This window comes from Mya arenaria, chromosome 1 (assembly GCF_026914265.1).
Source record: "Mya arenaria isolate MELC-2E11 chromosome 1, ASM2691426v1".
Classification (NCBI taxonomy): domain Eukaryota; kingdom Metazoa; phylum Mollusca; class Bivalvia; order Myida; family Myidae; genus Mya; species Mya arenaria.
This window is the reverse complement of record NC_069122.1, coordinates 13,829,942-13,902,030: the sequence shown is the minus strand read 5'-3', so window position 1 is coordinate 13,902,030 and position 72,089 is coordinate 13,829,942. Positions and strand designations below refer to the sequence as shown.

General features: G+C 33.8%; 3 protein-coding genes and 1 long non-coding RNA gene across 5 annotated transcripts; 3 read left to right on the top strand and 1 right to left on the bottom strand.

Moving 5' to 3' along the window:
- Positions 1 to 34,948: 34,948 nt before the first annotated feature.
- LOC128227278 (vitelline membrane outer layer protein 1-like) lies at positions 34,949 to 37,631 on the bottom strand. Its single transcript, XM_052937701.1, has 4 exons — positions 37,375 to 37,631; positions 36,243 to 36,443; positions 35,505 to 35,629; positions 34,949 to 35,097 (listed from the first exon to the last, which is right to left on the bottom strand). The coding sequence occupies exons 1-4, from the start codon at positions 37,570 to 37,572 to the stop codon at positions 34,986 to 34,988; spliced, it is 636 nt and encodes a 211-aa protein (XP_052793661.1). The 5' UTR covers positions 37,573 to 37,631; the 3' UTR covers positions 34,949 to 34,985.
- A 44-nt stretch (positions 37,632 to 37,675) lies between these two features.
- On the top strand, positions 37,676 to 50,414 carry LOC128236813 (dipeptidase 1-like). Its single transcript, XM_052951926.1, has 12 exons — positions 37,676 to 37,720; positions 39,393 to 39,484; positions 40,091 to 40,199; positions 40,733 to 40,880; positions 41,660 to 41,792; positions 43,648 to 43,798; positions 45,211 to 45,283; positions 47,183 to 47,359; positions 48,490 to 48,586; positions 49,218 to 49,293; positions 49,768 to 49,903; positions 50,215 to 50,414. The coding sequence occupies exons 2-12, from the start codon at positions 39,394 to 39,396 to the stop codon at positions 50,302 to 50,304; spliced, it is 1,281 nt and encodes a 426-aa protein (XP_052807886.1). The 5' UTR covers positions 37,676 to 37,720; position 39,393; the 3' UTR covers positions 50,305 to 50,414.
- Positions 50,415 to 57,628: 7,214 nt separating this feature from the next.
- LOC128213748 (uncharacterized) lies at positions 57,629 to 58,792 on the top strand. The gene is made up of 3 exons (XR_008257798.1): positions 57,629 to 57,894; positions 58,325 to 58,528; positions 58,679 to 58,792. It is a non-coding gene; the product is annotated as an uncharacterized LOC128213748 (long non-coding RNA).
- Positions 58,793 to 59,300: 508 nt separating this feature from the next.
- LOC128228811 (uncharacterized) lies at positions 59,301 to 61,447 on the top strand. Of its 2 annotated transcripts, none has more exons than XM_052940431.1 (3): positions 59,301 to 59,435; positions 59,598 to 59,779; positions 60,476 to 61,447. In XM_052940431.1, the coding sequence occupies exons 1-3, from the start codon at positions 59,325 to 59,327 to the stop codon at positions 60,636 to 60,638; spliced, it is 456 nt and encodes a 151-aa protein (XP_052796391.1). In that variant the 5' UTR covers positions 59,301 to 59,324; the 3' UTR covers positions 60,639 to 61,447. The 2 variants fall into 2 exon arrangements, with proteins under 2 accessions (XP_052796391.1, XP_052796309.1); XM_052940349.1 differs by having other exon boundaries at positions 59,301 to 59,441.
- Positions 61,448 to 72,089: the final 10,642 nt, after the last annotated feature.

Sequence of the window (72,089 nt, the reverse complement as noted above, 5' to 3'; positions counted from 1 at the left end):
ACCACCACTTGAATACTGAATACAGTGTTTGAAAAAAATGACATTTTAAATCTTGCTTATTAGGAAAGGTCTTTGTAAGGTGTTACTAATAGGATGTGTTATGTTTATTATGTAATTTAAATACTACTTTTGCTGATATGACTTGAAACAGTAACGTACAAAAGAATAAGTTCTCAATGATTTTGTCAATAACTACCCACAGGTAACAACCCACTGTTCTGACAAAATCAGCATCTACCACTGTGTAAGAATGTTAGTATGTTATTATATGTTATATATCCCTCCAAAAAAAATATTACCCCAGCCGCACAGACACCCTTCGCATACTATACTGTATATTCTTACGAGCATTTTAATGTATTCCGTTTTTTCTGTTTTCCGGTAATTTCACCAATCCCTTTCACCAAAAGTATTTATTGAGATCCAAATCAAACCGGAAGTATCTTAATTGAATTGTCTGCATTTTGATTGGCTGACGGGTTACGTACAGTTCCTACATGATATCATTGAAAGTGATCAATGTAATGAATGGTCATTCACCTTTTAAGATTACCCATTTAAAAAATCATATTATTTCAAATAATGAAAGATGAAATCTTCCGAAACGTTGCTTTGATAAATCGGATACAGAGAGTCGTAAACCATGATAAAAAAACATAACCTACGATTTTGAGGCAAAGTTATTAAATGCCTAATAAATATTCCAAAAGGTATCTTGATATATCCTTCTTTTTAATTGGTTAATACAACTCTTTGTTTATAAAGTGTTTTTTCTTATCAAACATATTTTATAATGTTTTTTTACAATAATAATGTTTGCTGGTCCATTTTGATCACGTAATTCTTCATGGTACAACATTATGATATATAGCGTGGTATAAGCCAGAAGGCAAATTGCAAGTGCTTTTTGACGTCTTCTTATTTAACGTGGTCCGCTCATTAACCTTTGTTCGCCCTTAATTTGCGTGTTCATTTAAATCGGAGCTTATTCAGGTTTATATTATAAAAATCAACTTAGATTCTTTCTCATTGCATTGGTATTTTACATTTTTTGGCACTAAGTTATGTTTATCGTTAATTTTGGTCATTGGCATAGCGTCTAACCGGGGAAAGCGGTATGATTTCGTCCAGATATAGTAGCAATATATACCAAAAAAAAAGCAATTGCCATTTCATTGAATTCAGAGCTAAATACAAATAATTATAGCATTTAACCTTGTATTGCCATTGGTATTTTACTTTTTGTCACTAAATTAGAATCTTGATATTAATTTTTTCATCAGACCAGCGGCATAGCGAACAGGGACATTTAGTACTGATAGTACTTAACACGTTATACTTATCATACCATGCTACAACTACTAATCATAATGTTAATAAAATGTTGATAAACATACAAATAGCTAATAAATTGATATATCCCTTTTTAAATTGATTGCTACAAACTCGCGGTCACTATTCTCATGATAGTTTATTTTGTTTTCGCAAATTTGAACCCTTATAAAAAAAAGGCATTTGCAATATCTTTGATTACAGAGCTAAGTACAAATAACCATGTCATTTCAACTTTTGTTTGCATTGGTATATTACCTTTCTATCGCTAGATTAAAACCTTGTAAAAGCAATTCAATATCGTTCTAGTGGCATAACATCTAATCGGGGCGTGTAATACTTATACTTCTTAAAATGTAAACTAAAATATACTACTAAACTATTATAAATCATGAGGATAAAATGTTGCTAAAAATACAAATCGTTAATAATTGTTCCGATCCTTTTTACATTGATTGTTACAAGCTCGCGGTCTCATTTTGATTGACTGTTTGCTTCGTTTCCTGTTATATCAGTATTATAACTACATCAAGGATAAGGCGTTCGTTTGATGGAAACGCAAACACATGACCCCACATCGGAATTAGGGCTTTGCGATACGCTTCATTATGACCGGACGCTATGGGCAGTAATTTAAAATTGCTTTTTACTACCATTTTTTAAATCCTTTGAAGCAGGATTTTAGGTAAGAAAATTGTCTTTGAAACAGTTCAAAGATGTTGACCAACCTTTCTGTTATATTTTACCTTATATTTAACATATCACTTATAATATGTATCTAAGATATCATGCATAAACGAACATGTGCACATGTATATAACATTTGATTAAATAAAGTAGAAGTTTGAATGGAAACTATTTTCTTTTTTTTTCTTTTTGGAATTGTCAATCTATACAATCCGTTTATTTTATCATAAAACATACAAAGGGTACAAATAACAATGTGGTAAATGGTATAGTATTTGAGGTGAATATTCAATATATAGCAATATATTTGATAAATGCATTTAGAAAGCGCAGGGAAATGCCTTTATTGGTAAAGTGAGTTTGAAGCGTTATTAAATCATTATTAAATGGTGCATAATATTAATCGGTTTCGTTCTTCTTTCACACATATAGTAAGTCTTGTAAATACAATAAGAAACTTGACTTAGTACAATGTTAACAATATTATATTCTTTTTGGGTAATTTTATACCCCAGCACAATGTGCTTAATATTCTTAATATGTTTCTGTATTCCACATTTATTAAAGACTGTCTGAATATCGCTCCAAAAGGTTGACAATGCCTTACATGTAACAAAAAAGTGTTCATAATCTTCTACTTCATTGCAGAACATGCATAAAGGACAATCTTTCACTTTCCAGGTATATAAATTTAAATTTGTCGCTATAATATTATGTAATAACTTTATTTTAAGCTGTTTGACTTTATTGTCTTCAATGGATTTATGAACTATGTAATACCAAGAGTTCCAGCAAATATGTTATTGTAATCGTCTTTCCCAATAAACATGAATGTATGGCTTTTCATAGAATTGTTTGATATATATCTGATATATCTGTTTATTCGTCATGTTTTCTAGAGGTTTGTCTTGACAACTAATTAAAAGTTTTGTTCTTACCACAGTCCTTGTAGATACATTTGTTCTTAAGGTTTCTTTTTAAGTGTTAGGTATTGCTTGTTTTAGCATATTCACTTCTGCTATCCAATTGTGTTTATACTTTAGCTTATCAAGAATAGTATTTGTGTCGATGTTGCCCGAATTTGATATAATGTCGTTGATGTAAAGTATGTTTGAATCGATCCAGGTTTTAAACAAAAGACTTTTATTTTTAAATTTTATGAATTTATTACCCCATATTATTTCTTTTCTAATACTGTAGTAAGTGTCGGGCTTTTTAGTTTGATTAATTGGCAGTTGTTTAAACTGTATCCATAATATAAGCAACTGTTTATAAAACAAAGTTATTTTGTTTATATTCGGCAGAGATTTAATAGTGTCTACATTCGTATGGAATATAAGAATTTTTTTCCCAAATTGATCGAATATTAATGATGGTAAGACTTTCCAGTTTGCATTTATTGTGTTAGTTAGATAGTTTATCCATTTTAATCTCATTGTTTTAGAATAGTATCCAAAATCGGGCATATTTAAACCTCCTTCAAGTTTGTTTCCAATAATTGTTGTGCGTTTAATTTTGTCCCTTTTACCACTCCAAAGAAATTCAAAGATCAAGGAATTAACAATCTTTATAATTGAATCAGGTATTACAATGTTTTGAGCTAGATACACAAGTTTTGGCAAAAGTAAAGATTTTATGACCGTTATTTTGCCAAAGAAGGTGAGTTTTCGTTTATTCCAATTATTTATCAATTGTTTACATTTTTCTATTTTTTTCATTCCAGCTTAAGTTCGTACATTCATTTTTATAATTTCCAAAATATACACCAAGTGATTTAACATTACACGATGTGAACTTTATATTATAACTACTATTTTCTTCGTTTCGTTTGCTTTTGCCAATCCAAAGACCTTGTGTTTTGGCCTTATTTATTTATTTTCTAATATTTAATCTAGTAACCGTATTGTTACTTTAAGGTGACTCATATGTATAACTTTTATAAGACAGCATGCATAGAGGTGTTTGTGTTAAGTTTTAACACAATTGGATAAACACTGTTAAGTTAATGACGTTGATTTAATCTAGTGACCTAGTATTTGCCCTAAGGTGACCCACATTCATAACTGTTCAACATCACATATAGCCGTGTATTCTGACCAAGCTTCATAGCAATTTGTTGAAGACTTATGATAACGTATTATGAAAATTTATGACATGAAATGAAAACGTTAACGCGTATTTTTAACCACAAACTTGTTTGTGATTATGATGACATTGTGTAATTTTTGTGTTTGATTCTTTTGTTTTTCACGATGATGATAATGATGATGATGATTTCACCAAAACATCTACATAAGCCACCGGAAAGCATATATAAAGCATTGATTTAAACCTTTTCTCTTTTGTTCCAAGTAAAATAAATGCTAATTGAACTTATTTGCAATCGGCAAAGCACGAAAAAAAAAGTCATTTTATTTGGCAAATGCAATAAAATCACTCTTGAGTCCTTGAAAATACTATCTTTTGAATTTTGTCGAGCGAATTGTTTTCTAATAATAAGAGATATCCCTCTGATTCCTGGTACACGTTATTTTAATTTTGTTACGTAGTGCCATTGTTTGTATTTTTTGTTAAATAAACACTACCGTTCTACGATTTATCATTTTACCTTGTGACTGATAAAAAGACTTCCAAGAAATATTTGGAATACTATTATAAATTTCATTTCAATATTTGCCCTTGCATTAAAACATTGGAGTTGCGGGGACAAAATCAATAGCGTATAAGGGCATGCCTGTCATCACTCATGTGATTCTTTCGCCATTTCATGACAATATAATTACAAAGAGCATTTGAATAATTTACACAATAATCCTTTTTTGAAGTTTGAATAGAATAGTGCTGTTTTCATTTGCAGCTCTCAAACGATGGTGTTTTTCGAAGTGGTCCTTATACAAAGGCTGCATGGGTCCATGTCATTCTGGTCGTTTTGGAAAGTATTGCGAGAACACTTGTTCAAAAGAATGTATAAATGGGACATGTGATAGCTCAAATGGAATTTGTAAGGACTGTACACGAATGTATTTAGAAAACTGTTCGCTACAATGTGGCAAAGCGTGTCGAGAAAAAGAGGGTCTCCCACAGTGTGACAGACAAAATGGCAAATGTTTGAATGGCTGTGTTTTAAATCACTATGGAAACTATTGCAACGTTTTATGCCGAAACTGCAAAAGAAATTCCTCAGTTGTGCTATGCGATAGTAACGGTGTATATTTGTATGGATGTGAGAGCGGTTATTGGGACAATAAGTGCAACTCTAATTGCAGTACCAACTGTCAAGGTGACGCATATGGAAACCGGTGTAATTCATCCACAGGGGAATGTATAAACGGTTGTACTCGTGGGTGGAGTGGAAAATTATGTAGCGGTAAGAGTTATCTTGAAAATGTCAACACCTTAACAATTAAATATGAGCGATGCATTTAAATGAATCTTCTGTGCAGGAAAAAGTAAAAGTTCTAATAAGTATTTGTTTTCTGAAACCACTGTATTAGTAATATTAGGTTATCGAAGTGCATCAAACTTAATATTATGATTGTTACAATTCCTAATTTTCAAAGAGTATTCAACTATGTTAAATAAAGACTAGAAGTCCCATTTCTTCGATAGATATTAAGAGCAACAATATTAAATATATGTTGTTTATTTAAATTAGTTATACTTGAAACAAATGACCTAGTATATACAAAAGATTTTTAAATTGCACTTTAGTTTGACATAATGGTCCTTACATCCCCTTTTTGCAATCTTTATTGGCCGAATTTTCTTTTCTATTTTCGGTATTTACTGTTTTACATTTTCTTTTTCTGCGCACATAATCCATTCGTATACTAGCAAACTAATATGTGATCAACAGTCATCTTAAACTTCACATATCTGTAGGTCAAATATCTTAAAATTGTTCAAGAAATAGTGACCTATTCAAATTAAGGATTTGTTTAACTCGCTTACTGATGCATTTGATTATAAAGCACATTGTTTTTTGCATTATTTTTTTGCAGAATTAACCGATAAAGAGAACGTAAACTCCGTTAAGACAAGTTTGATAGTCATATCAGCTTTATTCACTGTAGTTGTCATTGTTGTCGGGACTATCTGCTACGCATGGGCTCGAAAAAGGTAAGAATTGAGAGAAACGAAGTAGCTGTTTTTAAAGACAATTATATTAAAAACGCTTAACTGTGGAGTTTAAGAAACTGGGATAACTTAAATAACACCGGAACATCATATTGCAAGTTATTTGGTTCTATATCTAGTTTGGTTAGTTTGCGTTGCAAGGAAAACTATTTAGTGAGTTTAGTAAAGGTGCAAACATGCTTCCCTTTGTTTGTATATGCAGGTTTATCCGTCAGCAGAATGAAGGCATGGAAACAGGATGAGTATTTCAAGTTGGCGTTCCACCAAGGCAAGAACCCACCGGATCTCGGAGACCGCAAAGTTCTTCTATGTATGTCGACGTCAACCCAGGTACATATATTGTTAACAATTTGTTTAAATTCACTTTATACATAATTATAAAAAAGATATAATATACAATGCTAAAAAGTATGATAATCGCTAACAAATATTTGAATCTTATTACGCTTGCGTTGTAACAAATCGGAAACTACATAAAGATGCTGACTACATATATTTGCATGGTATTTCTGACTTACGAATTGTTGAAAATACTTTGAATTTATTTTTCAATTTATATAGATACCATGGAACAATATCATTACATCTGTGAGCAAAACTCACCTGATCACTTAGATGAAATAAACGGCACAGAATATGACCATGATATCAGAGTTATGCCTTCAAAAGAATTGACGGATGATAGTTATTCCCTACGGAGCGTAACAGGATCTAAAGGCAGATATGAACTTGCCAGTAGTGACGAATCAATATCCAGGCTGAGCGTCACTCATTCTTATAGTGATCTTGATCATGCCTGTAGGACAGACAATATGATCGGAGTTAATGTCGTAGAGTCTTATAGCAGTATTGAACTGCCAGCTGCCGGTGTTAGCGAAACGGGGGAAGAAATATTTGGTGATTTAGGACCATTTCAAGTCGATAATATTCATGCTAGCGCAGTTAATCCCCGACGTAGTGTCGTAGAATCTAATAGAATATTTGAACTTCCAGCTGTTAGAGATAGCGAAAAGGGGGAAGAAATATTTGGTGATTTAGGACAATTTCAAGTGGATTATATTCATGCTATTGCAAGGGAAGAATGTGATAACGAAATAGATAAAAAAAAACTATAGAATCTTCCCTATAAATGAGTAATCGAAGAGTCGATAAAAATTTGCGTGAACATTATTACAAACTTGCGTATTACCCAACTGCTTCCTTAATCTCAAAACAAAGTAAAACTGGGTGATCAAACAGACACAAAAGGGCCATAGTAAACGACAGTGTTATGAACTGAAAACGGACACTATCGTATAAACCTGACAAATGGGACTATTTGATTTTTAGTACTTATAATAGTTATGTCCCGGAAAGAGATATAATTGTTTATAGCACTGACTGTAGGTCCATCCATCCGTTCTTTATAACCCATATCTCGGCCAAATGTTATCATTATTCAGATTTTTTTCAGGGCTCTATAGCATTATAGAAGGCTGTGTCATGCATTACATTCAGGTTGATATCTAGAAAACGAAGTTCACGCTTTTAGGTCAATGTGGCATAATAATCTTGTCATAACAAAACCTTTTGTATTTAAAGAATAATATTTAAAATTCACAAAATTTAATAGTATATTGGAAAGGAGTGTCGGGCATTATTTGCTTTCTTTCAGTATAAATGTAAAGATCAAAACATTTTTTTTATCTAACTTCTAATTATTCTTAAATATAAATTAAACCATTGTGCAGTTGTTGCTGTATAGAAAAATTAATTCCCTCCGTAGAATCGTGTCCCAGGGAACTCTAGTTACACTGACCGTTCCAAGGCGGTATTTTGCATTTATCCGTAAGGCTATTTTGATGCATATATGGTCGGTTTGTGATGTTTGTTTGTACGTCTGTATGTGAAGTATGTACGTTTGTGTCTCAAGTTCAGTATGTTTAAACACTTGCAATTTCTATGCGTTTAATTTGCAAAACATTGTATTGATTTAACTGTAAAATATGTTATATATCTTTATTTTTTTCTACAATAAAACCTTGCAATATTTCAGAAGATTAAGTTGTTGTTTCCAATATTTACATAATACAAAGTAATGAATAAAAATTTGATAAATTGACAAGAATAATAGGTTCCTGTCATTGTTGTAATATCTGATATTAAACATACAAACACATGTGGAACATACATGTGTACAATTGGATAAACAGCTTAGTGAAAGACATGAATCATCATGAATGTGCCTTATCCATGGTACATGTGAACATTGATGTTGAGGTCGGTGAAGTGGTTATGGTGTCCACCTTTCACTAAAGTGTCATGGGTTCGATTCCAACCGGGAGACATTCTAATGGTCTCTCAAAATGGGCATCAGTACTGGTTTCTACACAGGAAACAGACTCGAGCGCGATGCTATAGGCTTTCGGTTTTCGGCACTACCGAGCTGAAAGAACAAATAATAACAAATTTTGACTCAAAACATTTCTTATTAAACGTCATTTGATAATTTTCCTCTAATACATTAAAGACTCAAACTGTCTCCATTTATGGTTTAATATGGACTGTTGTATATATCTACCTTATTTTGCTTAAGATGATAATTTGTAACGAAACTCAAGTTATTGCTTAATTCAAGTTATAAAACTGATTAAGCCCCCATTCGTTCATTTTCAAAAACATGAGTTGTAATTCAAGTCTGAGCTCAAGTAAAAGGTAAGATTCGGGCGTGAAACTGGCCCTACGTTTTTCATTCTTCAAGTAAAGGGTGTTAATTTATTGCATTCTCTTCATGTCCTGCACTTAAACACGGAAGAAATATATAGATGCGAAAATGCGAAAATGCCTTTGAAGTAATAATTGTATTGTCTTCTTAAGTTTACTGTGGAAACCATCTTTTTTTCAGTGAACTGATTGCGCTTGATCTGCGTGTTAAAATTGCAATATTATAATCAGAAGTTTTAGGGCTTACAAGACCAGTGAACGTGCAATTTACACAATGGCTTGGATACAATTTTGCCTTGTTGTAAGTTTAAGATAGATCCTTCTATTTAACTTATTCATTAACGTTGACACATTGACAATCTTGCAATACCGTATAACTTTGTTTTTTTCCCATTTTGTACTGAAAGTACTATAGAATATCCATTGATATCTATATCGTCCATTGAGTTCAATACTGTTCTTCATGTGTTTTGCAGTCAAGACGAGTTATATATGTATCACCGAAATCGGCTTTGTCTTGTATTGTGACAGACAGACAGACAGACAGACAGACAGACAGACAGACAGACAGACAGACAGACAGACAGACAGACAGACAGACAGACAGACAGACAATTTATTTTGACTTGTACAATGGACATCGTCAACAACACATAATGATATAACATATATTGTGACCCTAAATGAGTTAATGAGATAACAAAGGATAATTAATTATTCGTACATGTTATTACTAAATATTTCACGCTCTCATATCTTCCAGACTGTTATATGTCCTAAACTGGCAAATGAAAACATCGTAAATCCGACAACTGATTCCATGTGCAATATCATTGACAAAATATTTTCTTAATACATAAGAACATTATGAAATTGTTTTTTTACAAGTGGCTTTACTTTTCTTATGTTTTTTTTTAAACGAGTTTATCATTCATACTTGATCCTATTTTTTATTTAAATACGTTACAAAATATTATGGCAACAAGTGTTGTGGTGCTTTGCACAAACAATACTGTTCTACAAACCTACATTTTTAAACTCGATTTATTTTAAAATAGTAAAACATGTTGTTGGATCCTTCTGGAATTAAAGCAACACCGTGGATATCATTTTGAACTAGGAAACGTAAATACATTTCCTAATATGCAGCGCTATGAAGGTGTAGTTAAGTAACTTTGGTTTAGAGCAAATCATGCAAATTGATAGGCATAGATGCCATTGATGCAACACTTTGGCCATGATATGTATTTCTCTGTTTACCGACACCTCGTGTACCTATCCAATATTCGAGAAAGTAAAAGCTGCATATAGATTTACAATAAAAAGATACAATGATTCGTTTACAAAGCTAGTTTAAAGTAAAATGTTTCGAAGTATATTAAAAACAATGCAACTATACAGTTTTGCCATTTATCAATTTGCAAGAATAAAGCTTTTAAAAACATATGCTTTTTATTATTTAAAATGTTTACACAAAACCTTTAAAACTTTCTAAATGCATCGTTCAGTATCCTATTTGTCTGTGCGATATTCAAGAAAAAGTTCGCACTTTTTGTTCTTGAATTTGTTTGTTAATATGGTCCTGTCTGCAATATAGGTTTTGAAATATAAACGTGACGCAAACATAAAATAAATTTGAATTCACCTTACATAATTCATCAAAACATGTCAATCTAAATATCATATACCATGCAATTATAACATAATTTTGACCACATTATCGAGAGCAAGTTTTTACCTTTGCCATGATATGTAACTGATGTATGTAACACTTCTGATATTGAACTTAGCAAAGCTTAAAATTATCTGTCAGTGAACATATACTGTATACATTTCCTACAAAATACATATATTATGTCTTATTAGTTATCAATACCTCTGTCATCATCAAACCGTACATGAAGAAATTAACCAAACCGTTTAAATATATGTTTTAAACAAAACCAAACGTTAGTGATAAAGTTCATGCATAATCGAATATGACAACATATTTTTCAAAAATCGTGTCCTCACAGGACGTTATATTTATTTCAGCCTATTTTGTCTGATTAAAATCTTAAGAAAATGCAAAATATGCTAAAATGATATGTTGTACTAGATCATTGTCAGCCAATATATGTTATAGACGTCGATTAACACATTGCTCAATACCAATAAAATTCTCAAGTTGTGTACCTGCGTTATTGGTTTATCATATGATTTGTATTTAAACATTGATTATGTCACACGCGTTCTAATAGATGTTTCTCGTAGAATGAATTTACATATTTTATTTTATTCTGAACGGTCTCAGTTATATATACACTCAAGTTATTTTCTGTTTAAGGCATTTCTACTTCCATGGATTGACTCTGATTCAGGTAAATGAAATTGACGTATGGCTTTTTGGAGCTTATATTTGCAAGACGTGCTCAAGGGTGAGCTTTTAAGCGTGTTTAAAATCCCTTTGTAAAACATGTGGATGAGAAGGAGAGATCTAGTTTTCGTTTTTTCGTTTTAGGCTATATGAAAACCTTCGCGTGAGAAACTTCTTGTCATTTCAAAATATATTCATAGAAATACTCCTTAATATAACTTGATATTTCACTAGTAAACTGTGAATTTATTGTACATAACTCCAGGGTAATTGCCAGTCTGAGTGGTCAGTTATGTTTTGTTGTTGTTTTTTCATTCCATATTTCCCTTAGAAGCAATGACAACTATACAAAAATAAATAAGTAGGTAGGTTGTGTATATGTTTACTTGCTTTATGTTATTAGATGTCACTCATGAAGTGACTATCTGTGCAGTCTTTAGGCTCATTGACCGCTTACTAAGCTGTAAGATTGGTTTTTACACTGTAGCCATGGATACAAATGATGCTACCATTAAAACCGGAAATATCGAATGGTCATGTTTGTGTACCTATTTAAACGCATATTATTACACTAATTAGGTATTCTAGATGTAACCATTTACTTTATCATTGCAGCCATGTATGCGTGCCATAAACAATACAAATCATTCTGTAACACGTCGCGGGAGTACATCCACAAGTTTACTTTATGTGACGGATACAAAGATTGTCGTTCCGGTGAAGATGAAGTTCATCCTTCTTGCAGTAAGACATCTGTGTCGACTATTATTTATGTGTTGATAAGTGTGTGTATGCAATGCATGTTTTAAGCTTTATCTGTTATCCGTAGCATAACTTACGACACAAGAGTGATATAACCGTGTAATATTTGTCATGCATACAAAGTAACAAGTGTAATACAATGTTTTAAAAGAAATAAACTCAGCTCCACGATGAAACGAATGGTGACGAAGACAAAGCTGAATACAAACAGACTACTCCTTTATCATAGCGCCAGAAAAAAACCTCGTCCAGAAATTGAATGACAACATTGTAGTTATGCTCAAAGAACACTGCATCTATAAAGAATTATAGCCACATAAATCCAAATCAACACAAGTCAATATTCAGCATCCGTTACTCCAGTGAAAATACTCCGTCGATGTTCATGTATAATGCTCAGTCTAGCCAGCTACAGACCAACATGACATTAATTTTGTATTTTGTACATCTTTCAACGTTTGATTTGTTATGAATATCGGTTTGGCGTCCTTGCTGCGTGAAGTTAACAGCATAGCGGACAGAAGGCCGATATTCAGGGGTCACATCACCTGATTTGTCTACCAGCCACAAAGCGTTTGTTTATGTGCCTAGTTAACCAAAACCGCGGGAGCTGGAGTTCACTTTAAGTCAACCTGACATCAAGATGGCCGTAATTTTGCGGTGCCTGGGTTTACCCTTGATGCCATGAACATGCAAGTTAAGCGGTCTCAATGGGTCACTTTGAATTCTTCTTGAATAAACACCATCCATCGTCCGTTCAAGTTATTTTACCCAACTATGTTTTCTAGTACTTTGAGTTCAGGTTTTCGTCAGCCTGACCAGAGGGCCGTCTTGTGACAGCACTAAATGTTCTCTACATGTCTTTACCAGGCCTTATAAGGTCACTTTGTCTCATTATATCCAATTGAAACTTTTTTAACACGGACACTATGAATTTTGCCCTAGGAAATAATATGAAGCCATACGACTGATAGCAGAAATAATATGGCGACATTGAGACTACGAGAGTATTATTTTATTCTTGTGTTGTTGTTTTTTTAATTCTGAGACTACTTTAGAAACATAGTTTTACAATGAAGACAATTGTAAGACATACACTGTTTATATCGGTACTACAATATATCAAATAATAAGGCCGATAGGATCTCCAGCCCGCATGATCGCTAAATTCAGCTCGGTAAATTCGGTAGGTCATCGTTACTTACAAAAACATATTTTTTGTTTTGTGTCAATTAAGGAAATTTAAAGAAATAATATAAAAACCAGTACCTGTGTGTTATTGATTTTATCCGAATACGGATGGCAAATGTAAATGCAATTTCTTCAGTTTAATGTTCAAATTGGTGAAAAAGGTTTATCACGTGTTTTAATGACACGTTCTTAAGAAAAATCCATTCTATTCAATGTTCCTGTTACAGTTTATACCGTTATTATTATTATTATTATTATTTTATTTTTTATATTAAGGTTCTACAACATGCCTGGCTAACGGGCAAGTGTATTGCAACACGTCCCTAAAGTGCATCCCTGTACGTGAACTGGGTGATGAAATTGATAACTGCCACGATGGTGAAGATGAACACACTTTCGCCTGCGGTAAATACTTAAGCGTATATTGCAGGTTGTTGCTATGTCATTTGCGATCCATTATACCTGCATTTTTTAATATCACCTGCACATGTTGAGCTACTTTGAATGTCGTTTGCCCATCGCTAAACATCCTTCGCCATGAAAATCTCTCTCTCTCTCTCTCTCTCTCTCTCTCTCTCTCTCTCTCTCTCTCTCTCTCTTTAAAAGCCAAGACTCTGATACTAAGTATACAATACCGATAAAATTGAGTGTTTCTTTCTGTCATATTTTCAACTTCCTTCATCCACCTGGTCATAAATAAACGTATCATTGAAGGTGGTAAAACATTTGGGCTAAAATAACGCCCAACAGTTTCAAATATATTTACATAATAATTATTCTACAGTCCCACTATGTTTGTTTGTTATCCATGAGTTGTACCACTTTTACTGTTCAAGAACTGCTTTAAGAGTTTTGGAGGTATTGCTCAAGTTTTATCTTACAACAAGTTGACAGGTTTAAGTGGATTGAATACCTATCATTCCACAAAATGTTGCCTGTTTATTTCAAGTTTATGTTTATTTTGCTTCCAAAGCCACTTCCCTTCCCTTTATTATAGTACCCTCTTTTGTATTATGTTTTTAGATGTGAGCAGTTTGCCAACTACAGAACTGACTGATGAAGAGAACGTCAACTCTTCTAAGACAACCTTGATAGTCATAGCTGCTGTTTTTACCGTGGTTGTCTTCCTTGTCGGGAGTATCTTCTTGTTGTTGGCTCCAAAGAGGTAGGAATTGAGAAAAAGGAGGAAACGATAACGTTTTTGTGTCACAAAATATGTTTTGGGATGCACGAACGTATTCTAAACTCTTAATCAGTGGCATTCTTCAAATGCACACGTTAAGATTGAAGTTGGAATAAACAGAAGGTTTTTGGTACGTTGTAGTATATTCTGTTACTGCAGGATAATAACACATTTTTGACGTTTGCTTTTCCGTATAACAATTGGTTTACAATTGGCACTGGTTATTTTTTATATATAAAAGTTGCTTTATATTGTGAGTTACAAACTTTGATAAGTTAAAAGGCATCAGAACATCATGTTGGAAGTTCTTTGCTCGGTTCTTTGTTTATTTCTTGGAGAATTAAGCGAAACAATGCTATTAAGTTATCGTGGCATAACGGAATGGCAATGCACACTGACTTAACATGACAAATAGTCTGTATCATTTTTCTTAAAGGGTTCGAAAATGACTTATGTTGGTAAATATGCAGGTTTAAACGACAGCAGAATGTACGAATGGAAACTCGTAGAGTATTTCCAGTTGGCGTTTCACCAGGACAGCAATATCCCCGGTATCATAGACTGCAAAGCTCAACAGTTTATGCCGAAATTAATGAAGGTTCGTATTCATTTAATCCATTTATTCAAATTTCACATTAGACATAATGTAAATGTGTTTTCTTGTCAGATTTGACATAAGTTGTTCGATTTTGGTTGCGTTTATTCTTTAAATAATGTAAACAGATGGTTCATAGGCCACATACTAGCCCTTAATTACAAGTGTTGATGAAATTCTGTATTTTCCGATTTTAGGACCATCTGATGTTTAGTCTTTATAAGCTTGTTTTGCTTACGAATTGTTTACAGTTTGATCCTTTTTAATTATTATAGAAACCATGAGACATTATCCATACACCTGTGAGCAAGACCCACTACATCACTGTAATAAAATCAACGTTGGAATCGTGACGTAGAGTCGTCAAATCTGATAGCACCATTATGTGCAATGACCTTGTCTTGACCAAGGCTGGACACAGGGGAAAAATAGCTGCTAAATCTGTGGAGGAAATACGTTTTGGTTTAGAACAATTCCAAACGAATTATATCAATCCAGTTGCGGGGGAAGACTATGAAATGCTTAATAGAGATCAAGATTTAGAACAAAGTATAGAGTGTTCTCTAAAACTGAGTCGAACAGAGATAGTCGAAGTAAACATATTTGATGATTATAGAAAATTGAATGTTACCGAAAAGCCTGTTCAATCGCGGCCAAGGCAATAACTTCAATGACTTAGCAAACTACAAAGTGATGAGAGAAAACAAACAGACTTTCTCTTATTATGATGATGCGCGATTTACATAAAACATTACGTTTTGTAATTTAATTCCACAGAACCTAAGAATATATTTGAAAGGTTTGTTTTGCATAATATAAGTATTAAAGTTTAAATGGCAAGGTAATTTTAAAAATGAAATTGAGACGTTTACCATAGTGTGTCGGGTATTTTATATACCACTTTTATTTGACTTTAATGAAATCGTTTCCATGTATGTTTAAAAGAATATAATTTAATATAAACAAAAAAAATGGCTATCCATTTGACAATGCCATTTACCTTTGCCACGTTCACGTTGAAATTTCCTGTCGAACATCGATTTTATACATTTTACAAGTATTGATGATCTATTGCAGTTTGTAGTTTCTGGTTTTGTATTATTTTGTAAATCAGATGCATAAATAATAAATATATCCTTATTACGATTTTATCCTTCTTACGGTAGAATCGCGTATTTATATCAATCTGCCTGTAATTAGTTTTGAAGACATAATGTACATTGCAGTTTTATATTCTGTTTATGTTACAAATAATTAGCTATATTCTTTTAACGTAAGTACCCAAATTAATCTAATTATAAAGCGCATTTATAATAATATGCCTGTTTAAAATTAAATAGTATTGTATAGTGATGAAACAATGATCAAGTACAATAGATAAATCGTCTCTGACAATGCGCTGTCGGCGAAAATCGATTGTGGTTGTCCAAAATCGATGTCGCTAATACTACTTCCGGTAACTACGTTTTTTTAGGGTTTGTGGTAAAAGTCGAGTAAATGTCAATTTTTCTTTCAGGTAAATTCTCGGTGAGACTAGAAGAGGAAGGAGACTCAGGAAGGATCACTCTCTTATCCTTATGCGCTGAATGTAAACACTTTTGCTTAAAAACACTCCCAAAATACAAATTGTTTGTATTGTTTATTTATTTCATAAAACGTTCTTCAATATCCTATGGTGTAGTGGGTCCGGTCTTATCTGCAAATATCGGGAATCCCGGCTCGATGCATTCTGTTTTTGAAACCTTATTTGATATCGTTTGGTAAACTTAGATATTCTAATGAAATTTTCAATATAACACGTTATTGAATGTCATGCTGGTTCCGAAATATTAAATATGTTTTTTTTACATGGATAAGTGCTTAGATGACTTACTTGATGTTTTATTCGTTAAGATATTAATGACAAAAAAGGTTATGAAAAAATTACTTACTGTTACCAGCATGATTATAGCATTTCATGTACTGACTCCAGGTTAACCATTTAAATGATTATGATGAAACTGATTAAAGAATGTATTCCTTACTGATACTATTAACTTTCGATTATCGTCCGATAGTAAATCGAAATGCTTGGTCTGATTCCATTCGATTAATAATGGCAAATGGAGTCCATTTTTCAAACTCTAGTATTGTATACTTTTTACAGTAGTATTCTCATGCATGTATACAGGTGTTATAAAACATGACCACATTCTACAACGTCTCAAAAATGAATATATTCCTCTTTCCACCTAGTACTGTAATCATACTGAATGTGGTTCATATCAAATTGTAGCTATCTTTCCAACAATGGTAACGTAAGCTAGTGTCCAGTATATTTGAATTGAAGTTTTAAGATACATATATGTAAATATTATATAAGTATATTTCATGGGTCGAAGACTACCATTCTTTGCAGTGTGGACGAGGGTATAAAATATACTATTTAACTGTTTTAAATTGAAGAGTTGTTGCGCGTTACTCATATTCAATGAAGTTGATTTTTCCAAAACTGGTCACATGAGCTGAACATTTTCGGTTTCTATTCAAAATGAATCACTACTTAAGTGAAGTAATATCCTATGAAAACGAGGCTCTTCGAGTTTCCGTAAATTATCTGAAACGAAGATTTCATCCTCGACGCCCCATTCTATATGCTTTCCCGCAAAATATTAATTACTATAAAGAGCTAAACCGATTTTCCCATATTAATGAGATATGCCTGCAATTATCGTATTATTTTTTTCCTTTGTAGTTACGTATTAGATTTTTCAAAACAATTCAATCTCATAGCGAACAAAAACCGATAGTCAACGTATGTTTATGAAGCTAATTGTTATGACATTCACGATATATAGCTGTTTAATATTTTCTGCAGTGTTATTTTTGTCCATAGCCTGTAATGTTGTGTTAACTTTGGAAAATTCATACACAAAGGCAAGTTACCTATTCCGTTTATTCAATACTTTCTTATTTGAACTTGTCTTCAAAATGTAATTTAAGTACTGTAATAACTGTTAAGTTATGCATGTATGCCTATTTATGTTTTAGCGTTAGTAACATCTTCATAATATATCAACATGTAAACAAATTTCAACATGACATTTAAAATAAATCAGTAGTGGTCCCGAATTGTTTTAATTTGATTGAAATTATATCGCTATATTATATAGTTGCAATAAGTGACTTTGTAATTATAAAGTCATCTGTATCATCAAATGAATAAGAGCATATTATAACATAAATTGTTTGCAGGTATTGCCAGAACATTGTTTTTGTATTACGGATTTTGTCGGGAAAAATCGAAACGAGAAAGCGGGATATAAATATTATTATTATTCCACTTCTTTTAAACACAAGAGCTGGCGTACTATATTTTCCTGGATTAAAACTATCATTTAGAATGCTTATCTTTAATAATTGCAATTTTTTATATCTTATAAGAGAAATCTAAAACAATCTAAAAATATATTGTGTGGTTCGATGCAACATTGCTTGATATTGCGTTTTGTCGTTTTCCTATATTTCTTTTTTATAATTAGAGCCGGCGCTTTAAACCCCCATAGAAACATTTATTTTGCATTTTCTTCAAGATTGGTTTGACGAGCGATACATAAGTTGTGTGTGGTGTAGTTGTCAAATTGGTTAAATTTAATTTAAAATGTTGCTGTGTGAAATTGAAAACAAGCATGTCCGAATAAAATTCATGTCTATTTTATTAAGGCTACATCACCCTTTTTGTCTTTTGTGCATTACACTTATACACCATCGTCTGCACACACGCTTCATTGCTTGATATCGATTGAATTATCATCTATTCGCCCTTCAACTAAATAATCAAAAGCTTCATGTGGAAAAGTTTAAAGAAAAATAATAATATTATTATCGACAACAAACATGCTCGAGGCAAAGGATATTACGTCTCTTGTTGATTAAATGAATCTCTCGACGACAGGTATATATATGGCGCAACGTTCAGAAAATGATGAAACAGTAGGCAACCTGTTACCAAACTGTTTAAGGGCGCTACCGGAATATTGCTGGTGTTATTTTTATATAATGAAGCTATCAAATACGAGTGTGTTTCGGCATAAATACCAATAACTGCTCCACAATGAACGAACAACGGTCTAATTTATATCGACGGTCTGTCATTAATCTTCCAGGAAACATAATTTTAAAGCTGCAATTATTGCTCGACGACAATAGATCAAAAGTGGATGAACAACCTGTCACATTTCACCCTCAGCAAACCTATTATTACAAAAAAACTCTCAATACGACGGGTAATGTCCGCAAAATGAAATGACGATTAGGGTTTTTAAATAGCAATACTATACTAATAGTTTAAACTGGTGGTATTTTACAACAATTGTGAAACATTGTTTTGTAACAAATAATACACCGTTTTTTCTCTTTCGCTTGAATACTATAATGCGGCTGTGTCTTGTGATGCGGGGAGACTGGAATACCGGGAGGAAGGCCATGTGCTCTTTAAAAATATCAAGGAATCCGTCCTGCAATCTGCAGTGCATACATTTATTTGTTGTTAATACAAAAAACAATCAGACTGAGTGAAGTAATATTTTCTTCCTCGCATATTTGAATAATCGTATATCTCATTTACGTGTATAAAAGGTATGCCTTATCGTTATTGCTGCTTAGACGCCTTAAGTGATATAAAACAAAATAAATAATTTAAATGAATTCCCGAAGCATGGTTATAAATGCAAGATCAATAACGCGTCCATTCCAATATTTCCCAAATAGTTGATGTTTAGATTATGAAAATATCACCAATTTTTGTTTTGCTATGTTCATCATTTGTTTCGCAATGTTTTGATACCATTTACCAATGTCGATGTAATAATGTCCGTTTTAGATCTTCTAACACAAGTAAAATAGTGTACTTATAAAGCCAATATGTTATGACTTTATGCATTTTATGCAACGCAAGTTATCTGTGTCGTGTATTGTTGCTTGATTCGTCTTAAAATATAATAAAATCAATTGTTTAACAATGATATGTTGAATGTTTCGTTCATAGTGTAACATATTGCACAACAACGCCGACGACAACATCAACACTACTTTGATAATATCTGGAAATTGTTTTCCTTCAATAAAGAAACAGGCCAGCTCACAATAAGTGCTTATTTGGGTTATTGGTGTATGAGACTAAATATATTTCACAATTGGATTCTGCTGTGAAAAAACAAACACTAACATGTCAATTGATAAAAGTTTTTTCAACGCTCAACTATAGGTCCTCCCCATCCCTTTTGTATTTAGAATATCTCAATCAACCATTAAGTTGGTTGACAAGTGTTTAAAGCATCTTCCCGTCCATCCTTTTAGTCACAGCCTCTCACTCAGCAAATGCTAGAACAAAAATATCTCTAAATTGCAATTGTTCATAAGTTTTTGTCAAATAAATGTTTTCAAAATCAATTATTCTTGTAACATACGCGACCAGCTCAGTTCTAAGTTGACAATTGTCGAAATCAAATCGGTCAAAAAGATAGTAGCTTTAATTTGTCAAAAATATCAGATCAACAATTTTCGCATTTTAAATAAGTATTATTTAATCCATAATGAAAACAAAATCATGAACTCCCTCGAAATCCTGTGTATATCTTTAATGACAAAGTAAATACAATCTTTATATGACCCAAAATGAATATAATCTGATGATGATAGTATGTCTGTGCTAGATTACCAGAGTATTCGTATATTTTTAACGCATTTTACTTAATTTGAAAGAACAACTGGAACACTATTTTGCATATGGTAGTTTCGACCGATTTGGTGATAACATAAACCATCGAACGAAAAGTGATCACGCTCTTCAGTATGCACGTTGGTCATTATGGCATGTACAATAAAACATTAAGGGTCTAGATATAAACACTTTCCTGGAATATTGTTATTTTAATTTAGTGTACATCCGTTGACTATGAACATAATAATGGCCCCTCTTTTGTAACAGGGACAAAAAACGTTCGAATCTGTGAACTGTGGACAGACTGCAGACAACAATGGGGCGTTCGGCAATAGCTTTAATAAAGTAAACAATGTTGTTAAGGCCATCTTTGTTAACTGTCAAATCTGTATTAATCTAGAAGATTCACAGATATGCGTATGATATCTTCTATATTCCTTAGAAGAATTGAGACATCAGTTTTAGCTTTGTTATTTTTATAATATATAAGCACATCATAAATATCTTCGGGACATTGATTCAAACATGCTACCGTAAAGGGCAAACCATTTTAGAATTACTTTTGGCTTGCTCCAACGACCTCTGTATTTATTAGGGCATTCATAACACCAAAGGCATTATTTTTAGACTGTCGGCTGCAAGCCGACAGTCTTTAGAGAGCGTATTTCAAAAACGCGACTAGTCGCCTGACACGACATATTGAACATGAATATATTAATACACACCACCTGCGTAGCAACAGAACTACTTACGTGAATGCGGGGCGTCAAGTACTTGCTTATGTGTATTTAACGCGCTATTGCTTTTTTATGACCAACATTGCGTGTTACTCTTAGTATAGTTGTACTTGCAATTTGGTGAGTTTTATTGAACAAAGTAATGAAAAATAATGAAAGTATAGCATTTACATACGAAGTCATTTTAAAATACAACCAATAGTAAGCTACACCACATGTTTGCACCCCGTGTGACGTCACACATATCCCGGCATTCAAGACTGACCCGGCAAACCCCGGCAAAGAACATATTTTATGAATGAAAGCTATTAATAAATAAATCATACGCGGTAAAAGAGTTCATATCATGTAATATTTTGTTAAATAGCTTTTATGTTTTAAATGATTCATTTTCAGCAGCAATCGAACTATTGTATTTGTTTGAGTAAGTTATTTGGATTATAACTATCACAGTGTTTCAACGTTATGCCTATTGTTATTCTGTACTATAGGGTGTAGTTTTTAAAGTCATACACACTATGGCGGCGATTATGCGGAAATGAAATTGAATGTTACTTCGAACACGTTCCTCTACAAAATAACCGACCTGTATTTAGTGTTATTGCTTCAACATCAATAAAAAAAATGGCATCAAAGTATGCGTCTAAAAATGTTAAATTTAGATGGAGACAATCAAGAAATGAGCTGCCAGGAAGTGATCGATTTCGGACACGAAGGTACATGTACATTAGTCTGAAATAATAGACGTGTTATACGGGATTCTTCCAATCCCTAACGTCTAAACGGGTTTGTGCAACAATCGGGAGTGTTTGGAAAATATTGAAATTGTATTAAATGAAGTATTTTATGGTTGAAATAGATAATTAAGGTTTATATTCATATTTTACCATGGAAGTGCAAAGTTATTCTGCAAAAAAAAGCATTTAATGCATTAAAACACAGTTTTTATCTTTCCATTGAAAGAGAAGTTAACTGACACAGACAACAATTATGCCAAGCGGAACAACTTGACCCAATCGTAAAAACTCGGCCACCTCCGACAAGCTTCGAGATAATACAATCGTAACAACTCAGCCATGGCCTAACAATAGGAATACCTAGGCCAGTATCCAACAGGAATTGACTATCTCGAAGCTTACAGAAGATGGCGAGTTGTTACAATTGATGGCCGAAATGTTCCGATTGTTGTAAAATTGTGAACTGCAGCCTTGCAGGTGCCCTTCATGTATATATTGTTATGTTTCAAATGACAGAATGAAATGAAGAAAAAACCATCAAACTCATAATTATTTGCTGGATATTACTTTTTGGTTACGGAATTTATATAAAATAACATTATCTGGTAATATTTCTTGTTTTTATGAAATGTTATAGACGCAATATGCTTTAACCCCGGAATCCTGATCGGAATAACTACCCACTTGTCGTACAAAACAATTTAAACGTGAAGGATTTGTTGTGTCAACAATCGTTAAAAAAATCTGTCAACATACAATTATTTGGACTAGAAGGTACATCTAGCTGATCCACATCTCTTAGTCTAAATATGTGTACATTGACGGACTCTTTTTACGATTGAAAAAAAATATACATATATAAAAAATTATATTTACATTATATAAATATGGCAAATCCTTCATTACAACATCTTCACGTTACTTTCAATTCAGAGTTGATTATTCACTAAAATTATTTTGCATTTTTAATTGTTGTTTAACCTGAAACGTCTCAACCATCAAAAAAGAACATATGTGCTTCAATAGTCTAAAAAAATAGACGTGTTATATGGGATTCTTACAATCCCTTACGTCTAATCGGGTTTGTGCAAAACAGGTGGGGGGGGGGGGGCGTTGAAAGATATTGAAATCGTAGTTAGATAAGTATTATATGTTTGAAATAGATATTAAAGGTTTATATTCGTATTTTAGTTATAACCATGTAAGTGCAAATATTTTTTTCACAAAACAAGCATTTAATGCATTTAAACACAACCATTTTACCTAGCATAGCAACTGGACCATCTCAGGTTAACTTCGAGATAGACCAGTCACCTTTTGTATATATAATTTTAACAACTTGACCATGGCCAAAAGGCTCCGATGTTTGTAAATCTATGTACCGCAGCCTTGCAGGTGCTCTTCATGTATAACAGTTTATATCATTATGTTTTGACAGTATGAAATGAAGGAAAACACTCATCAAACTCATAATAATTCGTCGCATTTTATTTTTTGTGTACATAACTCATATTTTAGATAATTATCTGACCGGAATCCCAATCGGAATAGCTACCCACTTTTGGTACAACAAAAAAATGTATGTAAAGGATATGCCATTTCAAAATTTGTAAAAAGATCAGTCAAGTTACTATTATTTGGACTAGTGCTTCAAGTGTTTGATTTATTTTCTTCATAATGCATAATGCACCTGTCAATTGTAGAGCCAAGCTGGGAACTGCCTAAAAATCAGTTAGCTCAGTTTGACAGATCTCCATGCAAGTGTTCACATGGTCGTGGGTTCAAGCACCATACCAGTAGCATCTTTTCTCACAGGTTTACTTTAGAACCCATCATCCAGGGGTTGACGATTATAATTTTTTTATTAAATATTACAGGCCATGTTGTTTTGTAAACTTTCAGATTGAGAAGTGCCTGGATACAAGGCTAGTACTGTTAACATCATCTGATACAATCAACTGGAACAAAGCTGAAATGGCTGCCTGACCTGACTTAAAAATCGGATGGCAATACATCAGACTAGAAGACTATTAGTATTGAGATTGACAAAATGAAACATGAGCCTACCAAAGCTGACAGATTGCACAAGAAACACATAAATGCAGGTATTTGCTGAGATATTGTAATTATTTTTTGAAACTTCTCATTCATTTAGGAAATTCAGTTGAAACAGAGTTGGCAAAAAATGAACTAAAGTATATACATTTTGAATTCTAATTTTTAAATGAGAACTTTACTGGCCAGCACAGATTGGTAAAATGCTAGTCTACCAATATAAATGTGCCTGGTTCGAATCAGTAAAGCTGATGAATGTACTGGTTGTGTAGCCAGGATGTGAATAGGTCTGCACCTGGCTGATAATGCATATCACTTTAAATGTTTAAGCTGCACTCTCACAGATTGACTGTTTTACTTACTCTTTTTTATTTCTTGATCTTGTAATGAATTATTTTATGCGAATTTCTGAACACTGGTCATAACAGACAACTGGAAAAAGTAGATTGCTGCTTTCTTATATTATTTCAGTCAAAAAAGACAAGTGAAAATATTGGAACGGTGATTTCTTATTTTAATACGATCAAAAGATGGTGTTCTATGCCCAAAATTTCATTATTAGTAAAGCGTTAGTAATGCTTTTAACCATAAAACAATTAGTCACAAATGTAAATATAAAAAAGACATGATCATATCTTTTGTCAGCAGTCTTATATCATCAGTTTTCATACTGCTTTTCATTAGCTTATTCCAAGCCAAAAAGTAAAAGAAGTTGTCAAAACATTCAATCTGTGACTGAGAGTGCAGCACTCTCACAGATTGAACTTTTTGACTACTTTATTTATTTTTTGTCTTGGAATTTATGGGAAAATGCATGTTAACCATTCATATAAGATTGCTGACAATAAATTAGTCAGAAAATGTTTATATTTAAGTTCAAAATGTTTTATGCATTTTTCTTAAATCGTTAGTAACGCTTTAAGCCATAAAACCTTAGATTTCGACCTGAAATGGAAGTCTGCAATGTAATATTTTGTCAATAGTCTTATATCACTGGTTTGCAGATATTTACGCAAAAAAAATAGGTCATTCCAAGACAAAAAATACAAAAGTTGTAAAAACAGTATATCTGTCAGAGTGCAGCTTTAAATGACTAAATGTTTTGATTTGGCTCAATTCTCACCTAAGCTAAATCTTATAGTTTTGTTGCACCTAAATGGTTTGTTTTTAACAACATTACACTTGCATATGTATAAATTTGTTCTTAAATTTGTAAATTAGATTGGAGGATTCATTCTCTGGAAAATAGAAAAGGGCATGTTACATACTGTTATCATTGCCATGACAGAAACCATATTGAGGAGCTGGTCCACCTGTAGGAAGAATTGCGCTATTGGTTGGAGCAGCTCTATTCCCCAGCCATACACCAGCACTCAGTTTGTCATAGGGAGCATTTCTGAGCAGTTATGGAGACCACTAACTATGCAGGTATGTCAAAATCAAAATCTTGGTTTATATATTTATGCCCCCTTCGAAGAAGAGGGGTATATTGCTTTGCACAGACATGTCGGTATGTCGGTCGGTCGGTCGGGCCGTCGGTAGACCAAAGCTTGTCCGAGTGATTACTCAACAATTCCTAGACGTATGGTCATCAAACTTCACATGAAGGTTGGGCCTGACCAGTAGATGACTCCGATTGATTTTGAGGGTCATCGGGTCAAAGGTCAAGGTCACAGTGACCTTTAATGGTAAAATAATTTTAAAGCTTGTCCGAATGATAACTCAACAATGCCTGCACCCATGGCCCTCAAACTTGACATGGAGGTTGGGCCTGACCAGTTGATGACCCCTATTGTTTTGGGGGGTCATCAGGCCAAAGGTCAAGGTCACAGTGACCTTGAATGGTTAAAGGTCGTCCAAGTGATAACTTGACAATGCCTGCACCCATGACCCTCAAATTTGATTTGGAGGTTGGGCATGACCAGTAGCTGACCCCTATTGTTTTTGGGGCTCATCGGGTCTGGACCTGCCTGAACCTATGATCATTAAACTTGAAATGGATGTTAAGCCTGACCAGTAGATCACCCTTATTGATTTTAGGATTCATAGAGCCAAAGGTCAAGTTCACAGTGACCTTGAATGGTACAAGGTTTTCGGAGTGATAACTCAACAATGCCTGCACCCATGGCCCTCATAATTGAATTGGAGGTTGGGCCTGACCAGTAGATGACCCCTATTGTATTTGGGGATAATCGGGCCAAAGGTCAAGGTCACAGTGACCTTGAATGGTAAAAGGTTGTCCGAGTGATAATTCGACAATGCCTGTACCCATGGCCCTCATAATTGAATTGGAGGTTGAGCCTTACCAGTAGAAGACCCCTATTGTTTTCGGGGTCATCGGGCCAAAGGTCAAGGTCACAGTCACCTTGAATGGTTAAAGGTTTTCCGTGTGATAACTTGACAATGCCTGCACCCATGGCCCTCAAACTTGAATTGGAATTGGGCCTGACCAGTACATGACCCCTTTTGTTTTGGGGGGTCATCTGGCCAAAGGTCAAGGTCACAGTCACCTTGAATGGTAAAAGGTTGTCTGAGTGATAACTCGACAATGCCTGCACCCCTGGCCCTCAAACTTGACTTGAAGAATTGGCCAGACCAGGAGATGACCCCTATGGTTTTGGTGGGTCATCTGGCCAAAGGTCAAGGACACAGTGACCTAGAATGGTAAAAGGTTGTCCAAGTGATAACTCAACAATGCCTGCACCCATGGCCCTCAAACTTGACTTGGAGGTTGGGCTTGGTCAGAAGATGGTCCCTATTGATTTGAGGGGTCATTGGGCTAAAGGTCAAGGTCACAGTGACCAGGAATGGTAAAAGGTTATCAGAGTGATAACTCGACAATGCCTAAACCCATGGCCCTCAAACTTGACTTGGAGGTTTGGCCTGGCCAGAAGATGGTCCCTATTGATTTTAGGGGTCATTGGGCCAAAGGTCAAGGTCACAGTGACCTTGAATGATAAAAGGTTGTCCGAGTGATAACTCAACAATGCCTGCACCCATGACCCTCAAACTTGACATGGAGGTTGGGCCTGACCAGTAGATGACCCCTATTGATTTCAGGGGTCAAAGACTATGACCTTGAAAGCGAACTCGACAATTCCTGGACCTATGGTCATCAAACTTGACATGAAGGTTGGGCCTGACCAGTAGATGACCCCTATCGACTTTGGGGGTCATCAGGCCAAGGTCAATGTCACAGTAACCTTTAACGCAAAAAAGTTAACAAATCTACTCCCACTGATATCCCAACAATGCCTGAACCTATGATCATTAAACTTGACATGGATGTTAAGCCTGACCAGTAGATCACCCTTATTGATTTTAGGATTCATAGAGCCAAAGGTCAAGGTAAAAGTGATCTTGAATTGTAAAAGGTTGTCCGAGTGATAACTCAACAATGCCTGAACCCATGGCCTTCAAACTTACCTTGGAATTGCATCTGACTTGTAGATGACCCCTTATGATTTAAGGGGTCATTGGGTCAAAGGTCAAGGTCACAGTGACCTTGAACGAAAAAAACTTGTCTGTGTGATAACTTGACAATGCCTGCACCCATGGCCCTCGAACTTGACATTTAGGTTCCTGGTGACCAGCTGATGACTCTGGATTTTGAGTTCATAGAGTCAAAGGTCATGGTCATAACACACTCTATCCTCACACTTTAATGGTCATAATCTTAAAACTACAAATCGGCTGTCATTTCGGTCCATGCATATTTCATTCAATTGTCCATATAATTCTGACAACATGGCGCTCAGGAGGGGGGGGGGGGCATATTGTTTGACAAACATCTCTTGTTTTTTTATAATTTAGCATATGTTGAGAAGAAATTTATTTCTAGATTGAAGGCACACACTATTATTTCATGCCCAAAAATATATTTCTTATTTTAATGCGTTATCATGTCTAACTCATTTGACTTAAATGATAAAAGCAAAAGAAATGCAATTGATTAATCTGCAGATATGCAAATGTAAACTTTTTAACTGGGGAAATTGTTGCCACTTGTCTATTTATTAAAGAACGTATTTATAATTAATAATGTTTAATCTGTACACAAATGATATGCCTTCTTTGTTTACAACCATCAATGTCAAAGAGTCCAGCATGATAATGGATTAAATTGAAAAAAAAAATGCATTAATTTATATGAACCCTTTAAAACAAAGACATTTCCTAAATCCAATAAAATATAATTGAATATTGATGCAGAGTTCAGTTAGAATATAATATAACTTTTTTTGCAGTTGTTGCAGTGAATCTTGCACCAGTGTGTTTTCTGTCGAAATAAAGAGATAGTGTCCAGCAATGAAGACCCAACTCAAGATCTGACCTTGTAAGGCCAATATGTAATAACTGTGTTGAAAAATGGGAAAAACCTGCAGTCAGGAATGCACGGAAATCATCAAAATAACAGTGTTAAATCAATCTTGAATAACTTGACATTTATTTTGTTTGACGTATTTATTCATGGTGCAGTGAAAACATGTTGTTTTTTTCCTCATGGTTATTTAAATTTAGAATTGATAGGAGGAAACATCATTATATAGTTTCATGTTCATAGTCAGATCAAAACCCATGTACATGTATAAATGAGCATTCGAAAATATCAAAATGGATCTTGTTGTATGTAGTGTAAGTTAATTAACATAATAAACAAAAATATTTAATAAATTTCAATTTATTATGCCCCCTTCAAAGAAGAGGAGTATATTGCTTTGCACATGTTGGCTGCTACGTCCGTCTGTCTGACAGTAGACCAAAGCTTTTCCTGGTTGATAACTCTACAATTCCTAGACCTATTGTCAAACTTGACATGAAAGTTTGGTTTAACCAGTAGATGACGACTTTTTATTTTAGGGGTAATATGGTCAAAGGTCACAGTGACCTTGAACAGGAAGGTGTCAAAGAATGTCTGACTGATAAGTTGACAATGCCTGCACCTATGGCCCTGAAACACAACATGGAGGCTTAGCCTGACTATTAGATGATGCTATTGATTTAAGGGGTCATTGGGTCAAAAGACAAGGTCACAGTGACCTTGAATGCTTAAAGGTTGTACTAATAATGACTGGACAAAGCCTGCACCCATGGCCCTTCAACAACTTGACTTTGGGGTTTGGCCTGACCAGTAGGTGAGCCCTATTTATTTGTCACGGAGACATTGAACGCAAAAAGCTTGCCTGTGTGACAACTCGACAAAGTCTGCACCCATGGCCTTCAAACTGATATTTAGGTTTGGGGTGACCAGCAGATAACCCCTTTGAATTTGGAGGTCAAGGTCACAACTATACAACAATATTGGTCATTAAAACTATGTCATTTACTTATTCCCTGCTGCTAAGAGGATACATGTTTATCAGCAAATATCAGCCATCATCTGAATATGATTGAAAACTCTACCAACTACCCTCGTACTTTGAATAGCATAATCTTAAAACTGCCTCTAAGGCATCTTTTGTCAATGAAAAACCAGCTGTCATTTCGGTCCATGCATATTTCATTCAATTGTCCAGACATTCTTGACACCATGGCGCTAATAATGCTGCAGGTTTAAAATTTAAGACATTAGTTTTTTTTCTTCAGCACCATGCAGATTTATTAACACTTTTATAATAAAAACAAACTAAAAACATATTTTAAAGATATTGTTTTTTTCATGGTATGATGCCACAGCACCATGCAGATTTGCTTTCACTTTTATATCAAAGAAAGTAACTCGAGCACAAATTTTGTAGATATGTGGACTCTGTTGATAGAAGTTCTGGGAGGCATTTTAAGGCTTGAAAGAGCATCATGTTAAAGTTATATTTTTATTTTGTCCTTTGAATCTTGGGTATAGTTTGTATTGTATTTGCATTTTAGAGACATTGGCTTCAACAGACCCAAATGAAATGAAGGAATGTAATTGCTTACTGAAACTGTTAAAAGCGACGTCATAAATTGAAGCAATTTTAACATAATGAATATGCATTTAACTAATTTAAAGCGGTTAAGACTTAGGAAACTTGAATTAAGAACCTTGTAGGCCATTGGATACATGATTAAGTAGGGCCAATATATTTGTGCTTATTATAATCACATTTATCCCTCTTCATCTACCTTAAAAAGAGTGTTCATCATTTGTATAAAATCATTTGATCACGTTTCATTTGAAAGAACTTTGCGGTAGTGTTTGCTTGCGTAAGTTACATCACCGACAGTCTTGCAGCGCTTTCAACGCTTTGATTTGATATCGCGATATTGATTTATAGCTTACACATTGTCGTTGTATTGGTCAGAGTATGTTTCAGTTTCATTATTTAGCATCATATAAAACAATAAAGGCTATAGTCTTGTTTTCCAGGAATTGATCGTACATCAATTATGACGAACGGATTTGGACAACTTATACTCTCACTGTACATGTTACTGAATTATGGTATACTTGCTGATACCAACCAAAATGAGGTGGATGTTAATACAACACACGCAGACATCCCAAACAATATTTCCAGAAAGTATATGGACAAATGGAATAAAGTTAAATATGAACGAAATATCGAAAAGAAAGATATGTTTCGACAGATATTTACAGACATGATAAATGGATATAACAAAGCTTTTAGTCCAGCAATCGGTACTACTGAAGAATTCCAAATTATATCTGTGGGGATAGAAACGATGGCTTTAGTAAAAATAAATGAAGTGGAAGATCGAATGTCGACCATAATGAAGTTTGCTTATCTGTGGGCGGATGACAGGCTGAGGTATAAGCCTAAATATTGGGGAGAAGTTAAATTGCCTCCTTTAGGCATACCGTTAGATGAAGATATTGTTTGGAAACCGGACTTGCAAATCACAAACCCACACGAGACAAGGCGTTCTTCTAACAAGGATTACATAAGTGTAAGCATGAAATTTAACAATATTTCCTATGCTACTTTTATTAGTTTAATAAATGCATTCACATAGCCTTCGACGTAAAACAACATACATAAGCTTAATGTAAATATTGCAACGGTATTTAAAGAGGTTGGCTGTGCACACACCAGTATTGATGTTCATTTTGAGGAGTCACCAGGCAGTTACCCAACTGGAGACCAACACGCATAAGGAAATGACGTATAGACAAGACCATTCCTACCACTTGACAGCATAGCACTTAAATTAGTTAGATGTATTTGTTATCTATCAATTTGATAATTTTGCAGATGAAATAATTAAATAAGTATAAAGAACTTCAATACTTACGACTAATGTATTATCCCTTTGTTTCCTGAATGAAAGTAAGTATTGGCTGTCTCTATTCGTATATATCAATTGACTTTTATCTTTTCTTACAGAGTTCAATATTTCTGTATGCATATCCGGAAGGACTTTTAGTGTGGAGATTTACCAAAGCTATAGAAACGAGATGTAAGATAGACAGAAGATACTATCTATTTGATCGACAAGTGTGCTATGTTGAACTTTAACATGCCATATATTATGCTTGCTTTAAGGTTGCAGCATTCAAATAACAAAAGAAAGAGTTCAAAAAGGAAACTGGAAGTGTATCCATCAAAGTGTTTATCAATATATTGATGTTAAAAATTTATTTATTCATGCACGAATCAAATTTGTATTTGAACGAAACCTAATGAGACCCGCATTTATTTTCGTACTGCCACTGTTTGTACTTGTGTTGCTCACGCCGCTTGTGTTTCTTGTCCCTGCTGACACAAATGACCGAGTTGGACTGTTTTGATTGTTCTATTGGCAACTTCATTGTATATGAACCTTGTTGCGGATATACTTCCAGATACATCTGACCCTTTTCCTATAATAATCATTGTGTTTTTTCTCTGGCACATATACAGTGCATTGATTGTCGCCCTTGTTTTGGTTAATTTGAAAGTATATTACAAGAGTGAAACTTCAATGGTTTCAGTATGTCTTCAAAGGCTAGTGTCGTTTACAAGGCGAGTCTGCTGCACCAAGCGAAATATGAAAAACATATCAGCAGGTGAGAAGCAACCTTCAATACAAATTGATGGTGACGATTTAGAACTTTATAAACATAGTGAAAACAAAGTCATAGCTATAACATGGCGCCATGTAAGCAACGCATTTGATAAATTACTGCTAGTTACTATGCTTGGACATAAGATTGTCTTTGATGTTGTGATATTCATTGTTTTATATACTGGCGATGGCAATAAAATCGGTGAAGAAAATATCACCGACTGGCACTTAAAAGGGTACGTTCACGATCGCCGAGACTCACTGCTACCTCGTGGTTGGTAACATGAAATTTTTCGATGTCTGTACATAAACAAATACAAGAAAAAGTCTGTGTCTGTACCCGGTATTTCATGTTAATGTAGACTGTGTGTTTAGAGTTTATCTCTTTGTCTTTAAACGGCTTTATAGAGAATTTGTTCTTTTCCGACAAGTTATTATGTTATCTTTATTTGACGATAAATGTGTCATGTAGTATTTTATTTAAAACATATATGGCTTAAATAGTTATATCATCGTTTACATGAGCATCTTTTGTGTCCATTATTAATATGGATTAAGATAAATTTCTGCTTTAATTTGCTTTGAAATCACGCGTGAATATCTGCAGACATCTGCTATATGCGTTTATTTCCGGGTGGAAAACTCAAAGCACACACATTGAAACGGCGTCAACAAACATTTATACAAAAGATGTGTCCTTGCATGATAAAGGAGTAAAACATATTAAACATATTCAATTGATAGATTAACAAATTTAAAAAAAGACTCTACATTTTCATTTAGTAATCATGACTTCAAAAACGCCGATTGCACGCGAACAATGTCCGTTTAGGATCGACTCCTTACCTAGATGTTAGTTGAGTGATATGAATGCTTTTAAATGTTGTAATAATCTGAACATTAACAGTTCAATACATTGTTATTACCTCTCAATCGTTAATGTTAACACATTTAAATTAAAAGTTGTCTTGTTTCTATATTTGTTCTGGTAAACCCCTCGTTGAATTGTTGTTACTTGTTAATGTGTCGTTTATATTGCATTAATTAAATTTACCTTTATAGACTTAAACTACTAATGGCAGTCGTTATTAATTGTTGCTGTTTCAGACAGCGCTATACCATATTATGACAGTTTTGTTTGTATTGATTGTAATTGCTGATTTTGCCTTTATAACGTTGTATACATATTGTCGTAATATTAATTGGTGATTAGTTTAACTCTGTAGCCAGTATCTGTGTCGCATGTGCTTTAAAATGTAAATACAATTTTGCAGTATTTAACTTTTAATAAAAATAGATTGAAAAAAATAACTTTGTTATGGTATTTGATACTGTCAAACTATTTGTCCGGTCTATAACTCGAAATTCAATAAATGATTAAATGGTCTTTGATTGACTTAGAATATAAGGTTTAAGTTTTAGGGCAGGTTATAGTTTTTAGGGCAATGTTGGGATTTTAATTTCTAGCATTAACTGTTATTATTTAGAACATAGATCACTTAATTAAAGTTCATTGATTAATGATCATTCATTGTTTTAATTTAAAAATGAGTGAATAAAAAGAAATATCGAAGCACATTTTATCCTCGATGCGGAAATAGATTTGACAGCTATAATTTTGCGTGAGGAGCGTCAAAGGGTAGCGGGGTAAACCACTCTTAAAAGGCGGGGGGGGGGTGAGAAATAAATAAAATAAAATAAGCATAAAGAAGTTGTTATATTGTATTTATTTCAATTGTAATCATAGAAAATCTAAATTGTATTTAAATGTATACGATATTACACTTAATTAAATAAATAACCTCTATTTTTTTCATGATTTGTGTAAAATGTGAAGCCTTTGCAGTGAACTAACATAAGTAAGAATTTACACATCACACTCAGAAGTAACTATAAAAAATAACGAAATCAATTCTTTTTTCTTTTAACGCAATTTACTTTATTTTATTTTATTTGATGGACGACCACATAAATTTGCTATAAGTTCATGACGTCAGTTCCTGTTAAATTACAATCACAATGAAGGTGAAGGACGCAGTCACTCGCATGTTGTGAAACGGTTTCTCATACAACATGTGAAAAAAAAATTTGGGCCAGTGTGACGTAATGATCTTATATTTTATTCAGTACACGAATGCGTCTTCTTCAGGTCACTACCACACATTAGACCACAGATGACCACGCCCGAGAAAAATGTGAATAAATGCTATTTTATCATAAACTTAAGACTTGAACATAGTTTGTGTTGGTGCGTTAACTAATTCAAAAACAGTGTATCCTATTTTGAATCATATATGATACTTTGTTTTATAAAAGCTATTATAGAGAAAAAAAATATATGAAGAATTTGATTTGCGAAAACCAAGGCTAGGTGAAATTCAAACAAGTAAATAATCGAAACAAATTATTTATAAAGAAAATATGACATTTATCAAATATTCGATCAAAATATGACCAGTAATCACGAATCAACACTCTGATCTCAAGGGGCACTGTAACATATGATGACCATCTAGATAGAAACAACCCATTACATGTTACTAACTTAAACGCACTTTCAATTTGTAACGAAACGTATTCGCACTGAAAAATGATAATGTCCACGTGTTTATGTTTTACTTTATCTAAAAGTCAAAACTGTACAATTATGTATTTTTATGTTTGAAAAGGGACGTACACGATAATCATCATCATAGAGACCCTTATTAATCGTATACATCACCGTGCTTATTTGTATCATAATTATACACATCAACAACAATAAACAACAACAACAACAACCAACAGTAGCATTGACGAAGTCTTTTATTTAGCAAAACAAGTTTAAAAGGGGCAACAGTAAAATCTGGCGTCATTTAGCCCTGTGTGGTCCCAGGTGACATCTTCTATTTTCGTGCTGATACCGCAAATAGCGCTGTCCGGATCACAAAATTCGCTGAAATAAAGTTAAAGACAGTTATATTTATGTGTTACACAGTAGTGAAAAAGACTTCTCGAGATCAGTAACGCTTTGATCTGGTCATTGGAAAAATGTTGGTGCTTAAATTACCAGTACAAAAATCACCCGGAAGAAACATTTAAATGAAATCACCCGTATTTGAAATCGGTTGACATTGTTAACGCACAGACTCAAACAGCTAACTAAAGTTGCTGGATAATGTGCAAATACGTTATTTAACGAAAGTATAGTTTTTCCGTCATGATTGGCCAACGTGTTCAGTCCTTACACACCGGACTGCCGTTTTTCATCCTCCGAATCATTGTATTTTAGTGTTGATATGGTGGTGCGTCTTCCGGAGCATACTTTTATGAATCATCCACACCAACAGTACCTTCAATTACCTGAATGATCCCCATGTGCCCCAATAACCGTGTCCGGGCTTATGAACAATCTCGTAGGGGCTGCTGACTCCAGCAAAATCCCTGCACATGAACTTTGCGTAGTTGGCAGCGGTGTCGTCCGTCGTCTAGGTAAATGAGCGCTAGTTTAAAGCCCTTGCACAGTATACACGTTAACGGCTCAATGTAAAAGTGGGTTTGGAAGGTAAACTTCACGCATCTCGACTTCCAAAATACCTGTATGAATAAAATGGTTGAATACACTTAGGTATTTAATTAATTATAATTAATGTTTCCGAATTGTAGTTATGTTTCTTAAATAGAAACAATTCTAATATGGAAACAATGCATGCTATGTTGTTTGGATTTTGTCGAAAATTCCGGCACCAAAACGCATCTTATTCTTATAACACTAAAATATATGCACTCAATGCTTGGAAACTAAGGAATCTTAAATTTAACTGATGGACATGAAACATAATTTTGAAAACTTTTTCGGTCTGTCAATTAAAGCAAATTGTGAATATTGGTATCTACTAAATTTGGCAAAATCTAGTCAAAACTTGTAGTGTTATAGACCCTATATCTTCAAAAGTAATAATTCCTAAATAGAGCACTTTTTGAAAGTACCAACGAATAAAATCATCGCGTAGTATAATTTCCTTCTTTAAAAGATAATAGTTTATTTCGATGTTTTGAGGTCAAGTTTTTAAACAATTAAAGCAACCATTTGAATCTCACCTCTGCCTCCACCTGAAGAGAAAAAGATACCAGGAAGTGTTCGACCCCGAGACCACTATCACAGCGCGTCAATCCGAGCCAATCTCCTGACGGGGCCACCCCAGACTCCACTGTGCCTCCGAAGTGTCCGTTTGACTTGAAGTGGCACTCTAGTCTGATCCCGTTCATCCCAGTGTCGTCGGACGCTGAGTCGCTCTCGATCTGTAATCCGGAAGTTGTATATAATGAAAATAAATCTTGATTTTGCACAACAGTAGGGCATTTACGTAAGGAAATATCATAACTTCGTATAATATTTCCATGTAAAAGTCCACAATCTTCGGAGATCACGTAAATGCTTCATAACTACATTTATCTATCTCTTACGACAAATATATAGAAGCTACTGATTTTATCGAACTAATCTTATTTTTGTGCTATATTTTTGATAGACTACTGCACATCTGAAATATGGGATTGTGGCCGATTGAATTTCATTTATTATGGCAATGAAATATTTCGTGTGGCAATACTTTTAAGTGTGTTTTAATGAAAAGAGATGGAAAAAATATTTTTCTAAACAGCAATTATTATTTTAGCATTTGGTAAGTAATTGAACCTAATGAAACCTTCCTTAGAATTAGGTCCATTAACAACTTGTTTTCTCAGAAACACTTTCAGGCTATATTACAAACTGAAGCAGTAAGTAGGACCTAATTCATGTCGCATTTCTTAGGCGAAAACAAAGTTTAGTCATAACTTAATGTAATATTTCCCGGCAACCTCCCTCAGTCAATAACAGAGGTAAGTTATAACTTTATGCTGTATCTTCTGGCATTTATTTTTTCATACAAGATTGACTAGACATAAAAAACATGTTATATCTACTGAAACACCTCATTGACACAAAATGGACTTATCTATCTTGGCAACATCTCCAGACACGAAATGGACGAGATAAAACTTTCCGTTGCATCTCCGCGCAACCTCTCGAAAAATGGACAGGACATAACACAAGACAATGCCTCTCTTCGAGTTGAAGGACAAGAAAGGCTGAGACACAGCTTCACGTTTTATCGCTAGACGAAGGTACCTCAGAGCAAAGGTACGAAATCATGCTAAATGCATGAAAACTTGAGTAAGAAATTCCAACCTTCATATCGTATCCAACGGCAAAAGCCCCCTCTGCACAGAAGTGGGGGTCACGCCAGGTTCCCCACTGACCCCCATTATCCACCGTAAGCACCTTTGTAACGTTCCGAGGCGCCTGGTGCACCAATACAAATGCGAAAGTGTCTCGTGCCAAGAAGCATAATGTCACAACGAAGGTTATGATGTTTATTGTCTGCATGTTTAAGTTGTAGAAGACAGTTATTTTGTGAGGCCTTTATAAGATAAGCGAACACTTAAGTAAATGTAACGTCTGCATGTTCCACAGTGCTCTTATCAATTATATACAAGTCATTTAGATATGGCATTTGTCCCGGATTGTGTTCCATGTACGAAAGTTTTCCTATTGCTGTTGATTAACACGTCAAACATTCAAGATTTATAAATGTATAAAGGTTTGTTTACCAAATTGGCATATTATATAGTCAAACGATGATTAAAGGCTTAACAATTCGTTGATTGTTCAATAATCTTTAAATAAAAATAGCTGCTTGACTGTTAACGTCATTTCTCCTAATCATGTCGAACGACGCGGTAGTTGCGTTGTTGTCTTTTTTGCCAACATATGTATCCATTTTGTCGTTGTTGTCTCGAATATATTGATATTTATTTTAACCACTGTTATTCGGGTTTGACTTGTAATGTTTATCACTATCGTCGTTTCTCGTATACTCGTTATCTCAATCATAGTTGTATTTAAAGTACAAATGAAGTGGTCCTGTTGTAACATGCAATTTCACAAGATTACACGCATATTTAATATCTGACCATAAACAGCAGTAAACATTTTTTTTCCAGATCTTATACAGTTTAAGTTACGGCTTACAGACAGTTACACAGTTAACTGAAAAATTAAAGTCAAAATGTTCACAATACTCTCAAATGGATTTAAACACATCTTAGAAATGACATTTTGTTCATTGTGGAAGAGTGTATACTGTATTCATCATGTTCCCTCGGCCTGTTGGTTAACGAGTTTTATCTGAGTATGAAAGCTATCTTTATCGAGAGTTTTGCAACCTCCTTCGCAGCGATCTTTTGTCGACAAAAAAATAAAATGTTTGACTGACGTCACGTTATATTGATATGCGTGGTCGCAGTGATTGCAGTTTTTTTTTATATTATGATAAATGCAGTGAACGGTCTGAAGCAGTTTGTCTCAACATTATATAGTACGTGTGTGCGTTGTTGCAAAATGATTTGTTTATCTCATCATAGGTCCCTTAAACTATAACATTATAATACGCCATACACACATACACATTAAATCACTACCAATGCACTAACTTATTTTAATATGACTCATTGACTTACTTTTAGCTGTTATCAGTGTTATGGCCTCCCAGTGATAATGAACTGTATATAGTATGCAAGTCCGTACGAAAGATAAGATTATTTTCAAAGGGCAATTAGAATATATAGTCGTGGGAGGATTTACTTTGTGGCAGGTATTTGCCTTGTGATCTTATAACTTAACTCTTTTTTTATTAAAATAAACAACATTATGTCATTCAATATTCATAGATTTGCATTAAATACATAACTTGTTTGGTTTTCAATAAATGCTACTCTTTTAAATATATCTTCGCTATTTCTCAATATACACAGAAATATTTTAATATAAATATGCATGTACTTCGAAAACTTATTTTGTTAAACGATTAAATGCATCCATGCAACAATGTTTCACTATTTAATGAGCTGAACATAAATTCGGCTATAACAAATAGTTGTGCATTAATCGCAATTTCAAAGCACATTCTACCTATCAGTGTATTTTAAATATAATAACTTTATGAATCAGTAAAGGCAAACATAATTTGAGTTTAACTTTCAAATTTATTGGTGACATTCACTTCATAATTATCTCAAATCTGCCAGACAATCTTGCACTTGTACGCGATTGAACTTTGTAATAATTGATAAGATGTCCCTATTGTTCGTATGGTGTGATAATTCTCCCATTGTCTTACATCCATTGAGTGCATTTGTCCATTTTAGAATGCTGCTTTACCTCTGCATTGTCATAGTGGCGGTGAATGGTAACACTGTTTCCGATAGATTTATAATCGACGATCAAAGCCACACAAATGGTATGAAATGCCTTTTTAACTACTTTGCATACTTACATAGTAGCCTAGTAAGTCCAAAATATCATATATATTTATATTAAAAGATTTGAGTCAGCAGAAAATGCGGAAGCAACTCTCTCATAGAAAAAATACTAAATTGATACAGTGCTGTCGAAATATCTTACCATCTGAGTTGAATAACGGAAAAGGGCATCAAGGGTCCAAATGGCCCTTAACATAACATTATGTTTATTCAAACTGAAACTGTTAATGTAGAAACATAGACACAAGTAATTTTAATAATTGTTATTTTAAGCATATTTTCATCACCTTCTTTTATAAAATTCATTTTCCAAAAATCTTCACGACCGAATTTATTGCTAATTGTATATTTATGCAAACTTTGGGTTAGGATGGGTGGGCGTTTAAATAAATGGTGTGTTTTTAAACTAAAACATGTGTTTTGATCTGATCAATAGACTGTATTTCCAACTAAAATACTAAAGATCTACTCAAAAATGTATCAAATGAAGTATTGAAAATAAAAAACAGATATAATCATATTAATTGTAACCTATAACTTTAATGAAACAGTTCCCTGGGAAACAATCATTGCATGTATTTCAGTAACAATGCCGACAACCCACCTTCCCCACTGTAGTGTGAACCCAAAGTCACCACATCCCGACCTAGACAGAGCAAGATGCGTCCTCCAGTCATACCCGCTTATTGATGGGTATCCATTATTTGCTTTTCAATTTATTAGAAAACCTAATTTATCAAACAAAACTAAACATATCTTCAGTGTAAATAAACATATGAAAATAAACTGGTACCAGCAAAATAACAAGTATTTTTACACAATATTACACAAAATATAACGTTTTAATCAACATTTAATAGATGGATACCTACCCTGCCATCAGAAAATATGTTTGCCGCTAACGTTAGCAAATGAGTTCCCCGTCTTAAGTGTATGCGCTGCGATGCAATAGGAATACAACACACAACAATTTGCTTACGTCAGCTAACGTGTTTGACTGTCAGCTTTAACATCACTCGAACCTCATATCTGGATTATGTGACATTACGTTTCAAAAAACATTTTAACACTCAATGAGGAGACAAAAACATTCGTACATAAATCAACTCATAGCACTGTTTTTACGGCGTTTATGTTCTGGCTTGTTTGTCCCCATTGTAACGACAAACACTCGGGATCTTGATATTCATTTTTGAACAACTCTATAATAACTTGTTTTCTTTTAGGCATAACGACCTTGCTGAACTTTACCTGGCGTACGCAAACGATTCCGTAAACACTGTAGATCTAACCTCCGACCTACGTCTTACCTGGGACAAAGTGTTGGCACAGACAGACATTCCAAGACTTAAGCAGGGACTCTTGGGTGCTCAGGTTAGCTCTTGTGTCCTTACTTATAGCCTGTTTTCAAAGGCACTGACCCAAATTTACCGCAATTTGTTAAGCGAAACAAGTTAAGAATGTTAATTCATTTCACCTAATACTTTGATTTTACAGATTTAAAACAATAATTTATCTGATTTGTCCTAAATAAAATTATATTAAGTGGTCAACATTATATATTGTCCAATGAGAACTCAGTATTTCTCAAGTTTTTTTTTCAATTCATTTATTTCAGTAAAATAGCAATCATCCGTTATTGATTAAAATCCGGTGAGGCGGTAGATATAAACAGTGCATGGCCAAGTTAGTCAAAATCAAATAATGCAGACCACTTAAACCTAAGGAATTGTTATTGTTTTACTAATACAGGATAATCAGTCGTGTGACTGCGTCGCATTTCATTTTTATAAGTGTATTATTTAACCACTACTTAAGTGTACTAAAACCCTTAAATTTGAGATAAGTAAATACACATTTAATGCCGAAACGAAAGTGAACTTGATCCTGTTTTAAAGGACATATATTGATTTTGAGAAACCTGTTGAGATTAAGAATACATCAGTGATATTATTTTAATGTGAATGGAATTACCTGTTTTTTATAGAATATGTAAGTATACGGAACAAGATCACGGGTCAAACATGTACGGTCATTAGCTACAGAGACTCGATGATGATACCTCACATCATACTTAAGTTGTTGCCACCGATCTCAGCCAATTATTTTTCTTATCTTATTATTAAAATTTAAGATACCTGGTCTTATTCTAGTTTTGGTCATGTTGGGTGACGTGTCATTCTCAGTACGTGGATGCAGTACGATTGACTCTCGAACAGCTGGATACAATAAAACGTTTTATAAAGAAATACCCAGATACCTTCCAGTATGCCGATACAGCACAAGGTACAGTTTGATGTTTCCACAAAGAAGTTGCTTTAATTTATGCTTTAGTTATGTATGTTTGATGTTGCAAGTGGTATACCCTGTTTTGTATGAACCTAACAGCAGCGTCTTTTTCAAATGCCACCATCTTATTTTTTGTCGTATAAACTCTTACCTGCACAATACTGTATGGTTATGGACAAGAAAACATGATTCAAGCAGTATTATGTACAACAAACTTGTAGGGTCGAACGAATTTATTAAACGTGTATAACTAATATAGAACGGCGTTGAATCTGTAATAAAACGGCCTGAATTAATGTTAAATACACCTACTCCTAATAAATGTTAGTAACTTTGCTTTTTAAAGCAAAGTATAATCATACGATTATAACTGTACCGACATTCATATATGCTACATACGTTCAACTTGGATTGTTTGGAACGGTCAGTAAACTGTAATAGGGATATTAGTACTGCGTTTTGATCCGGGAGGTTGTATTCGACTCGAGGGGATTTTTGTAGTTTCGGATTTCACGAGGCGCAAGCCGAGTGAAATCAAAATTTGCAAATATCCACGAGAGTCGAATACGACATTCCGGAACAAACTCAGTTTTAATAACCCTTATATTATATACGTAACTGGTTAGATCACTTAAGAGCCACATGGTTTCATATTAAATGTCATTTTAACGACGCACTATTTTGTTTAATGACGTTTTAACATCGCGCAACGATACTTGTTATGACGTGACGTCACAAGAGTGGAAAACGGCAGTATTGCACTTGAGTGGAATACGGACCACCATATTTTGCGATGTGAATTGCGTGTGGATTAATGATTGGTATATAATAAAAAAACTGGGGATTTAAACCAGTTTACGTGCATAAACCTCACTCTTTTCCTAATAATATTTATGCGAAAAGCTACAGAAACAAGTTCAGTAGCAAAAAGTTTAACCATAAACCGGGTTTAATGGCACTGGGTAAATGCCAAAGACATAGAACATAAAATCACAAACAAGAAACATGGAAGAACAGCACAAAACTCCACAAACAGCACAGTGCATACATACTATATATAAAAAACTATGTATGTTTATAAAGAATTGTTAGGTACCACAATCCTGAATAAAGTTTAAACGTAAAAGGTAAATCTTATCAAATAGTGCATATACTTGAGAAAACTTAATAATAAATCAAATACTAATTAACTAATAGGTAAACCACAAGAAATTCAATGATTAGGGATCACAACTCTTTTCTGCAGACAAAGGAATAGAATTAAGAGTACTTAGTGCAAAAACATTTCAAAGATACGATGCAGTTATTGTTTGAAAATATGAGCATCACACACAGTCTGCCTTAGAAAATTAAAGGGTTAAGACTGTGTGATCATACGGTTTCATAATTAAAAGCATCATTGTACAATAATTAGGAACAAATGCGAAAAACATGGTTCAGAATAAAAAAGACATGTGTTAGCTCAACCTTTCTTCCAAATGTTTAGTTATGTAAACTATTTGAAGAAAGGGAAGTCACATATCGGAACATTCCTAGTCAGCCCAAAACGGTTTGAGGTAACTTTGATCTGCAAAATTTTCATACAATCAAAGGACTGAAAGTTTAGTAAAGTCAGGACGCTTTATTCAACTTTATATTTTCTTTAAGGAATTCATCTTCAAAAGGCAAGTACTTTCAAAGGAGTAACGTTTATATAATAGCCATATAAATCATGTCCAGCTAAGCTTTGTAATATTGAAAATAGATGACTTTGATAATTAATGAATCATAAACGCTTAATTATCAATTTGTGTTGATATATTGGGTTGCCTAAAACCTTACGGATCTAAATTACTTTTTGTATACTATGTAGGTGTAATTGATGCATTCGATGCGGGCAAGATAGGAAGTATCATAGGACTAGAAGGAGGGCATTTGATTGATAGCAGTTTAGCAACACTGCGCATGTACTATGATCTAGGTGTCAGATACATGACCGTCACACACAGCTGTAATACGCCGTGGTAAGTATTTGAAATATGTATTGTGAGGTAATATGCTGATTTACGCATAAACTGTGTGTATTCTTGTATACCGAATGTGTGCTTCCGGTCATATGACCAGTGCTGGAAATACCCGCCCCAAAGTATGATGAGATAGGCACAATTCACGCGTTAATTTATGGTTTTGAATTGTATGGTTTATATAAGTTACATTAAGTCATTTCAAGTGCAATATAAATCAAATTTAATTTTCAATAAAAACTTCGCAAGCACTTTTTGGTGAAAATGTGCCAAAACGCATTTTGTACGTCATTTTTTCCACAAATTGATAATATTACATTTGCGAGAACAGTATCAATTATGTCTTATATATACTCATATTACAGTAAATTATGCACCTGTAATAAGACCGCACATAATGTACATAAACAGACCACTGAAATTCGCTTGAGCTAGTCTATTAAACTCTGATGCACTTTATGAGCTACGAGGGAACATAATTATGTTAAAAAGTGTCCTTCATACTTTTGCAATTATAGCTGAATCATATCGAATAAGCCTTTTTTGTATAGAAACGTAGAGACACGTATAAATAAATGGTATTTTTTATAAAAAAATAAAATGAAGTAATATATCATGAACACTTGTCACTATCAGATATACGAGTATGTAATGACATAAGCACTTTAGGACTCTAATAACATACTTATTCATTTTATTGTCAATTTAATCGAAACTTATACATGCAAAGTTGACTGATAAAAAAAACAACATCATGGCCTTTACCAAAATGAAATATTTAAAGCCTTTAATTATAATTTAAAGTAATAGCACGGCCACTGCGATGGATGGAAAATGCAACTTGTTTTATACAGAAGGCTTCCACTGTAAATGAAAGAGTAGTGGACTTTTAGTGTACTGTTGGCAAATACAGTTAGCAAAGCGTACTCGTCAAGTAGCTGATAAGAGCACACTCCATAACCTCTAAATGCTAATTTAATTTGATGTGAAAACAGTAGTATTCTGACAAGGAAGGTGGAGAGACTATTCTGCTGTAACAGAATCATTCCATAACTAATACAAACTAAAGTGGTGGAGTCATATAATTTTACAAACTATTTGTATTCTCTTCAGTTCGTAGTCACAAAACGATATAGAAATGTCATTTGATAAATAGTTGCCCGTGCTTATTAAGATGTTCGGAACACCGAGACACATTAATACAATGACTGGTAGGCTTGAAAATGTGTTTGTGTACGTGGGTAATATATTGTGCGGTGACAACAACGCACATTCGTTGGGTCCTTATGTTTTACAGAGGGAACCTAGCATATAATTTTGTTGAAGAAAAATGTTGCTATTGTACTAGTTTGAATTTTAATCATAAAACAATCAAGTGTTATATATAAATGTTGAAACATATTTATATCAAGGGCAGATAACTGGCACGTAGATGAACCCGGATATAACGGAACTGTGCTGGGAGGACTTACTGACTTTGGGAAGGTATATTCCAATACAATAATTGTACATTGTATTTGCATTAATCTATATTGTGATTTGCTCGTATAGGTAAAGGTTTGATAATAAAGAGGTTGAACTAGAAAACCGCTTTAAGCCACATGTGAAATTCGGTATTAACTGACAGTTCCAATGCATTCACCCCATATTTTATTTATATTTAAACCCTTTTGTATAATATGCTCCTCAAAATATTTCAAGGACCACATTTGGATATTGGTAATCAATTACATGTCAATCAAATTTGCACAGATGAAAGTATTATTTACATGTGAAAAGAGATTTATACAGCAAAAGCAAAACAGTGATTGTGTATTAGATACAATTTCAGTTACCAATCAAAATGCAATGATTGTGACCCAATGTGTAGGGTACAAATCATCATGAAATGTTCAGCAAAACGACAGAAATTCCTCCTTATGATTTTGTTAACAATAAGGTAAAGTTGACAGGTTATTTGATGTTTTATAGAGAAAACACTATTATCGTCCTTAAGATAAACAGTGCATGACAAGGAGGTATTATTTTGCAATCATCATTCTAAAAGAAAGAGAACGAAACATTCGTGATGATGATTGACGCGCTTTAAGATCGGTTGAAGGTTCGCCTTTATCGATAGAGCACAGGTAAACTCGTCTAAAGTTTACAGGAAATGCAGAAACATTGCGTTTCTTATATGATGTCATATCTATTAAATATGTAGGAGAGGATGGGTTTGCCAAAAAAATATGGTTCTCGATGTTCGTCTTTTTGAGTACGTCCCGCTTGGTGTTCCTTCTTTGGTAGCTATGGATGACGTTAGCAATGCACGTTTTATAGGGCAGTGCGATATGACTTGGCTTAGTTACCGAATTAAAGTTGAAAATGCTCTCCACGTCTATTGACATGTTGCGACGGCTGTCATTTGTTTTGGTGACTAGCAAAGCTCGACCAAATAGTGCAAATTTAGCTTGAACATTATCAAATTTGTCCGGGAAGATCAAATGGAAAGGAGTCTTGCAATCTTATGTGATTATCAAATGTCAGAGCACGTGTAATGAATCGCTCAAAAGCAATTAATTGTTAATATGCAGTGGGCGCCTTTCCTCATTGTAATCATTTACACCAATACTTTCCGCTGCCGGATTTGGTGAAATCAGAACTCCACTACTCGATTGCAAAATTAGTTTTATAGATTAATGATTGTTTCGCTCCAAGATACACATTTGTTATGACCGAAAGCACTTAACTGTAAACATACGATCTTTACGATTCGTTCATCAATTTGCTGCTTGATGGGCTAAATTTAGGTTCTGTTATTCAGATCAGTTGCGAATGTTATGAGAACTTTGTATGAGTAAACTAACTGAAATGAAACGAACAACTACATATACCAATTCAGATATACTTCTTTATGTGGTTCTTATTTTTTTGCAGAGCATATGTTGTATCTGTGTTTTGTCTTTTGACGTTTTATGTCTCTCCCTTATACAAGACCATGCTTGAATTGTCGGCTACTGGACTTAACCTTATTGTATCGATTATTTGACTGGCATTACTTTGAACTACGTAAGTTGCTTGGTGTAACCCCTTATCTACTTGATTTAAGTGATCGACACGTTGTTTGTAAAGTTTTCGTTTCAAATGAAGAAGCGATTAATGCGAAATGTTGATTTTTGTAAATAAAATGGCAAGATTATTGACAGAACAGTATGTACAGTTTGTCATTGCTTCTATAGTTAACATATATATTTATTATCAATAAGTTATCACTTGCTTGAATGTTGTAATTAAATATATAGTTTAATAAACTGAACTGAAATATATTTGGCTAAAATATTGTGATAAAAACTAAAACATGTGTTATTGTCATGTTTATCTTAAAGGGAAACTTTTTTTGCACAGCAAGTCATATTAGAGATGAACAGACTGGGAATAATCGTGGACCTTTCGCACGTGTCCAAGAGCACCATGTTTGCTGCCTTAGAAGTCTCACGTGCTCCAATCATATTTTCCCATTCCTCCGCCTTCCGGCTCTGCAATCATCACCGCAACGTTCAGGATGATGTTCTCGTCAAAACGGTAACTGATTTAGAATGCATAATGATAAGTGAATTTATTTCAAATCATCTGCCCTAAGCAGTTGGAATTTAGATGTAAATCGAAGACACAACCATATTGGTCGTGAAACATTCATATAACTGGCAGTGAGTTATTTTGGTAACCTGCTTTTGCTTTTAAACCACTAATATACTATCGGCCATGGATAAGAAAATCATACAATTATATAAACATATTGAATTATAACAAAGCTATGTTGATAACAGTTGCTACCATTTCTAATTAATGTTATAAGTACCGAATTGCTAAGCCTAAATGAGCGGAACTTGTTAGATATGAATCTTATATTTACATGCAAAACAACTATGTTCAGTTCACATGTCAACTGTATACACAACTTATGACGTCAAAACATAACCCATTGTGTGTGGTTATAAGAGGTTTTCTTGAGTGTATTGTATACTTACATCGTAAACTGAGAAAGGTGTAGTATTGACTATTGATGGCTAATTACCAAATATGTGTGGACAAGTGTTTGACTGGAATTTATTCTTTAAATAAATAAATATAGCCTGTCGAATGAGTAAAGCGGAGACTTTATTGTATACAACCAAATATGTGAATATAAAAGTATATCTTATAATGCACTTCCCTCTGCTCGAGAAGAAGGCAGTGAGGGGAGGGGTAGTGTTGTCGAATAACTAAACATATGGTGATATACGTAATACTGCAGCATAGTGTCCAATTTATCCAGTGAGGGGAGAAAGGTCATAATGGTGAATAACAAAATATATTTCGGTAAGGGTATATGTTAAGCTCATTGAACACAGAGATATAACATAAAGAGGAAGGCCATAACAGAAAATAACCAAACAAATGTGGATAATGGTGTGTTATGTTATTCCCTTTGTGGAAAGAGAAGTCAGGGTCGTGAATGGTGATCAACAAATTGTATGTGTATCTTAATAGCGTTAGCCTTTTTAATAATTGAAGAATTGTTTTGATGGTGAACAGCCACATTTGCGTTGATAATTGCATTACTGAAGTGTTTTGTACAATTAACTGTAAAAGGAAACATACCTTGATGGCGAATAACCGAATAGGTGTAGTAAAATATACTACTGCTGGTCATGATACTATTAAACCTGCAGAAAGAGGAAGACGGGGTCGTGATGGTGAACTTCTACACTCCCTTTGTAGTGTGTCCGCCAAACAACAAACCGACCCAAGAGCTTACAGATGTAGCAGGTATTCGTGTGTTTGTGTAACTCCTTGTTTGTTATGTAATTAAATTATTAAAATGTTAGTATTTCACTTTGTTCATATGTAATTACCGCATAGTTAAGTTTAAATATGGTACAAGTGTTGTTGGATGTTTTGTCGTCCGTCTCAAATAGAGTACGGTTTATGATGTTCAATATACCACAAGAACTACGCTTGGTGTACAAGGATCGATTTGCATATAAACAAACCGTATGCTATGTTACATCGCTGCTGCTTGAACGTTATGGTACACTGTAGCATAAAGAAAACAATATAATCATATGTATTCCTTTTTCTATTAGACCACCTACTTCAACTGTTTAAAAATGAAGAAAGTCTATGCAGTTTAGGACACGATTATTGTAAATGTAAGGCCATTCTGTTTATCTCTGATGGAGAAGTGGACATCAACATGTCTTCATTGGAGTAACTACCAACCATTTTGCGAAGTCCATTAACCATTGTTAGAAAAATGGTTAGTGTCCGAAAATCTTTTCAGGTGTATTATCTTCATGATTGTAATACTTAAGAGCATTTCTTTTACCAAATTACAATGATGATTTGTTCAGAAAATTGCAATGTTAGGCTATACACTCGTTTGCCTCCTATATTCTAGATCACATTGACTACATCAAGAACTTGATTGGAGTTGACCATGTTGGTATTGGTGCTGACTATGACGGTGCTGAAAGGTTAGTGTCAAATAAAAAACTAACCGTTTAATTTAGTATAACTAAAGCATTGTTCCGAATGTGAATGGATGCATGTTAACCCTTAAATGGGTTAAAGGGAATATTATGTAGCTAAAGTGATGTTCGAGGTTAATTTGCTACAACTACTATTTTATAACATTTTTCAATTTTGTGCATTTTTGTAGCAGTCAAAAGAGAGCAAACTGGATGCTTTGGTATATATTTGTATGTCACTATGAGATTGAATGTGAATGAAGATAAGAAATCATTGTATACATGTGCAATGTTAAGGAATATATTTGATATTGAATGATTTCTAATGGTTGTAATATTCGGAATACATGATCGCAACACGGGGTAAATAAGCAGTAACCCATGTAAGACTGAATGCGCATTTACAGATGTATGTTTGGAGTCAATTGTAGTCTTCCTTCCATAGTGCAAGGTTTTGGTCTCACATATTTTCCATTGAAGTTTTCCAGTTGGACTAGAGGACGTGTCGAAATACCCTGATCTGTTTGCCGAGCTGGTTAGGCGCGGCTGGAGTGATATTGACCTTCAAAAACTAGCGGGAAGGAATGTACTTCGAGTGTTCCGTGAGGTGGAAAAGGTAATGCTTGTTTATTTATTTTTCTTTAGTATTTATTGATTTATATAACCATTCAGAAATCTTGAGATTGTATTAACGTTGGACGGAGCGAAATTGTCAAAAAGTGTGTTTTCAGTTTAAAAGGGTATTCTTTGGTTGATGTAAATTTGAAAATAAGTTAAAATATTTTGGAATGGAATTGTAACAGCAGTTCGTGTGAGCGATACTTACATGAAGACAGCATTATTTCGAAATTGCAAGTAAGATATCGCAAAGATATGTGCTCTGTGACTCTCTATTATCAGGTGGTTTTACTTAAATGTAATGTACAGGTACGCGACAGCCTTCGTGAAATGTTACCAGTAGAGGGCCGACTGCCGTGGACGGATCTCGTTGATACTAAGTGCAGGACTGCCAGTTAATGACATCATATATATATAACATGATGGGTTTTTTTCTATTGAGACCTATTTTGATTTGGTAATTAAGTAAATGTGTTTGGTATTGAAAATAAAAGGATACATCATGTTTAGCCTCAATATTTTGTTTATCTTCTATGTATAAGTGAACAGCGTTTCAAAAGTTTTATGCAATCTATGTAAAGTCATTCCTGTTTATTTGAATATTTTGTCAATATGTATTTTCAGCATCATTCAATGACCAAAAAAATTTAAACAAAGATTAACTAATTCTTAAAATATTTAATGTATTTATTTACCCGTATTATTTCTATAGCTCCTATTGGATTGTCCAGCTACATCACAAAACGTAAGCGTTTCAAATACCGTTAAACGTTGCTTAAACTGTTGCGAAACGTTTATTGGTAAACTATGTATACCGAGAAGAAGATTTAAGAAAACTATGATATCCTGTCAAACCCTTTCAAAAAGAAAAGCTAGAGGAATAACAAATAATAAATGATGAATTTTGTATTAAAAACTCACTTAGATTCTCTTAAACAAATCCTGGACTTAATGAACATATTTTTTATAAAAAATGAAAACCAAACGTTTAAACCGGAAGCAAATCCCTTTTCAACCAACATATGGGTGTTATTCAAAGATATAGTAAAAACACAAGAAAACGACTTTTTATAAATAAAAACACAAATAAACTTAGAACGTTTTTGTGAGTTAAAGGTGCGTAATTATAACCCGTTTTTACACACATGTAGGTTAATTTGATTGTGTTACCTTAGGATGAGCCAAGACACATGCTTCGAGGCATGAAAGCTTTACTTTCTTCTGGAAGCGTGCTTTTGAAAACTCGCTTTTTCAGCCACTTCCGGTACGTTCGTGGTCATCGGCTTAAGGTGAGCTTTCGGGCACAAATAACTGTTTTTCTTGAAGAAATCTTTTTGAAAAGTTTTCTGTTTATGTTTTTTAATGAGTGTAAGGAGTAAGATATATACATAATGCTTTGTTCATACGTTATAAAGCAATACCAATACCAATGCCTCAAGGTTTGTTTACTCCAACATTTGAGCCGAATACACATTCATATTTGCATTATCAATCACACGAGCAATTGTAAAAAGAGCACCAAAGCTCAGTTGGTCGAGAGTATCCTTTTGCATGCGTTTATGTGAACGTTAAAGGACTTGCTCTAGTCAAATTATTTGACCATTTGTCGCACATAATAATATTACAAGTAATGCCAAACAACTCGAGTGTTTCATGAGAAACAGATGAACAAAATATATTGAACAACAATGAGATCATTTATTCAAGCTCAGTTTCCCTTGTTATGCTCAACTCAGAGACCAATCGTAATAACTCGGGATCGTGATACACCTAATAAATAGGATTCAAGATATACGAAAATGTGATGAGGCCGCCGGCGATTAACTCAAGTATCATTACGCTAAGTAGATCCTATCGATAACGTAAGCAATGCAAAGAATGAGATTGACTCGTGGTTTTGAGAAACCTGAAATCGACACTAGGTATCATTAACAAGTAATTGATCCGAAATAGTTTTTAGCTGGTCAGCGTTTCAGGGAAAATGGGTTGTTTTAATGTCGTCGTCGTCGGCGTTGTCGGCGTCCTTGTTCTACAACCACTTTGACGTCAAACATCGAATGAAATTTGGTACCAATCTACACCCGTGTATAGCAATGTAATAACTCTGACTTTATTAGTAATTGTCGAATTATGGCATATTCATGTTTTTATGCCTTATGTTTTATGTTCGATACAATAAGTAAAAAAGAACCTTTCAATCTTGACCATTGCTCTTTACGGGTCATCAAACTAATATTGCTGTACATGTTGCCAAAGAAAATATTCCCATAATTTTAAGATAAGTAATTGTTTAGTTATGTCCTGTTTTCGAAAGAAATTGCAAAACTTTATTTAAGGCCATACTTCAAAATGTGTTCAAGATTTTCAGAATGAAACTTAGTACAAAAACCGCTCTTCAAACATACGCCAATATCTCAGACATTTGCAATTGCCGAGTTATGTCCCTTTATCGACAACTTAACATGCAAGGTTCTGTGATCGCTCTTGTTGTATTTAAGGTTGTTACGACCCCAACCTTTTAACTACCGACTCTAAAATCAATAAGAGCAACAACTGGCCATGCGCAATGCGCACACCGTAAACATTGCCGGGTGACTTTTCCATAGGGTATTCAAGAGCGAGTGTGACGACAATGAAATGATCCCCCAGTGTCTGCCATACTTTGTAGGCGACACAATAATACATATTAAAAGCAAATTGATCAATTTTAAATTCAAATCAATGTTACCTTGTTCTTCTTTTCCCATAACATCGTTTTAATAGACTTAAAAGCAACACCATACACATTCAATTAATGATTCTCACACTCATCGTTGTAGTTATTGAAGATATACAGATTTTTGCTGTACAGATAATTCACACTGATACAATTGAATCTGCACTATGATTCATTCCAATGTGGGCTTAATTTATTTGTATTATCAAAGACATGAATGCATAGTTATCTGACAAAACAGATTTTGTAAACTAACTTCTATGCGTTATTTTGCAACTTTACCATCCAGATGCGTGATTTTCTTTTCGCTGTTACTCTAAACATACATTAGAAAAAAGTAATAGGTTTAACTTTTTTCACAATGTATTAAGCTAGACCCAGTCGTCTTTTATTAAACGTTTTAAATCAGTTTTCGATTTTAAGGTTCTCATTGGTAATTTAATAGAATAACATAATACAATCAATAGGACTTTATATCCATTGATAATATTGAGAAAACATAGTTTTACTTTTCTTTTATTTTGACTAAGAGAAATCAACTTTAGTTAAGAAATGTCTTAAAATGTTATATAAAGATTGTCCTTATGTGCCTGTATGACTAGTGAAGATTAGGAACCATCTTAAAGGATCACAATGAAGGTTGGTACAATTTTGGCTGTATTGATAACAATAAATAAAGCCTTTGGTTAGTGAACAGTTAGATGAATTATTAGCGCTATTTTGTAACTTTTTTAAATTGTAAAATTGTGGCCACGTAGCTTTTAGTCAACAATCAAACACTGATATGACTATTTGTCCATCTACACACAATGCATTTTTGTACTGATAATTTTAGTCTGATGAGTAAAAAACAATAATGTATTATAATTTAACAATTATCAACCCATATTGTGCCCCTTTAAATATAACTATTGTCTTTAGTACTGCCATTTTCATTCTGTCTACGGATAAACAGAATGTGTAAAGGTATGGCTGAGAAAAAAGCAACACATAGGTTGTGAAAAAGGTATATTGGACATTTTAAACAATAGCCGGCTAAAATAGATATATGACGTGAATTACTAACACGTTTATTTATCCGTCCCCGAGTCCCGCAATGTCACGTACTCGATTTAAGTTATACGTCATATCAATGTTATAAAAACTGCAGCAATCAGCGATGGTCTTGTGTCAATCATCCATAAATGTCCGCGCCGCTGTTGAATAAACAAAACGCGCGTCACCAGTCACGTGTGGCGCTATTGATTGGTCAGGGTTGAAGTGTGGTGAACATGGACCTACACCATTATCTCTTATACCCCAGTTTCAAATGCGGCTTTGACGACGTCCGGCTTTGATTCATCTTCACTGGTAGTGAACTGGATCCACGAATTGACAATATTCATCAAGGGCACCAATCCGTCTTTATCTGGATTGTAAGACTTGAAGAACTGCGTATCCAATGCAACGTTTTCATGTCCGTATGCATTGAAAGCGATCAGAAATTCTTCTTCGGAGATTGATCGATCCTGTTGGTATCAATTACATTGAAAAGCGTTTAAAAGCATGCTTCCATTTCTGATAGGAATTTGGCTTTGTCTGTTTTGAAGTCGTTGTTCAGCATGTCAAGGAAATCTTTCTCCGATATCTCCTCTCCTTGCCTCTTCCTGAAGATATACTTGTTCAACCACTTTTCAAAGTTCTCAATAACATCCTTTTTTTGTTTCTCGCTAAGATTGTGTAGCTCGGAAAACTTGCTACTGTAATTTAAATTTAAATTTAAAAACTGTGCAGATGGGCCTGTAAAATGTATGTTGGAATTGAGCTACAAACTATACTACTATCAAATGGGACAGGGTCGCCACGCCCAACCCATCCCTTAATTAAAGAGGTGTGCGCTCTCTTGCCCTCATTAAAGCATACCGGATCTGTGTTGCGTCCAAGGATATAAATTGGGCGTAAATAACGTAAGGCGATAGTCATATCACTATCTTGAAATGCATGTACAACATAAAAAACGTTGGTGATGAAAACAAAATACTCGTTATTTATAACATAAACTTTTGTTTTATTTGCACATGTGTTTCATATGTAGGTTTTCGTTTATGATTTTCGTTAAATACATTAACTGCTTTTTAGATTATAATTTCTGTACTGGGTAATAAATATAACAATGACTTCAATGCCTGCTATAATATTTTCCACTGAAATCCACGAATTCCCTATTAAGCCAAATAAATTGGTATTTTTTTTTAATTTTGTAGCAAAAGTACAAAAAAATGGTTTATCAAGATATATAATTATATTTCACTTGTAAGCTCGATCTCATAATGCTTTTTTAATCACGTAATTTAACAAACGCCGATCGTACACAGATTATCCACAAATACCATTCCTAGATGATGCCACAATAAATATCACCACTGAGCAAAAAATAGTGGCATAACCGTCTGAATTTTAAATATTTTAACAAAAGGCATTGCCTCAAAGTCATAGATGCAATTTACGAAATAAATTTAGAAATATTCACCTGAATGCCATGGTATAGTTAGATGACATGAAGAGAATTCTTAATGATTAAGAATAGGTGGAGTGATCGTAACGAACGAGTCCTTCTTAATCATTTAGAATTCACTTCATGTCATATAACTGACATAGAATACAACTCCATTGGCCGGCACACTGTCGACGCAAAATCTGACGCTGGGAGTGTGTATCGGATGAGTATGGCAGTAGACGGACCTTTAAAACGTGCGAACGTTGAAATGATTTTGTCTACTACTTAATCGCCTAACAGAAAGCCTTTCAGAAAACGACATCCTAAGGGTGAACCTGTGATCCTTATTTCCAAGGAACGGTTTCGAGGCTTAGCCCCGACACAGTTCTATTTTTCTGTTAACTAGCATTCAGGGAATTTATAGTGAGGGTTGCTAAATATTTGCCACATTCAATAGGTAACTATTTTTTTAAAAATATTATTAAAAAGTCTTTATTTGAAATCTAACGTTTTTCTGGGTGAATATTTGAATTCATCTTTGAGATCATTTGTAAACATGGAAGTTATAGTCATGTTTTAAGGTCCGATCCACCGAATCATTTCATGACCTCTTACAACAAGGGCTGAGGTTGTTCATTCAAACATTAAATAAATGTGAACAGAAGCCACACTTATGCTTGCTCGATGCCACCAAGAACCAGTAGGTGCCGGATAAAGTGCTTTCAAAAAGCCATGGCATTTACAATGTATACTTTGTCTAGTCTAATAAGAGCAAGGCCACACAAAAATATTATGATCAATAACTAACGACACTTCAAACAGTCCCTAAAGTGCACAGAGCATCTTTTCATCGGAAACGGACAGTTCAAACTGTAAAGAATTATACCAGACAGCACGAATTATCTTGTTAAATTCTGGAAAGGGATATGGACTCTTCCATCCGAAATTAAATATACCAGACAACACGCTCAATATTGTGAAAACTGTTTTAAAAGTCAGAAAATAGAAAGAAAACAGCATGTCTAGTGAAGTGAAATACAAGAAATGTCATCTGTGCAGGACAAGGAGGCAGTCAATGGCTTGCATAACATCAAAATTCTTATAGACCCCTCAAACATATATAAACATTATCAAAGTTAAACGTTTCTGTAATAATTTTAATATGTAGAAAATCACCTCGCAGATCATGTCTTTGTAAAGCAAATGCTGCCAAATTAACTGGTTCATAGTTTGTAAACTTTATTATTTGTCAGTTTCTATATAATCATTTTTGAAAGAATGATATATATTTGCAATTATGTTCGAACTACTGCTATATTCTTGGCTACTAAGCTTCTTTCTATTTAAGCATTACCAACAGTCAAAAGCAAGCATAATAAGTCATTATTCGGTCACTGACAACCAAATAAAACATAACCGGCTGAGAGGAAAATTGTATACATACAAATCAGGCGAGGTTTAGATAATTGATCCGATATTTGTTGTTTTAATGTACGTTAATGTACTTTGTGTTGTCATTAATTTTATCTAAAACTTCAACATTGCAGGTACAAGTTAGCTTATCTATATCTTATATTATCTAAAACAATTATCATATTGATGTATTGTTTTAATCGTTTAGTATCAGAAGAAGTTTCATTAACTCTTCTAGTTCGAATTAATTAAGAATGATTGCAACGATTTATTACCGATGGTATTATTTATAGAATCATACATGGTTTGCCGTGGCTTTGGTTTATTTAGCATCAAGTCTGAAAGTTAAAAAAAATGACACATAACAAATTACAATTTGAATAGCATTAGTTGTGAAGAAAACAACAAAACGTGAATGAAAATTAAAATAGCAAACCTTTGCAGAATGAAGACGGTAGTATGTTCATTCTTTAAATGATTTTCTTGTTTTACAACGGCTGAGTTAGATGTTTGTTTCAATAAGTAAGCAATGAACAGAGCTAGGGTCGATCAGGGCTTGAAGTAGTTTAATAATAATCTCGGCTTGAATGATCCTAGCCATTTCGCCAGAGTAATTAACTTTTCTCAACGGATAAAGTAAAACAATACGTTTCAACAAAACATTTCCTTATCTCACTGCTTTATGACCGAATGTAAACAACCGGTACGGTTCCAGGTAGTACTCGTTTCAAAACCAAGGAAAGAGTCATAATAAAACTAATTTCACTTTTCTTGCACCGATAGTTCAGTTTAAATCCATTTAAAGCTCTTCTTGTGAAAATGTTTGCCTAGTACCAGGTATAAATCGGCCATTTTTATTTTCGTGAAAATGACGTCATTGTGCAAGTGTTCCTTTTTACACTGGCAATCATGCCATAATCGCCCTCATTCAACGTGATAATTTTACGGGAGCAAACGATAATAATTTTTGCTGGAACGAATTTCTATAGTAAAATGTGTATTATTTCATCAGAAATAGTTCCAAATTATATTCCTTTTTTTAGTCTGATCTTTATCCAATCCTTTTCTTTGTACTTTGCATTGCGTACATTTTACTAACAATGTGGGTAAATCAAATACCGATTAAATTAAGCCACACTTTGTTTTGATTTACATGATAATATAATAGAAAATGCATTGCATAAAATAGCGATTACCCTGTTTGGTTCATTTGTGAATCGTGTTACGTGGTAAACTCTGATGTTCACATAATCTATACTTCTACCTAATTCAGCAATTCGTTTACTGGCAAGAAGTGATGCAAGCAAAAGAACGCTCGTTGAAATGGGTGCGTATACGGTTTTGGTGTCACTTGCAAAAACAGAAGAGAAGGAGGAAAAAATGGGTATGTTCCCTCACGATTCCTACTTAAAAGTTTTAAGTCTACATTATTCGGTCCATTTTGGGATGCAAGGCAGAGAGAGTATTGCAGTTATGCCATATATCGATATTCACAATTGACATTGACAATTATTTAAAGAATGTGCCATATAATTCGTTCAATCTATCGTTGACCTTGCTTTAAATGATACATGTGCGTTTGCATTATACAATAATGTATAATAATGTACTTCTGTTGAGGTCAATAAGTACTTAAGAGTGATTTACCGAGAATATTGATCGTTGAAAACATTAAGAATAGACATGCTTTCCAAAATAAAACAGTGTAGTTCTGAATTTTTCATCGTCGCGGATAAAATACCTTATTGGACAGTGTTCTTCTGCAATAAAACGATTTTCTAAGACTAAAAACTTCATTTGCATTTAAACTTCAGAGAGTATACAATCCATTTGGGTACTTTGTTTTGACAAAGAAAACAAGTGAGAAGTCGTAAATTCAGAGGAACTTGGCATTGTGGATCTTCTTACTGACCTTCAAGGACACGAAGACAAAGATATTGCTCATGCTTCTCAAAACGTTATGTGGACATTACGCGATGCATTAGCCACTTCAAACGTGAAACGGTACCGGGATCTAGGTTGCTGATATAAGATGTCCTTTTAATTTGTTCCAAAAATTGAAAATCTAGTATAATCCTTTTATAAAATGAATGCTCAATTGATTGTTTCAATTAAAACTAAAATTGTTAAATACTTGGTTTTTTTTTATAAACTTTGTTTAAAAATAGCTGACAGAGGGACATACCTAGCAACAGGCAGACATTCCTATCTACAAATAAAAGATAGTTGCAGTTATGCACGTGAGACAAGCACCAGTGTGTTGGAAGCGGAAGAACGCGTATGACTGAAAAAGGGTCTATAAAACAATGTTTTGATGCCACTTAGGACATATTCGTGTTGTCATTCAGGTATGGATGGACGTGGACAAAATGTCAGGCTCCACCCTTGAAGCAATGGCTTGCGCTGTAGAAGAAGCTGAAATTATACTGATTTGCATGTCGCAACTGTACAAGGACAGCAATAACTGTCGTGCTGGTATTTTAACTCTTGATGCCCATATTCTTTGAATATCCCCGTTTCCGTTGTTACTTTCTGTTGCTTAATTAAGGAAACCACGTATTTATTTCCTTTATGAACGTTATAAGTCTGCCCAAAAGGCAACTTTGTTTCGAACCTGAATAACTGCTATGCTATCACTTTCCTTTGTAACTAAGTTTAACTTTATGTTCAGCTTGAATGTCCATACTACTAGTTGTTTGTCATGAATATTTTAAACGAGACATGATCTAAACTTCGCAGAAGCGGAATATGCCTTTAATCTGTAGAAGAAAATTGTCCCATTGCAACTACAAGCCTGATGGCTGGCTTGGGATCATGATCAGTACCAAACTGTTCTTTGACTTCAGCGGTAAATATAAATTTCAAGACAAAATGAGGGATTTGCTAAATGAGATTGATAGAATGTATCCCGATTCACTCTTAAAGGTGCAGGTAATGTTTATGTGTTTTATACCACAATTTTAAATTGAATGTTATACAAGTTCGTCAATATTCGAAATAACAAAAATACGATTGTGAAAAATTGGACGCCGTAGATGCGGCCGCTCCATTTTTCTTGTTCATGCTATAAAAAATGAAATGTTTCAGCCGATCAAAGAAGAAAAACTGCGTGCTGTAGTTGCAGTGGACGCCGTAGATGCGGCAGCTCCTAATGGTGAACAATGGTCTCCAACAAAATACGCTTCTTATCGACGACCGAAGCCTGTGATTGCATGCGATATGACAAGAGAATTCATCGACACGTGGTACAAAACCCATATGCTTAAAGGGTAAGGTGTGTATTCGGTGTATTTAGAATTAAAATACATACCAGATTCCAAACTACAGGGAAAAGTCAAGTAGACAACAAATAACGTGTAAATCCTAATTAAAGGCATACTGTGAGGGCACAGAGACGCTGAACGATAAACACATCACAATTAGACACACTGAGTTTTTATGTCGGTGAATAGTAAATTCAATCAAATAACTGGTTATATCTGACCTTTGTCTAATATCGAAGAGTGTCATCGAAAAATAATTTTCTATTAACCTGTAAGACATAAACACAAGCATGTGTGTGTTTGCACATTTCGCTTCAAGGTTTTACAATTTCCGTTTTGTTCACGAACTGTTTTATGTTGTTATATAACACCCGTAAATTATCTTTGCTTCTGTTATCCTGTTGTTTGCTCTCTTCTTGCAAACGCAGAGGTCTCGGGTTCGAATAATGCTTCCAATCTGAACTTTGTTAAGCTTTTTATTGTTTCCCTGTGTCCTTTGCTTTGCTGAAATTTATACAATTCATTTCATTTCTACCTCTCAAGGTTGTTAATGTATTTGTTTTTCTAATTGCATGCCTTAACAACTGTATCTTATGGAACTTTATATTAATCAAATAGTAATCTAAATAACTTATTTATTTTTTTTAAATCTGGTTATCAAGCACCAGTTTGAGAACTGTGTTCAATGATTATATTTTTCAGTTGCATTCCCGCAACCATTTGTGCCGATGAACTGAGGATGCTGGTGGACATGAGACATGAGGCGCCGGAATTTTTCTACAAGTGCCTTTGTAAAATGTACAAAATTCGCAACCCTGTAAAAATGTCGAAAGTTATAAAAGCTCTCCGAGAACTTTATGAATAGGTGAACAACTGGAGAATAATGATATAATGATATGATTGTATTGGTGCATTTTCGTGACACAAATCGTGAGACAAAAAAGATAACTTGTGATGAACGGTCAAATAATGGAACTTGATATTTTTATAACTATGCATTTGTATCAGCATATAAATAAACCAATACGAATGATACATTTGACCGGTCTGAGCTATAATTAAAACCATGATTATATTATGTCAGTGATTGTTTTGCATATAAAACGTCATATCTAAACATTAGCGCGAATTAAATATAGTAGAAATGCCGACTTAAAAATTGTTAAGCTACTCAGGTACTGCTTCTTTACATCCCGTTTGGGTTTTGGTTCTAGTGTGTAGTAGTATTTACAGTTTGTACAAAGTTTGTATAACCAAAACACTTTTTAAGATTATTAAATAATCATTATTGGACCATGAAATTAGTGCCTGCGTAACTACAGATTCAATTTGTTTTGGCAGATTAAATCAGTATCGTGTTTAACTGTTCATCAAAAGAGATATATTTTGTCTCGAAGAAACCGTGATTTTAGAAGTTGTATAAATACTTGGGATGGTAACAAACAACGTGTATACGAACAAATGGAGTAATGAAATAGCGAATGCCGTTTGGATTGATTAGAGTAAGCGTGTTCTAATCATTGTTAATCCTTTTAACTCGTCTTATGAAAGTACAATTAATTATACATTCTATGAAATGGTGCCAATTTAACGATTTTTATATAAAACTTGTTTCGAAATTCGACTAATTTGCTCTATCAGTGGAATATGGTGTACTTGGCTTAGGCACCCGAAATACAGAATGCAAAATAACCGGGACTCCGACGTACCGAATGGGCGTTGGCGTGGTGACCGCCGCCAAAGTGAGGGAGCAGCTACATAAGCTGCAAACATCACAGAAGCATACTTTTTCAAAACATCAATGGTATAAGAATAGAACTTTTCGTTGATTGAAAACTATTTTTTCAGCCCATAGAAACGATCCTTCAAATACTCGCAAATACTCGAAACGTAAAGAGAATATGGTTTTGTGCAAGTCATAATGACAACTGTAAGGGCAATCTTTAATCAATACGATACGAATTTTTAAAGATTGTGCATAACGCCACTATACGGTATTTAGTAAGTAATGCAATGCATTAGGAACAAATATGGAACATTTCATTCAGATACATATTCATTGTAGCCTTTCTGTGCATTATTAACAGCATCACATGCTATCATGATACGATGTGACAATTTCATGGATTCGTAGAGTAGAATTGCTTTTTAGCACAATCAACCAAATTTTTTTATATTTATCCTATATATAATTATATTGTGAGTTTTGTTCAGCCTTTTATATTTTGAAGTATTAATATCAAATAATTGTCATTTAGACTCCCTAATTGTATATTATACTTTGTTTCTTTCTAATATCTCTTTTTGTAGTTTAATTTGCAATTTCGCATCACTCATATACACCTTCTTGACCTCATTTATAACAGTTTCAATTCAGGAAACCTTTCGTAATAAGCCATAAGTGGATGAAAGATGTACCCAAGTTAAAGAAAAACGCTCAATTTTGTATTACATGTATAGATATTCAGTTCGAAATAGTAAACGTTACAAATGAGCAACAGACATTCCCTGATTTAGATTTTGCCCAGAAGGCATAACTTCAAAGTTATGATTTTTGCCGTTGAGTAATCGTAGCCACATATCAATCTTATGGAATCTATGAGCATATTCATTTTTGTACAGCATTTCAAGTGTTATTTTTGTTTTTAAAAATATACATTGGCTTAAATATATCTTACGATACACAAGAGTCATTTTGAAGCATTTGTAATCATGCATTTTATTAAACGTATTTTTTAGTCCAAAAACATTTTAAAAGTTATTCGTATTCCTGACGCTAAAATTCCTTATCAAGGATTAACCTACTTGAATATGCGACAGTAATATCTACACACTTTTTTCCTTATATGGTCCGAAATTAGTGACTCTTTGACTACATAGATCTATCATTATTCCAAAAGCCTACTAGTTCAATATTTGTTTTTCAAATAAAAAGTAACACTCGTACATGAGTTCATTGGGTTTAACCTAATTCTTAAAGATACAAATAATTATATCATGCACTTTTATTAATGGTCATTCTCAGACAAATAATATGATTATTAGGGAACTGAAAATATTACAAAAGTTGGATCAGAGCATAACATGAAATCAAAAAATAGCTATGTATATAAACCTACGTAACGGTATGCGCAAAGAAGACAATATGAGAAATGTAAACATGATATATTTTTTGTCTGTTGTCAGATATTAATATGACTGCCATGGCAATGTGGATAATGCAAAAAAATAAATACTTTAAATTGTCCTTGGCTTAATTCATGATAACCCAGACATAATATTTCACGTGTTCTTAGAGTCATTGTTACATGTTTTAAAGAAAGTAGGTTATTATCGAGGGCGGTCGTTATCTGTTTTAAGCGGCACCTCAATTTAAAATTTGAATATAACTTTAGAGCATGAAGTACATTAATTAATCTGTTGTAAAAAAGAAGTACACAGTGGTCCATAACGGTTCTTTTTATATAACAAAAAATCTAAACGGAATAGTTTATTTCCATTGACGTTTACAATGAAGTATTTTCGTTTGGAGTCAATGGACAATTAACAGCAAATGTTGCTCTCAGCCATTTCTTTATGTAGGAATTATTCTTGATAACGTACAATTATCCCGAGTAAATTATTAAAACCCGAACTATTCGATTAATACATCAGATTCAATTTATGTCCCATCACATGCTTGATAACGCACACTTATCCCAAGCAATTGTTAAAAGGGACAAAACCAGAACTAGTCGATCAACACATCTGCTTCCAATTATGTCCCATTGCATTCTTGATAACGCACACTTATCCCAAGTAATTGTTAAAAGTGACAAAACCAGAACTAGTTGACCAACACATCTGCTTCCAATTATGTCCCATCACATGCTTGATAACGCACACATATCCCAAGCAATTGTTAAAAGGGACAAAACCAGAACTAGTCGATCAACACATCTGCTTCCAATTATGTCCCATTGCATTCTTGATAACGCACACTTATCCCAAGTAATTGTTAAAAGGGACAAAACCAGAACTAGTTGACCAACACATCTGCTTCGAATTATGTCCCATTGCATTCTTGATAACGCACACTTATCCCTAGTAACTGTATAAAGGGACATAATTAGAACTAGTCGATCAACACATCAGCTTCAATTTATGTCCCATTCCATTCTTGATAACGCACTATTGTCCCTAGTATTTGTTAAACGGGACATAACCCGAACTAGTCGATCAACACATTTGCTTCCAATTGTGTCCCATTGCATTCTTGATAACGCACACTTAACCCTAGTAACTGTATTTAGGGACATAATTAGAACTAGTCGATCAACACATCAGCTTCAATTTATGTCCCATTCCATTCTTGATAACGCACTATTGTCCCTAGTAATTGTTAAACGGGACAGAACCCGAACTAGTCGATCAACACATCAGCTTCTAATTGTGTCCCATTGCGTTCTTGATAACGCTCACTTAACCCTAGTAACTGTATTTAGGGACATAATTACAACACGTAGATCAACACATCAGGTTCAATTTATGTCCCATTCCAATCTTGATAACGCACTATTGTCCCTAGTAATTGTTAAACGGGACAAAACTAAAACTAGTCGATCCATAATCAGCTTCCATTTATGACCCAGTGCAGAAGATGCACTTGTTAGCGTGTTGATTATTCGCGAAAGGATATTGGTTTATCCAGAAGGCAGCTCATCAGTGCATCACGACTTCGTATCCGCGTATGAATCATCCTGAAACCGATTTACGGTTTAGCAATACAATAACAAAGTCTTTATATTTTATTAAAAATCCAGTTTTTTGACGACGAAAGTCAATATTATACTTTTAACCGGTCCAGATCTCGCAAAAATATAATATGGACCGCTTACGTCATACAATATGGACCGCTGACGTCAAATAATATGGACCGCTGACGTCAAAAGGCTGGTGAGTGCTGATACATCTCGGTTTATATACACTTTCGGGGGCTGACTCTCAGTGGTGTGTAATATTTCTTAATTATTAACGCGTCATTGACCAACTTTAAGTCCGCTCATGAACTCGTAAACTTAGCAAAAATAGTAGCATATGTACTACACATAAGTCAAATGGCAAAGTAAAACGCAACATTAAATAACAACTTGTGCAATTTATCTTACGGGTGAATTTCGGTTTAACAGTCAGGTTATTTTCATTAGCTTATTTATTGATTATCATCATCATGAACGTTATTTTCTAAAATACAAAGCCTGATATTTCGTTTGAACTTGCTTTAATGCTTTGCTTGAATTTGCATTGAAATGTACACTTATAGAATAAAGTTTGTACATTGTCACGGAATTACGTACAGTAAGTGCTTGAGCGACTCAATATTGAGAAACAGGCGAATAACTTGTTTACTTTTCAATCTTTTCCCCATGAAGTAATCACATTGATTCTTTTACGAAGCTGCTGATTATGTGGACAAAGTGTATATAAACAAACTGTAGAACTATGAAATATATAGTCACTATGTAAGCCACTGGTATTTACCTCATCATCTCAGAATCTGTATAGTAAAGTATGGCGTAATTCATATCCGAAATATAACTGGATTATGAAAACACTGTGCTATAAATAACGTTAACCAAATACAATTTTACTCTAACACTCAATGCATGTCAGTAAACATGAAGACGCATTTTGCGATACGCTTTAACATAATTGGCACATTACGAGACAATCTTAAGAGTATTCAAGTGGGCTACAATTAGCGAAAGGTTATATTATAATGAGCCAGTGGCGTTGGTATTTAATATATGGCTAAACCTCTTGAAAGGTTTCAAGTTTCAAGTTTATTCAGTAAACTCATGTCATACATGCATGACAAAATGAGAATTGCAATGAACATATTATACAGTTACACATAAAGAGGCTTTGAAAAATGAACTTCAATCATAATAATAATTAACATCATGGTATAAAGAGGAGTACATTATATTCTATAATTGACTTTGTAATGATACATTTCATAAATTTACACAACTTTGAAAACATAATACATTCTGGGTTTAATTTCATAACACGTTTAAATGACAATATATTCGGAGTTCTAAAATTACAGTTATCAATGAAACGTCGCCTTTCGTTAGTGAAATAACTACACTCTAACAAATAATGAAATTCATCACCAATACGATTTGAATCACAAAGGTGGCAATTTCTGTCATTTATATTTATATTCCTCCAACTAACTACTTCAATAGGAAAATGATTGTTTCTTGTTCTAAATCGTATAACATAGTTCAATAATTTTGGCAGTGTTTTAACAAGATAGTTTTCAAATTCAAAACGTTCTTTAAACACATTTACTTGAAGAGTTCACAGTAGTGTACCATTCGTTTAAAAACAAATCAGACAATTTCTGCTTAATACTCTTTTGTAACCATTTTTATTTGGAAATTCGTGGCTTTGCCAAACATTAATAAGACCACATTTGATGAAAATATTCTTAACATGTTTAATCCATTTGAAGTCATTAGCTCTAACATTGGCAGAATACAGGAATTTACTCAATGTGACGTTGTATACTGAGATTGAGAGTTTATGACATGATGGAACGATCAAGATGGACCAGTAATTGACCATACGTGAATCTATATCTATTTGTAAAGGCTTAACACCCGTTTCACCATATATCATACATGTTGGCGTACTACTTTTAACATTTAATATATATTTTAGAAATTTCAATTAGACCTTTTCGAGTATGTAATTGTTGCCAAAACCCCAACATTCACAACCGTATAGTAATATAGGTTTGATAATTTTGTTGTACAAATCTATTTGTAAATCAATAGATAAACATAAATATTTTGACTTTTTAAGCAAACAGAACATTGCCTTTGTTGCCTGTTTTGAAATATAGTCCTTTGTTTTACAAAACGAGCCACTTTTAGTAAAAATAACTCCTAAATATTTATATTCCGTAACAACATCTATTGTATCATTACATAAAGAAAACGTATGGTGGTTTAGTCTACCTCTAGAGAAAATGACAACCTTAGTTTTTGAGGTATTAACAGTTAAATTCCACTGTAAACAATAGTTCTCATACAGGTTTAGTGCATTCTGTAAATCTATAGCAGATTCAGACAATATAACAGTATCGTCCGCATAAAGGAGTACAAATAACTATAATAAAAAATCAATTAACCTGTAATCATGTTCATGTTTGTTAATAACAATACCATTTACAACCAAGCTACTTAGAAAATATTGATGCAAATCATTTACAAAGAATGAAAACAGAGAAGGAGATAAACTTTCTCCTTACCGGACCCCGACACAACAAGGGAAATAGTCCGACTTAGTTTCATTCACCTTAACACAGCTTTTTGCTTGTTCGTACATGTTCCTAACAACATTTAAAAAGTTTCCTTGTATCTTATGTCCATGTAGTTTAAACCATAGCATGTTTCTATTAATGGAATCAAAGGCACCTTTTAAGTCAATAAAGGCACTGAACAATTTCTTGCGAGATGTGTACATGTGTTCTATAAGCATATTCAAAACAAACATGTTATCAACTGTTGAATGTGCTGGTCTAAAACCAGTTTGAAATTCGCTTAACATATCGTACTTTTCAATGAATTTTAATAGTCTATTATTCAAAACTGTAGTAAATAGCTTACCAAAGCAACTAAGCAGTGTTATTGGGCAATAATTAGCGGGATCACACATATCACCCTTATTTTTTTATACACTGGGTTAATAACACCAATTGTCCAATTTTCGGGTATAGTTGCAGTTTTAAAGACAATATTATATAGCTTAAGATACACAATCTTCATAATATCAAAGAAATATTTCAGGTATTCATTTATTATTTTATCATCGCGAGATGCCTTGTTATTTTTTATTTTTTAACAGCACTTTCAATTTCTTCAAGTGTTATTTCGCTATCTAGCATGTGTATATCTACATCTGCTTTAACATCAAACGTATTTGTATCCGTAGTGATATCAGCATGATTTTCAGTTATATCGCCCGAGTTGGCGTTTTTAAAATGATCAAACATTACATTTAGTGATGCAGAGCAGTTGTTACGCATTCGAGCGTTTAAATATTTCCAAAAGCTTTTAGGGTCAAACTTGCTGAGCTTTTTTTAACTTAGAAGCGTTTAATCTTTGTTGTTTTTTATAGTTTGTGTTTAATACTTTCTTATAGTGTTTACTTGCAATATTAAAACTTTGTTTATGGTGGGGATCCCTGCGAAGTTTATACAAAAACTTTGCTCTATGGAAATTCTTTCTTGCGCTTTTACATTCACTATTAAACCAAATTTTATTTTTACCTTTGTTTTGGGTTATATTCTGTCTAGATAAGTTGGTCGGACCGAAAGACGTTTTAGCACTGTCGTGAAAGACCTGTCCAATTTTATTTACAACATTATTAATATTCTCATGGTTAACAATATTTTGACCTTGCAAATGGTCTAATTCATGTATAATATTGTATATATCATTTCTTTTTATGTTAATTACAAATTCGTTTGGTTTGGTATTATCCCATAACTTTGCATTATGTATTTGGCAACCGTTACGTTCATTACTAATTGTTTGTTTACAACAAAATATGAGATCAAGGCTCACTGGATTATGAACGTCGGAAAGCAAGGTACAAAAATCGTGCACACATAGATTATCTATATTACAAAACAAATTCGGACTAGAAATAAAGTAGTCCACCGTACTAACAGATTTGCACGTGGTGTGACCTAATAAATCACCTGGTGTTCTACCGTTTAATACATACATGCCGTTAAGCTTCACAAAATCCATTAATTTATATCCATAATTATTCACGGAGAGGTCTTGATTGCATCTATTTTTACACAAGTTCGACTCGCTAATGTACGACGTATCCGAGTTTAAATCTGAATATAATTCATCTAACTGCATTTCATGAACAATTTCATAGTCAGGTGTGACAAAATCTTGTAAATCTTTTGTTCTCGAGTTAAAATCTCCAAATAGACATACATTTTTATACTCTCGAGAAAGATTATCAATATCGTTTTGTAATACTATAAATGGGTCATCTATCGCGTAATCCGAGTTTTCAGGTGGCAGATACACCACGCCTAGTAAAATATCCCCTTTACCAGTAAACCTTTCAGATAACTTAAGCCATATCACAAGGTTACAATCTGTGTCAATTACTGATACATAAGGTAATAACTCGTTTTTAATCCCGACACATAAACCACCTGATTTCCGTTTAACAATCTGTTGTCGATGTTTAAAATGCAAAGTAAAATTTTCTATTTCTCTTGGTCCAAACAATCTGTTTTAGTTTCTTGGAAGCCAATAATATCAAATGCATTAATAAAAGAAATAAATTCTGGGCAAATTCGCTTCGATACTATTCCACAGACGTTTAAAGATAAAAGTTTAATTTTACTATTTTGACCAAAAAATTGGCATTTTGACACATATGCATTGTTCAAAAAACTGTCATGAGGGTTGCACTCCTCTGTCTTGGCCTAGTCACTCTCTTTCGCTGTCTGCACGACATCCTCGTGTACCGTTGCGGTGTTTGTTTGAGGTGCTGCCAGGTTCTCTAGTGGCTCAGACTCTCTTGGGCGTTTTAACATAGTTTCTTCAAGAGGAGTGGGGGGAGATCTAATTAAGTGGGCGGACTACGGTGATGTCACTTAGAGCTACCAACAGGCCAACTTCAAATAATAATAATGACTTTGTTGTATACTTCGAAGTCGTAATAAGCTAAAGTGTGAACCTGAGCTGTCTTGAATTAATTGATGTTATACTAGCTTTAATAAGTCACCTAGTAGTTCTAACGATACAAAAGTATTAATCATTTGTTATGGTAATTGAAAGATTGTTATTAGTAGCTTTTGTTTAAAAATACATTTTTTGCTATAGCAAAAACACTTGTTTTCTTAGAAACAAAACAAACAATTGTTTTGATTTTTTCAAACTGTTTAGACGTTTCAAATTTAAAATTCTCGATAGTGTAGTCTCCAACTGTTAGGTATTTCATCTTTCGTCAAACAAAATCAAATTAATTTGCATTACCTCCATCCTAATGGCCATCTATCCATCAACACTTTTTCATAAAAGTATATATCATTCTATTTGAGTTATGCCCGTCAAAATTGTATGTATATAATGTTCGTTGCAAAAGTTATCGCATTTTTGTCCGACGAAATTAAACAAAGTGTATAATGTACACGCCTTGACTCGTCACTAACATTCTGCTGCCCCAACCCCCCTTGAAAGCGTGCATATCACGGTAAACACCGCCTTATTTCTCATTGCTGAACATTCATACAAGTTCCCTTACATTTTCATTGTTTTTTGTCTTGACTATCCATAACAAATTCCACAATTGCTGCTCAATTTTTATCAGACCACATACTTAACGAAATTATTCCAAACAGTTAAATGCACTCATAACTTAACTTAACCTTATGAACATCACGTTTATGATGGAGAGTTTGATAAGTTTAGTGAGATAATTAAACCACTTGCACGTCAAAATACACGCAATATCAACAGGCAAATATTATAGTCCGGGTTTTCTTTACTGACGTGTCATAGATATTGCCCCGTGCTTCTAACATACTTTGACTATAAGTAATGTTGCACGCTTACACTTTATACTGATCAATATATCGTAAAGACTTAAGTGCGTTTCGATTTTTGTTTAAATACATGATGTTACTTTTTGCGTATTTTGAACACCCTCGATATGTACAAGTATCGAAACGTTATCATAGCACTGATGGACAACACAACACGATGTATCTTATGTAAATGGAAACAAATATACCTTGGTAGCCACTGCACGTGACTGTTAGGCAGAGGGTTTGAATAAAATAATGGAGCGATAATATATTATAAAGTCAATACGATCGATATGTTTAGCGTCTTGGTCTATACATTAATCAATTTTTATCGCCTTTGATAACAGTTAAGTGCTAAATATACCTTACGGCAACAAGTGAAAAACTATTATCAAGAAATTCAAAAACAATTTTCTGTCAGTATTACAACATCTCTTGAAAATACGAATAAATTCGTAAAACTGCCCCCTCCCCATTAAGACACGTATGCACATCGCTTGTATCAATGTATTGTATCTATCATTCAAATCGACTAAATGCGGTTTCATTGTTATCATCCGGCGATTTAGATTCAATTTTGTGTGTGAACATTTCATGGTCACGGGGCTACCATTTTCTTGCAAACTTGGGTTCAATTTACAATTAGTTTAAACAGTATACATTTTACAACGATTAAGAAGGAGAATATGATAACTTATACTAAGTCGATGTCTTTGACACGATGTTGGGTTAGAGTGTGGTCTTTTGATGTTAGGGAAATCGGAGTATCGGGGAAAACCCACTTGTTCGGCATGGTGACCACTAACCAAAACTCACATGCACCCAAGCATGGACTCGAACCCGAGTCGCCTTGGTGAGAAGTGAGTGCTCTTGCCGGACAAACAAGTTCACATTTGCAGCATATTCGTCTGTTTCCCTCGTTAGCGGTCAGAAGTGAGAGACTGAATTTCATTTACAGTTTGTAACGTAATCAAATTCACCTACTTTTATTTATATGTTTAATTTCTGTTTTTAGGAGGCAATTAACGTTAAAGATGAAAAAATTACAGGCCTATTTAGAAAGCCTGCCTAATAAAGATATAAGCGTTGGAGTTATCTTATACCGTTCAACTGGGGGGGGGGGGGGGGCGTGGGTACATTTGTACCATGAATATAAATGTTAAAACAAATTTCACCATTTAAGGGCTTGTTTAACATCAAGTAATGAACTCTCGTGCAATTCTAATTAGTTTATAGCTTCCAGAATCACGTTAGTATTGTGTATAGTATAGTAAAATATAAAGTCGCATACCTTTGACTGTTGTCTGCCATAATGAATCATGCAGCAAAACTTTGGGAAGCTCGATACTTCCCAAAATGGAGTTTGTTATCAGTCGGCTGCTAAAAAAAATCGAAGTGAAATTAAGAAATTGATTTTTATGTTTGTTCTTGTTTTTATTTTGTTGGATGGGTTTGGGAGATTTTTAGTTTTTTGTTCAAAAATATAGAACAGTTTTTTTTAGCTTAATGGTACGTATTTTTTGTTCAAAGTGTTACTTCAATGTATTAAATCTTATATCTTTGATACCATTTCAAGTCACTCAAGTCTTGTTTACAAAAAACATCTACACAACTATAAGTTGATATAGTTCATTTATAATATGGATAATCGTAATCTTCGTTTAAAAACCTATATAACAAATTATACGTTAAATCAGC

Bases quoted from the DNA above. Each gene is read 5' to 3' on its own strand.
- LOC128227278 (XM_052937701.1), bottom strand. From the start codon at position 37,572: ATGCAGACAATAAACATCATAACCTTCGTTGTGACATTATGCTTCTTG. The intron at 36,444-37,374 runs GTTGGAATTTCT...TCCGGATTACAG, and splicing joins CCGTTGGATACGATATGAAG to ATCGAGAGCGACTCAGCGTC. The intron at 35,630-36,242 runs GTGAGATTCAAA...TCATTTACCTAG, and splicing joins CTCTTCAGGTGGAGGCAGAG to ACGACGGACGACACCGCTGC.
- LOC128236813 (XM_052951926.1), top strand. From the start codon at position 39,394: ATGCTGCTTTACCTCTGCATTGTCATAGTGGCGGTGAATGGTAACACT. The intron at 40,200-40,732 runs GTATCCATTATT...GTTTTCTTTTAG, and splicing joins TCATACCCGCTTATTGATGG to GCATAACGACCTTGCTGAAC. The intron at 45,284-47,182 runs GTATATTCCAAT...TTTTTTGCACAG, and splicing joins GACTTACTGACTTTGGGAAG to CAAGTCATATTAGAGATGAA.
- LOC128228811 (XM_052940349.1), top strand. From the start codon at position 59,325: ATGATCAGTACCAAACTGTTCTTTGACTTCAGCGGTAAATATAAATTT. The intron at 59,442-59,597 runs GTAATGTTTATG...GAAATGTTTCAG, and splicing joins ATTCACTCTTAAAGGTGCAG to CCGATCAAAGAAGAAAAACT. The intron at 59,780-60,475 runs GTAAGGTGTGTA...TATATTTTTCAG, and splicing joins AAAACCCATATGCTTAAAGG to TTGCATTCCCGCAACCATTT.